The sequence below is a fragment of the Balaenoptera musculus genome, chromosome 6 (genome assembly GCF_009873245.2).
Source record: "Balaenoptera musculus isolate JJ_BM4_2016_0621 chromosome 6, mBalMus1.pri.v3, whole genome shotgun sequence".
NCBI lineage: Eukaryota > Metazoa > Chordata > Mammalia > Artiodactyla > Balaenopteridae > Balaenoptera > Balaenoptera musculus.
Genome location: NC_045790.1, coordinates 15081225 through 15132984, shown reverse-complemented (window position 1 = coordinate 15132984; position 51760 = coordinate 15081225). Strand labels below are relative to the sequence as shown.

At 47.6% G+C, this 51760-nt stretch overlaps 2 protein-coding genes across 3 annotated transcripts; both read left to right on the top strand.

Moving 5' to 3' along the window:
• Positions 1-12396: 12396 nt before the first annotated feature.
• CHMP7 (charged multivesicular body protein 7) lies at positions 12397-24932 on the top strand. 2 transcript variants are annotated; one of them, XR_005020424.1, is made up of 11 exons: positions 12413-12775; positions 14687-14858; positions 20093-20278; positions 20415-20548; positions 21404-21452; positions 21686-21805; positions 22096-22194; positions 22406-22466; positions 22961-23140; positions 23368-24157; positions 24847-24932. XR_005020424.1 is itself a non-coding variant. In XM_036856597.1 (10 exons), exons 1-10 carry the CDS (start codon positions 12477-12479, stop codon positions 23418-23420), a joined length of 1353 nt encoding a protein of 450 aa, XP_036712492.1. In that variant the 5' UTR covers positions 12397-12476; the 3' UTR covers positions 23421-24820. The 2 variants fall into 2 exon arrangements, 1 of the variants encoding a protein (XP_036712492.1); XM_036856597.1 differs by lacking the exon at positions 24847-24932 and having other exon boundaries at positions 12397-12775; positions 23368-24820.
• A 5245-nt stretch (positions 24933-30177) lies between these two features.
• R3HCC1 (R3H domain and coiled-coil containing 1) lies at positions 30178-51504 on the top strand. Its single transcript, XM_036855601.1, has 11 exons — positions 30178-30192; positions 30303-30432; positions 30602-30848; positions 30936-31064; positions 41978-42628; positions 44442-44579; positions 45307-45904; positions 46857-47029; positions 48285-48355; positions 50154-50249; positions 51183-51504. Exons 1-11 carry the CDS (start codon positions 30178-30180, stop codon positions 51317-51319), a joined length of 2385 nt encoding a protein of 794 aa, XP_036711496.1. The 3' UTR covers positions 51320-51504.
• The last annotated feature ends 256 nt before the right edge of the window (positions 51505-51760 follow it).

Below are 51760 nucleotides of genomic sequence, written 5' to 3'. Positions count from 1 at the left end.
ATCTCTTCTTAACCCTGCTGCTCCTGCAGTCAGGCGAGCTGGAGGAATCCACTTTATTAAGCCTTTCTTCGGAGTTTTCCTCCCCTGTAGATTCTTTAAAGCCCTTGGGAAACAAAACTGCTGGAGACTAATTGGCACGTGAAACCAAATGGGCCAAGAGGGGGGGGTCCCTACGTGGGTCAGGCCCTTCCAGCTGTCCCTACACACTGGGCACTCTGCTGGGCCCAAGTTATGTGGAGTCCAGTATTCAGAAAGCGGCACAAGGCTAGGTCCTGCTCACAGGGTGACTGAAGGGCTGGGGACTGAGTAGGAGAGAAGGGAACCTGGGAGCCTCCAGCTCCACCCCTTGGATCAGTTTTGTGAGGCCAGGGTTGTAGGAATTAAAATTCATTTTTCTCCATATGTGTATCCAGTTGTTGCAACATCATTTATTGAAAAGACTTTCTTTTCCCATTGAATAATATTACTGCCTTTGTTGAAATTCAATTGATTATATATATGTTCCATTTCTGGACTCTATATTCTGTTCCATGGATCTATTAATTTTCTATCCTTTTGCCAATACCATGTTGTCTTGATTACTGTAGCTTTATACAGTGTTGAAATCAGGTAGTTTAAGTCCTCCAACTGTTTTTTTTTTCCTGGAATTGTTTGCATTTCCATATAATTTTTATATAAATTAAAATATTCAATTAAAAAATCCTGTTGTGAGACCTACTAGAGAATGGACTTGAGGACACAGGGAGGGGGAAGGGTAAGCTGGGACGAAGTGAGAGAGTGGCATGGAGTTATATATACTACCAAATGTAAAATAGTTAGCTAGTGGGAAGCGGCCGCATTGCACAGGGAGGTCAGCTCGGTGCTTTGTGACCACCTAGAGGGGTGGGATAGGGAGGGTGGGAGGGAGGGAGATGCAAGAGGGAAGAGATATGGGGATACATGTATTTGTATAGCTGATTCACTTTGTTATAAAGCAGAAACTAACACACCATTGTAAAGCAATTATACTCCAATAAAGATGTTTAAAAAAATAAAATCCTGCTATGATTTTAAGTGGCATTGCATTGAATGTGGTGATTGATGAGAATTGACATTTTAACAATATTGTTTTCCAATCAATGAGATGGTTTTGTTTTAGATCTTTCTTACTTTATCTTGACAATATTTTGTAAGCTTTCTGTGTACAAATTGTGCACATCTTTTGTAAACGTATTCCCAAATATTTTTGATGCTATTTTCAGTGGAATTGGTTTAGATTATTTTATTTTCAAATTGTTTTTGTGCTGCTGTTTAGAAACACAACTGATTTTTCTGCATTGATCATGTATCCTATGATATTGCTAAATTTATGTATTTCAGTTGTTTTGTAGATTGTTTAGGATTTTCTACATAAGCAATCATATTGTCTGCAACTAAACGCAGTCTTACTTCTCCTTTTCCAGTCTTTATTCCGTATGTCTTTCTTGCTTAATTGCCCTGGCTAGGACTTCCAGTACAATGTTAAATAGAAATGGTGAAAACAGAATTGCTTGTTTTATTCTTAATCTTAGAGGGAAAGCATCCAATATGTCACTGTTACATATGAGGTTAGTTGTAGTGTTTTCATAGATACCATTTATCAGATTACTGAACTTCCGTTCCAAGTTTGGTATAAATTTTTATCATGAATGAGTTTTGAATTTTGTCAAATGATATTTTTCTACATCTATTGAGATGATCATATGGCATTTCTCCTTTATTAAAATGATGAATCAAATTGATGGACTTTAATATGTTAAACCTACCTTGAATTTCTGGGCTAAATTTCACTTGTCATGATGTATTGTCCTTTTCACATATTTGCTAGATTTGATTTGCTAACACTGTTCTTAAGGATTTTTTGTGTCTGTATTCATGAGAGATATTAGTCTATAATTTTCTCCTTCTATGATGTCTTTGTAAGGTTTTGGTATCAGCATTAAGCTGGCCTTATAAAATAAGCTCAATTTTCTTGAGACTTTTATAAGATTGGTATTTTTTCTTCTGTAAAGGTTTGATAGCATTCACCAATAACACCACCTGGACCCGAAGGCTATTTGTTGTTGTTTTTGTTTGAGTGTGTGTGTGTGTGTTTTTTTGTTTTGTTTTGTTTTCTTTAGAGATATGCTCCCTGTACATTCACAGTAATTATTTTGGAATCTAGTCTTTGTTTTCAGATTCTTGGGGGATATTATTCTTTTTGTTTTTTTTTTTTTAATTTTAATTTATTTATTTTATTTATGGCTGCATTGGGTCTTCGTTTCTGTTCGAGAGCTTTCGCTTGTTGCGGCAAGTGGGGGCCACTCTTCATCGCGGTGCACGGGCCTCTCACTATTGCGGCCTCTCTTGCTGCGGAGCACAGGCTCCAGACGCGCAGGCTCAGCAATTGTGGCTCACGGGCCTAGTCGCTCCGCGGCATGTGGGATCTTCCCAGGCCAGGGCTCGAACCCGTGTCCCCTGCATTGGCAGGCAGACTCTCAACCACTGCGCCACCAGGGACGCCCACAACTGTTTTTTAGTTATATTGCTAGAAAATTTAATTGTCTCATTCAGATTAGAGACAAACTATATTCTAAGGTTACTTATTCTTATTTGATCTAACAGATAACAGTTTGTTCAAAATAATTCTAGCAAAAATGTATCTAGTGATTATAACTTCTTGATACGTGAAATGAATGAAAGCAGTGTTATAAGGGATGGGAGGAAGGAATTGGGATGACACTGCTATAGTGTACTTGCACTACCTGTGAAGTGATATAGTGTTATTAGGAAAAGGACTTGGATTAGGTTTTTTTTTTAATTTTTACTGCGTTGGGTCTTCGTTGCTGTGCTCGGGCTTTCTCTGGTTGCAGTGAGCGGGGGCTACTCTTCATTGTGGTGTGTGGGCTTCTCATTGCGGTGGCTTCTCTTGTTGCAAAGCATGGGTTCTAGGCCCACGGGTTTCAGTAGTTGCGGCGCTCAGGCTCAGTAGTTGTGGCTCGCGGGCTCTAGAGCGCAGGCTCAGTAGTTGTGGCGCACGGGCTTAGTTGCTCTGTGGCATGTGGGATCTTCCTGGACCAGGGCTTGAACCCGTGTCCCCTGCATTGGCAGGTGGATTCTTAACCACTGTGCCACCAGGGAAGTCCGGCTGGATTAGTTTTAAGTGCATATTGTAAACCAACAGACAACTACTCAGAAAGTTTAAAAAAAAAAAAAAAAGAAGTAAAACTTATATGCTAACAGAGGTTAAAAATGAAATCATATAAAATGTTCAATTAAACCCACAGAAGCCAGAAAAAGTGGAAGTCAATACAAGAAACAAAGAACAAGGCAATGAATAGAGAATAGTAACAAATATCATAGATATATAATTCAACTATATAAATAATAATTAAAAACATCAGTGGTCTAAATACCCCAACTAAAAGACAGAGACTGACAGAGTGGATAAAAACAAACAACACTCAACTGTATGATGTCTACAAAAAAAGAAAAGAAAAGAAAAAAAGCGATGCAGACACAGATAGACAAAAAGTAAAGCTGTAGAGAAAAATATTCTAACACTAAAACTAGAACGGTGGAATGCCTATATTAATTTCAGACAAAGCAGACTTCAGAGGAAGGAAAATCATCAGGGATAAAGAGGGGCAACATGCAATGAAAAAAAAAAGGTCAATTCTCCAAGAAGACTTAGCAATCCTTAATGTGAATGCACCTAACAACAGAGTGTCAAAATATACGTGAGGCAAAAATTGACAGAAATGCAAGGAGAAATAAATGAATCTACTATTAAAGCTGAAGACTTCAGCAGCCTCTATCAGTAACGGGCAGATCCATCAGGCAGAGAATCAGTAAAGACCTAGCTGAGCTCAACAACACCATTAATCAACTGCATCTAATTGACATCTATAGTCTACTTTATCCAACAGTAGCAGAATACACATTCTTATCAAGCTGACATGGAACATTCACCAAGATAGATCACATTCTGGACCATAAAACACCCCTTACCAAGTTTTAAGGAATAAAAATCCTACAATGTCTGCTCTCAAACCACAATGGAATAAAACTATAGAAATCTATAACAGAAACATCTAGAAAATCCCCAGATACTTGGAAATTAAACAATAATTGCTAAGCCACACATGGTCGAATGAAAAAGGATTGAGAGAAATTAAATATTTTGAACTAAATGGAAATAAAAATAAAATTTATTAAACTTTGTGGGCTGCAGCACAAGCAGTGCATGGAAGGAAATTTATAGTAATGAATGCACATATCAGAAAAGAAGGAAGATCTAAAATCAATAATCTAAGATTCCACCTTAGAAAACTAGAAAAAAAAAAAGAGCAAGTTAAATTCAAAGTAAGAGGAAGAAAAGAACAAATAAAAATTAGAGCAAAAATCAATACAACTGAAAACAGGAAATTAGTAAAGAATATCAACCAGACCAAGCTGTCTCTTTGAAAAGATCAGTAAAATTGAGAAATCTCTCGTGAGGTTGAGGGGACGGGGTGGGAGGGAAGAGAGAGAAACAGAGACCATAACTATTGATCCCAGGGATGCTGACAGAATAATAAAGGAATATTCTGAACAAGTCTATGCCTATAAATTTGATAACCCAGATAAAATGGACAAATTCCTTGAAAGAAACAATCTACAAAAACTTACACAAGAAGAAATAGACAATCTAAATTGGCCTATATCTATTAAAGAAATCAAATCAGTAATTAATAAACTACCCAAACAGGAAGCACCAAGCCCAGATGGGTTCACAGGTGAGTTCTACCAACCATTTAAAGAAGAAATTATTCCAATTCTCCATAATCTCTTCCAGAAGATAGAAGCAGAGGGAATACTTCCTAACTCATTCTATGAGGCCAGCATTACCCTAATATCAAAACCAGACAAAGACACTACAAGAAAAGACAACTACAGACCAATATCTCTCAAATATAGATGCAAAAATCCCCAACAAAATATTAGCAAATCTAGCCAAGCATAAGAAGAATTATACACCATGACCAAGTGGGATTTATCCCAGGTATGCAAGGCTGGTTCAGTATTTGAAAATCATTCAATGTAATCCACCACATCAACAAGCTAAAGAAAAAAACTGTATGTTTATATCAAAAGATGCAGAAAAGCATTTGATAAGATCCAGCACCCATTCATGATAAAAACTCTCAGCAAACTAGGAATAGCGGGGAAGTTCATCAACTTGATAAAGAACATCAACCAAAAAACATACAGCTAACATCATACTAAATGGTGAGAAACTAGAAGCTTTCCCCCTAAGATCAGGAACAAAACAAGCATGTCCCCTCTCACCACTCTTTTTCAACACCATGCTGGAAGTCATAGCTAATGCATTAAGAAATAAAAGGTATACAGATTGGGATGGAAGAAATAAAACTGTCTTTGTTTGCAGATGACATGATTGTTTATGTAGGAAATCCAGAAGACTCAAAAAAAAAAAAAAACCCCAAAAAACCCTCAATGGAACTAATGAGCATTTGTAGCAAGGTTGCAGGATACAACGTTAATGTATAAAAGTTAATTGCCTTCTTACATACCAGTAATGAACAAGTGGATTTTGAAATGGAAAACACAATACAATTTACATTAGCACCCCCAAAATTGAAATTCTTAGGCATAAATCTAACAAAATATATTCAAATCTGCATGAGGAAGACTACAAAGCACTGATGAAAGAAGAGCTAAATAAATGGAGAGATGTTCTATTTTCATGGATAGGAAGACTCAATATTGTCAAGATGTCAATTCTTCCCAAATTGATCTACAGATTCAACACAATCCCAGTCAAAATCTTATTTTGTGGATATCAATTAACTGATTCTAAGGTTTATATCTTGGTATTTACCCCAAATGAGTTAAAAATGTATGTCCACACAAAAACGTGCACATGGATGTTTACAGAAGCTTTATTCATAATTGCCAAAACCTGGAAGCAACCAAGATGTCCTTCAGTAGGTGAATGGGTAAATAAACCGTGGTACATTCAGATAAGAGAATGTTATTCAGCAATATGAAGAAATGAGCTGTCAAGACATGAAAAGACCCTGCTGATGAGACTCCCCCTCCCCCCCCAGTTCTCACATATCCAAAGACTGTACCGGCCAGTGTCATTTTATTTTTGCCTCTTGACAAATATTCTAGAGGCTGAGGTAGGACTGTATAGGTAGATCCATACTGGATGATATTGTTTTAGGGGCTAAAGGGGAGAAACTAAAAGTGTTCTACTCTTTTTTCTACAGTGTTGACGTCTTTCTAATGTATCTATTTTACTTGTTGCATCTTTTCTACTTCCGTACACTTGGTGTACTGGGTTAAATGGCTAGTACTGTTTTAGCTCTGTGAAAACACATTTGTGAGAAGAGTAAGTAGTGACTTCTTTCAAACTGTTAGATGCCGAAACTTTTAAATCCCAATTTTGTCCAGATCTTACCAGATGCTATTGTACTTGAATGGTTAATAAAACTGCGTAGTGCTGGTGAAAAGAAAAAGTTTCTCTTGAAGGCAGGCCTTTAGAAAAATCTAACACTACTTCAAAATGATACTTTCCCCCTTTCCCTGCAGAAAGCAAGAGGTTTTTGTTTTTGTTTTTGTTTTTGTTTTAATCTTCACTGTGAGAACCTGGTAGAGCTCCTGGAAGTAAAACACAATAGTCTGGGGATTCCCTCTAAGACTGGACTTCCCTGGTGTCTTTAATTTTCAGATTTATCCACACATACACTACTGGTTTTCCTACTTTGATACTGGTTCCCAAGGAGGATTTTGCCTGTAGGTTTCTGCTCTAGTAAGTTGTGATTCTCTGTATCTGCCTGTCTTTCTCTCCAATTTTTGTAGTAGAAGTTTGCCCTTTGATCTCAATTCTCTGATGGATCTAAGAGTTGTTAATTTATTGTTTTTTCAGCTCTTTTCTTGTTTGGACAAAGTGATGACTTCCAAGTTACTTACGTTCTGGACTGGAAATATAGAACAATTTAGAAGGAAAGAGTGGAAGAGAAGACAGTGAGATTAAAAAGGGATAATTTCTTTGGAGTAAAACTGAATAGTTTCACAAATGGTCACTGAGGCATTCTAGAAGATCATAGTTGTTAATGGGTAGATAGCAACAACCTCCTGTGGTTTGCAAGTTTTGAAGAAAGAAGAAAGGGGATTTCCCACATCTGTGATTGCTCTAACCCCTCTGTCTGAACATGCAGGCAATTAAATTTAGAGGCATTTCAGCCCCAAACAGCTAAGAAACAAATAGTCATTCAAATAAATAAAAGATACAATTACTGTATTAGTACATTATATTTAGATAAATATTCTTATGCTGTAAAGGATAGGCCTTGATGAAATTGTTTCTTTACTCATAGCTTGATCAATTAAATTCATTCATTTATTCATTCAACAAACTGAGTCCTTAGGATGTGCCAGGCACTGTGCTAGAAACAAACATAATTAAGAACACAGTCCCTACCAGGAAGGCAATTAAGCTAGTCAGAGAGACAGGCACACAAACAGAAATTTAGAAAACAATGTGGCACATTAAATAATAGAGAGGTACACAGGTTATAGAAAAATAAGGAGGGACACCCAATCCAGCCTGGAGCAAGAAGGAAGGAAGAGGAAAGAAAGATCAGGGAAGTCTCCCATAACACAGCGGTGCCTGGCTTCTTCCCCTATAAACCTTGTAGGCTAAGAATAATGTATTTTCCTTCTCAGTCCTCTTTTAGCCAAGTCCTAATGGCTGTAAATCGTAGAGATAAGAACTAGAAATAACTGGATAATGCAACAGGACATGCATATTTCTACAAGAATGATGAAGCATCCCCAATAAGCAGGTGAGATGACACGGAGCATCGTGCAGCACGGAGGCACTGTAGTAGCATCTGCAGAGTTTGTGCTTTATGGCTGAAGTGAGGCTGCTTCGGTGTCCGGCCAAAAACATATTGGAGCATCAGTATCACTGCCATGATACGCTGATGTCTAGGTGGCATTTTGTTCTTCAGACTCCGCAGAACTAAAGAACTTCTGCAATCACACATCTACAGTAGATACTACATTTAGAAGCAGGAGGTGGGCGCTAGAAAAAAACTCAAGATCGTAACATAGAAATCTTTAATTCACAGAGGAGGAATCTGAGAGGAAACCTGCTTGTCTGAGGCCATGCAGCTCTTTACTAATAGAGATGAAACAAGAATGGAGGTCTAGGTGATTTCTTTATTTTTTTTTAAATTGAATAATATCTAAGTGTCGAGCAATGTGCTGCGTACAAAATATGAAATTTATACTCACTGATACTTCTCTACTGTCCTCCACTCAACCTCCTGCCACAAGTATCATACAGTATCTCTCATAAATACTTTAGATGTATCTATAAGATATACTTTTAATAAAACATAATCACCATATCATTGCACTCAATTTGCTAATATCATCAAATATGCAGTTTAATACTGAAAGTATCTAATGATCATAGATGGGTTTTTATGATTGTTTGTGTAAATTGGACCCAAATCAGATCTAATAACAGTGCCCATTAAACCTCTCTTTGTTGCCATTATTTTTTGAAAAAACAAGGTCATTATCTAGTAGAATACCCCAGTCTGGATTTTGCTAATTGCAACCTCAGTTTTCACTAACATGTTCCTCTACCTTCTGATTTTTTTTTTTTAACCTCCATCAACTAGTACTTAGAGCTAATGCCTTGATCAGATTAAGGTTCAATTTTTTGACAAAAATACTTCATAGGTGGTTCTGTGTACTTTCCATCACATTACTTCGGGAGGCAAGTAATGTTGGGTTGTCTTTCCTTTTGTGATGTTAAGATTAACCAGCAGGTGTTGTCAAACTGACCCATCCATCCTAAAATGCCAAGGGTGCTATGTTAGATGGGGTGTTCAGACAAGGCCTTTCTGATGAAGTGACCTTTAGGCTGTGACCTAAGGATGAAAAAGAGCCAGTCCTGCAGAGCAGAGGAAGAGTGTAGCAGTTGGAAGCCCGGCAGTGTGAAAGAGCTTGCCATATACCCAGCCGCCCCTCTCAGGATCAGCAGAGCTTTCTTTCCATTCTCCACCACTCCCAGTAGCTCTTCCAATCTCCAACAGGTGGAAGCAGAGAACTCTGCACCCAGAGGTGTCAGGAACCCAGTGGCACTTTGAGATACAGGTGGTCACAGGTATACAACTTTGCTCTCCTGAAAACGCTTAGGAGCAGGACTATTTTATCAGACTCAGAGACCTAAGGGAGAAAACAACCTGGTCTCTCTCATGACACAAACCAACCGGCCATTTTATAGGACATGAGAGCATGGTCAAAATATGGTTCTCAGGGTACAACTCATTTGCTCACATTACATACTATTCTTCTTTTCTGGAATGTCCTCCACCAGACTCAAAATAGTCGTGGTTCAAGTTTCTCTTCTGAAAAATGGAAAAAGTGCCAGAACATCTCACAGGGTTGTGTCAAAGTCTGGTCTTTGTTTACAAAGCCAGACACCAGTTAAAGTGCTCAGGATAGATTTTAATCAGTAATATACTATTGCAATAGAGAAAAGAGCCCAGGGTGATACTCAACTTTCATTTGTACAGAGGTGACTGGGCTCTTTAAAGGGAGAATGAGGGAATAGGGAAGAGGGTGAGGGTGTCTCAGTAGGGTCAGGCCAGTGAAAAATTACAAACTGCAGGAAGGCAGGGTTGATCCTTGTAAAACTCATTTGGGTTTGCTAACTAGGGCTTATCAAAGTAAGACTCCTCCCCTCCCACAGAGGCCAGGAGACAGGAGCTCTGTCTTCAGGTGTTGGCTGGAACATACAGTAAATTTTTTGACAACCTTGAGTTTTCTCAGGTAGGCATGTTAAGGGGGGCTAGGGTCATCCAATGAATATGGCTCGAGCTGCCAGAAACCATGTTAGTGTTTGTTCATGTCTTTATGGGCCAAGGTGGGCAGGTATAGTTAAGAAGAGGCTTCAGAGGAACCTGTCCAGAGCGGGGTCGAGGAAAATTTCTGTCAGTTGTTACGAGTATTAAATGAGATACTGACTGTGAAAGTACTTGTAAGACTATAACACACCACATTAGTATCGATGGACACATTCATTCATGTAACCAATCATATCCCTTCCCCTCCTTCAAAATGCTTATTAAAATTCTTCCTTACACTGAGTCCCAACTACTAAACATCCTGCCACTCAGTGATAACACCTACTACATTATGTGCTAGGTATTTTACATACATCATAACATTTCCTTCAAACAGCCCTATTAGGAAATATTATTTTACAGAAGAGGCTCAGAAAGTTTAGGTACTTGATCAAGGTCACACAGCCAGTGAGAGGCAGAAGTGAAATTTACATTCAACTCTGATGATTGTTACCTGGTTCCATAAAACAAGAAACTCCTTTCACTTTTTTTTTTTTTTTTTTGCATTTCATCACTTAATGTTTAAGCTCTCACACTAGATTTTTACAAGCTGGTGAACAATGACAAATTATTTCTCCCACAGAACTATAACCACGTTCCCAGACGTATAAATATATGGTTGAGCTAATGTTAATACACATCACCATTTTATCCATTACATAATAAAACAAATGGTCAAGTATCCAAATATTAAGTCACACAGCTCAAAAGGCGTATAAAATATTAAATGTCTGCTCAATTCATTAGCAGAGACCCACTTCTTTTTTTTTTTTTTGCAAGAGAGGTTGGGAATCACACTTCAAACAAAAATAAGTTGGTAAACAACTTCAGGTAAGTATGAAAAAACATTACAAGAATTTCAGAAATTTTACGATTAAGAATTGTTTTCGCTACAATAACAAAGTATTTCTACCTCCGAAGTGCAAACGTTAAAATTAACTATAAGGCTTTTTTGCCTGGAGACCTTAAAAAACATGTGCTTCTGTACAGGCAGATTTTCAAAATGGAGGTGTTCTATAACAGCACAAAATGAGATTTATAGACAGACATTAAATAATCACTGTTTCTAACCACTCTTATGGGGGCATCTTTGTGGAGTATAATGAATTTCTACAGTTCACTTGTCTGCATAGAGGTCGTGCTGTGCCTGGCAGTAATTTCCACTGCCCTTCAGAAACTCCATAAACGTGTGACCAAGAACACCACAGATCTGAGGAATACGTCTACTCATTGAAGACTGTGGCCTAATCATACAGCTGGTCCCGAGGCGGCGGCGGCAGGGCAGGGGCGGCGGTGGTCGTCGCGGGGCGGCGGCGGCTTCGCGGGCTGGGGCTGGGGCACCGGACTCGCTCCTGCAGCGAGCGGCTCCGAGAAGAGCGCGCAGCCTCGCCGCCCCGCAGTCCCGAGAGCCAGTATGCGTGCGGAGGCCTCCTTTCGCCTTTTAAATGGTTCACTTAAAAAGAAAACCAATTTATTCTTAACACACTGGACGTGTTTCTTGCTCATGAGATTTTTTTTGTGAGACTCGAACAAGATCCTAAGATATTAGAAGGGCAAGACTCAAGTTATTCACCTTTCAGTTTATGAAATATTTCTACGGAACCACTATGCGTGGTAGATATTTAAGCCATTGCTTAAATATCAGGACACAGACTAGTAAATGCTAAATTGTTCAGTCCAGGAAAGAGATCATCAGGACAGTCGGAAACGGTTCCAAGGAAGATTGGGAGGGGGGGAGGGGGAGCGCCGCGTGGTATGTGGGATCTTAGTTCCCTCACCAGGGATGGAACCCATGCCCCCTGCAGTGGAATCGCGGAGTCTTAACCACTGGACCGCCAGGGAAGTCCCTCAAGGACGATCAGAATTGAGCTGGATCTTAAGGGATCCATAGGATACCGATTCTGAGAAGGAAACAGAGGGACACTCCAGAAGGTGGGGAGCAAGTAGAAGCTTATATATCCCTGAAATTCGGCGTATACACTGTCACAGAGCTTGAGTGACCAACAGTTTCGTTTATCCGCTGATATTACGGTAAACGGAAGCTAACTTGGAAGTTTAAATTAAACGTCCGAAGTAAGAACGCCTGGTCTAGGAGCACTAAACGGTGATCCACGCGGGCGATCCTGGTACCTCTGGCGCCCCTTAGCGGGACTCTCCAGTCCTACTACCTGAAACCACCGCAAGTCTGAGCATAATCGTTTGCCTCTCTACAACACTATGTCAAACTCCACGATTACCGAGGGGTCGCGACACGCACTTACCCGCCGCGCAAGCGCTACGTCCTCCTTTCCGCACAAAGGCTGCGGGAGGAGGGGTCGGCGCAAGCGCTCTGAGTTTCTCGGAAAATAGGGTCATCATCCCGCCTCCTGGCGCAAGCCGGTAGAGAAACGCATGCGCTGTGAGGAAGCACGGGACTTATTTCACGCGGCGGTGACGTAATGACAGAGGAGGAGGTGGCCCAGGAACGGAAGCCGGGAAGGAACCAGGGCGGAAGGGGACCAGGGCTAGTGCTGTGTTCGGAGCCTCGGCTGGGCTGGGGTTCCAATGTGGTCCCCGGAGCGGGAGGCCGAGGCCCCGGCCGGGGGAGACCCGGCGGGCCTACTGCCCCCCGAGTGGGAGGAGGATGAGGAGCGCCTGTCCTTCCTGTTCTCCGCTTTCAAAAGGAGTCGCGAAGTGAACAGCACCGACTGGGACAGCAAGATGGGCTTCTGGGCGCCGTTGGTGCTGAGCCACAGCCGCCGCCAGGGGGTGGTGCGCCTGCGTCTGCGGGACTTGCAGGAGGCCTTTCAGCGCAAGGGCAGCGTCCCGCTGGGGCTGGCCACCGTGCTGCAGGACCTGCTGCGGTGAGGGCGGGCCCGTTCCGGGGGCGGGGCGGCTCCCCGCGGGCAGGGACCCAGGTCGTTCGCCCAGCCCGGGGTCTGGCCTCCAGGAGCCGTCTGTGTTTGCTCAGTGGGCGAAGAAGGAGGCCGGGTTAGGGGTGTTTGGAGGGAGAGGGAGGCGGGGTATGGGGGGAGATTGAGGGGCCAGGATAGCCTGATTAGATGAGATCCAGACGGTAAGAGGAGAAGCCAGCCTGGCGGAGGTGACAGTGATTTGTCTGGACTGGAATCCCGTTATGTAGTTATTTCATAGGGGCTTCCACATTTGAATAACCCCGGAACAGAAGGCCTGTGAGACAGGATTTATTGAACTAAGGAAGGGCAGAGCTAAGAAGGTAGTGGTGGGGAAGAGGCCTGTACGGGTCTTGCCAGCAGCCTCCACCCCATCCGCGCCACAGGTCATGTGTCTGGCCTCTCTTGGTGACCCGAGAAGGTCCTGTAGGTGCTACCTGTGCGACAGGTGCAGGGCTTTGGAGGTTCCTGAGGCGGTAGCATGCACATCAAACAGACGTACTGCACTTTGTAGCGGGCAGGTATTATGCATACACCATCTGGCTCCCTCAGCAGTCCTGTGGGTGAGGTGACAGAATTATCCTCAGCAGACAGAAGAGGAAGCTGAGCCACAGAGAGATCGAGCGACTTGCTGGGGGTTACACAGCTGGATAGAGGTCATGCCGGGGCTGGACCCCTGGTCTTCTGATTCTAAAGCATTTGCACTTCACGTTGTATATGTCATTCCCAGAGCAGCCTCGCTAGCACAGTGACTCCCTCCGTGACTGAAGACGAAAGTCAACTTTGATATGTTGCTTTTAGCTCTCTGCTCTTCCTGATTAAGAGATCTCCCTTCTCCCCAGCCCCCTTCCCTTGGCTGACATTGATGGGGCAAGCCATTTCTGGAACTTCACCTTTCTAGGAAAGTGTACTGTGGGCAGTTTCAGTTCATGCCCAACGTGGGGAGACAGTAGCTGAAAAAGTCAGTGAGGGGCAGGAAGAGTCTGGGCTTCCGTATTACAACAGGACCATCCTCTGCCTCTTCCCACCCAGAGACCTTTAGTACCTCGATTTCTCCTCTCCTGACTGCTGGCACTCCACTGATGCCTCTTGGGGCTTGATGGGGTCTGGGACCTGAAGAATTTCTCAGGGAGATATTTTTCCATAGAAGCAGCATAGCAGAGTTGTTAACAGCTTTGCGTGAGGGCCAGATGGCCTGGGTGCAAATCTTGGCTCTGCCACGTGCTAAATTATGTGACAGAGGAAAAATTATATGCCCCTCCATAAGCCTCAGTTTGACCAGTTATAAAATGTGATGATAATTATACTTAGGTTTATTGAGTATTTGAAGAGACACTCCTTATGTAGCCCTTAGCATAGTGACTGGCCCATGGGAAGCATTCAGTAAATTTAGCTACTTAACCCTAGTACCATGAAATGCTTATGTCTTATCTCCACCCAATTTAGGAATAGCAGAAAACCCTTTCTCTGAACGCCTTGGTATTCTTTGTCATGTCTTGCTCTTGACGTTAATCCATTATTTTCATTTTATCGTTTTGAGCTCCGTTTGTAACGGGAAGTCTCAGCATAGGCTGTGTGGCCTTCTGTGCCTCTCTGTAGTCTTAGTGGAGAGCTTGCATTTTGGAGCCAAATTATAGTTTAGCTTTGGCCTCTGTCATCTTCTCAGTCCCTCAGTTTTTTCTTGCAGAAAATTGTGAGGCTTAGAGCTGGAGCATGAACCGTACTGCTCCCAGTAGCTGGCACGGAGGAGGTGCTTGGTAAATGGTGTTTATGAGGATGATCAAGTTCCTCTTTGCGGGTAAGGAGGGAGGTGGGGACATTGCAGTAAGCCTACTACATGTCTTTTTCTTTCTTTGCCTGCAGTCGAGGGGAGCTGCAGCGGGAGTCAGACTTCATGGCCAGTGTAGACAGCAGCTGGATCTCCTGGGGGGTCGGAGTCTTCCTGCTGAAGCCCCTCAAGTGGACTCTTTCCAATATGCTAGGGGATAATAAGGTTCCTGCCGAGGAGGTGCTCGTGGCCCTGGAGCTTCTTAAGGTGGGTGTTGAGAAGCAAGAGGTCTGGGTGTCATCTGGAGTGATGGCAGGACCCTCCACGTTCCTTGGGTTGCTTGGGTGAATCGTTAGAAAAAGAATGGATCTTTTTTACACAGTGACAGAGTTGATAACTGAGTTTATCTAACCTCCCCTTCTCTGTACTTTGTAGTATTTAGTTGTTAGTTGGACCTGTCCATTTCAAGGGTGAGCCTCTGTCTAGGAATTGTCAGTTAACACACAGTTGATTCTTTTCTGTATTTGTGGGGATTAATGATAAACTAAGGTTTAGAAAATGCTTTGCCTTCTGTAGTTTATGTACAAAAATTTCTTTCTGAGGACCTTAGACTTTCAGCTTTGCCTTCCCCTAAATCAGCGAACTAGGCTCAGATGTCCTTTTGTACTTACTTACCTCCATCAAAGAAGCCACCAGGCCCTTGATCCCTTCATGCTCTCCTGGTCAGTCGGCTTCCTCCTGGTCTACCTTCCATCCGCAGCCCAGAGCATGCAGCTGATGCTTGACTGCTTCCCTTATCAACACCCTCGGGCGCCTCTGCAGCTCTCTCGGGCCACACCAGAGACACCAGCAAATCAGCCACCTTAGATCAGCCCCATGGTCCACCATCCCTGCCAGAGAACATCACTGTATCGCCAAGCCTGGGGCCCCTTTCAAGGTCCCCAGCTTTAGGAGGGCCCTGGGAGCCACTCCGCAGGCCAGTGTTCTTGTCCCCTCCCCGGCCCTCCCACACGCCTTGCATTCTCTGCAGTCACCGCACTGAGAAGGTAGAACCCCTTAGTCGTGCCTTCAGCTGTCTGTCTGCCCACCTCCAGTTTGACTTCCTCTGAGCCCTGCTTTCTCCCCAAGCTCAGAGGATGAAGTGTCCTTCCTGTGTTCCACGTGTGCTCTCGAGTCTGCCCCTACCCTTTGTGGCGTCTGTGACCCTGCAGATCTGTATATTCCTTCCCCCTCTCTGTCGGTGCTCTCCTTCTTCAGCCTCTAAACCCACTCTGGTTCTCCCATCTCAGGATGACTCCTTGCAGGACCTGGGGCCCCTCCTAGTCACCGCTCTGTCTCTCCTTGTTGTCCCCACGTCCTCACCTCCACACACCCTTTAACCCAGGGCAGACCTGCTTCACCCCCATCATTCCACCCGATTGCTGTGGGCGAGGTTATAGTAACCTTAAGTGTGTGCATGTGTGTGTTTATAAAGTTGACTGAACACCAGGTGGCAGAAGTAGACTCGGAGACTGGTTATTTTTGAAACTCACAGACCAAGCCCAACCTCAGGGCCCTTGCATAGCCCTGGAGGCTTCCACACCACTGGACGGATGCAGGTCGGAATCCCCCGCCCCCGCCCCTGCCCCATGAGAAGCTCCAGTTTCTCCTCACCTCCACAGACGCCCCCCAGCACCACCCTTCGGCCTGGGGAGCAGGTCTCCAAAATCTACCAGCTCTCTCTGTCCCCCCGGGAGTTTTGACTGAGCAGCATGCATTTTCTTCAGGGGAACACCTCTCCCGCTTTGCGCTGCACCCCCTCCCCACCCAGGGCCCTGACCTCCAGGACCTCCAGGGCTCAGCCAAGACCTCACAGAAACTGTGGGGTGTTTTAGGTGGTTCTGGGCCAGCTCCATCCCTCCTTGCGGTCTTTTACCTCTGGTGTCCTCCAGTCTGGAGCAAAGAGAGATCCATTTATCCCCACAGATGTGATTTTGGACTCAGTCTTTTGAGAGCAAACGCAGAGATGGGGGTGGGAGTGGAATTACATAGGTCTTCTAAGAACCAACAATAATTTTTGACAGCAAAGTAGTCTAATCCTATTTAGGTAGAAAAATAAATTTAGCTCTTCAGGGGCATGGACTGTTAAATCTGTACCCAGCTTACGTCACTAAATAGAACACTTCACACTTATTCTCTTTCGGTGACATCTGCTATCAAATATATGGTGACCTCAAAGATGCAGTTTTCTCCTGGGTTAGAGACTTGTTTTCATGTGTGAAAATAAAGGGTCTTATCTGGGTATTTTCATAAAACAAAAAAGCCCGTTTCTGCGGTAAATTGATTTTCCCAAGTCTAAACACAGAAAGCAGCCAGCAACTTTTAATTTTATTTGAAAAGAATACCAAAAAGTAAAAATTGCCCATAGATTTTGCTATTTAAAAATTTAAAGAAAGAAATTAAAGTTTCCTTTCTATTCACCCATTTCCATCTCTTTGGGTCCATTCCCTTCCTGCTTGTGTCTGTAAAAACACACACATCTTTTCTTATTGAGCCTATTATATTACTTTCCATTGTATCTTCTTGTTGGCATTTAATACTTCCTGGAAACCTTATTTACTTGTTCATTTATTTACTATATAAGCTGTCTCCCCTACCAGAAGGAGAAGTTCCATGGGCTCTGGGAACAGTGCCTGGTACATAGTAGAGAGTCAGTAAATGTTAGTTAAGTAAATAAATGAATATACACATACATACATATCTATGTACATATACTCCATTTTTTTTCCAGAAATGGAATCTGCTTTCACCTATTGGTCTGCAACCTCCTTTTTTTTTTTATTTTTCACCTTAGTATATCGTGAGCATCTTTCCAGGTCCCTACACAATATAGATCTACTTCATTCTTTTGGATGGCTGCAGAATAATCTATAAACACGCCATAATTTATGCAATAGTTACCAAATGGATATTTGAGTCATTCCAATTTCTCCCTACTACAAAAAGATACTTCTTTGACAGCCTTGTGCCTACATGTATGTACTTCTACTTTTATTTTTATGGAATTGATTTCTAGAAATGCATATGTACATTTTAAATTTTAACAGAAATTGCCAAATTACTTTTCAAAAGTTTGTATAAATTTACGCTTTCATGAAGATTGCATTAAAGTGTCCAGTCTCTTCACATCCTTGCCAGCACTGGATAACAGGAATCTTTCAAATTTTGCCCATTTGATGAACAAAAATGATACTTCCCATTTGTGATTTGAGCATCTTTTCACCTATCTACTGGCCATTTACATATTCCTTTCTGTGAATTGCCTCTTTATATCCTTTGCCTGTTTTTATTTTGGATTCTTTGTCTTTTATATTAATTTGTAGGAGTTCTTTATTAGGGATAGATATATATATAATATATTTAGTATTAGGGATGTTAATATTGTTTCCCAGTCTCTTGTTTGCTTTTTATTTTTATTTATGATGTCTTTTACTATATAAACGTTTTTATATTTCTACAGTCAGAGTTCTCACATTTTCCTTTATGGCTCTTGAATTTCTGCTCTTGCTTAGGAAGGCATCCTCTACTTCAAGGTTACCAGATTTTTTAAATATTTTCTTCGAATTATTTTATACTTTCATTTTCTCAATTTAAGTTTTAGTAATTCGGTATGTATTTTTGTATATGTGGTAGAGAAAAACTGTTTTCTTCTAAATGGGTAGCCAGTTGTCTTAACATCATTTGTTACTGTTGTGTACCATTAATGTATGTGTGTGTGGACAGCACACCGTTCTTACTACAGTAGCTTTGTAGTAAATGTTTTTATCTGACAGCACAGTCAGATCTAATGAAAGCTCTAGTTTCTGTCTTATTAGACTCTTCTGCTGCCTTGGATACTGTTGACCACTCACTGCTTAAAATTTTCCATTACCTTGACTTTGTTGTCACTGCAACGCAGGTTCTCCTTGGTTCTCCCCAAGCAGTTTCTGCATTGCTTTTGTGAGTTCCTTCATCTCCTGAACGTTTTGAACGTTGGTCTTCCTTCAGCTTATTACTTTGCTCTCTGCATTTCCTTGGGTAACTCATTTATACTTGCGATTTTAACTACCTTCTGTATGCTGAGGACTTTCAGATTAATATATCTCCTGTCCTGGCGTCTCCTTCGAGCTTCAGATTTTTATATCCAATTATCTCCTGTACAATCTCAAGCACCCCAAACCAACATGTCCAAAATGGAATGTTTTGTCTTGCCTTTAAAGTATGCTTTTCCTCCTGAATTCTTCCTGTCAATCCACCCAGTCACTCAAGCCAGAGCCCAGGAGTCATCCTAGATTCCTCTTTCGCCTTTCCCCCCAGACCCAGTCACCATGGACTGCCAGTTTTATCTTTTAACTTTTGCTTGAATCCCTCCCTCTTTGTCCCTATTCCCATTGCCCTGTTCAGTCCCTCGTATTCTCTTGCATCAGTGGTCTCCCTGCCTCTGAGCCTAACTCCTACAATCCATCCTTTCCCCGTTGTCAGCTACATCTCTGTTAATCTAGCCATGGCCTTCCCTTCAGGGACTACCCACCATCTGCAGAGTAAAGGACAGCACAGAAGATACATTACACTTTGTATGAAGTAGAAGGGCTTCTGCTTTCTCAGCCCTTCCCACCCACATCCATAAACACCACACTGACTCAGACTCCCTGCTGTTGAGGGACTCATGACCATCCCTCTTCCCACGATGCCCTTCCCACTGACTTCACCTAATGACTTATTCACCCTACAGGATTCTGCTCAACAATCTTTTTTTTTGTGAGCAATTTATGAACTCCTTGGGTATTGCTTCCCTGTATTTTCATAGCATTCTGTGCATACTCCAGTAAATATTTCTTGTTTACAGGAGACCGAGAGAGTAATTTCCATGAAAGAGGAAGACAGTGGCATTGTTTTTTGGAACTTGTATTTCTTAGACTTCTCACAAAAATCCTATCCCACCCATTTGTCACATAAGACTCCTTTATAGACTCAATAATGTTCCGGTTTGCAGGGTTGCCATTTGGCATAAAAATGGAGAGGCCAGGATTGGCAGGGAATTTAAATATCATCTCATCCACCTTCTCCAGTTGGTGAGTGGGATGCTGAGGACCAGTGAGACTGACTGGTCCAGGGTCACACGGGCTAGGCCAGCCACCGGGCCTTGGCTCTCATTCCTGGCCATTGCACCCCACCACACCGCCTCATTCTCCCCTTGGGGGACCACGGGCCAGGGAGCTGCAGAGACATGAGGTCATAGATGGAAGGGCAAGCACACATCTGGCTCCCAGTATATTACGTACCTCGTTTCATCCGTGTTCCCCCGACTTTCCTCCGAGGTTTAAAAAAACACAGATCCTTTTTCCTTCTCCAAAGCTGAAGACAGGGTCGGTGCTCCCCTGCTCTTGCCTTGTGTGATCGTGGATCTGAAGCACGGGGTCAGGGCTCTCCGGGTTCCGTGGGCAGCGATCAGGGCCCGCGAGCACCTTTCACTTTCCCTGCAGGAGAAGGCTGAGGAGGTGTATCGTCTGTATCAGAACTCCCCTCTCTCCTCCCACCCCGTGGTGGCCCTGTCGGAGCTGAGCACCCTCTGTGCGGGCTCCTGTCTGGACGAGAGGACCTTCTACTTGGTGTTGCTGCAGCTGCAGAAAGAGAAGCGAGTCACCGTCCTTGAGCAGAATGGGGAGAAGGTATGGAAACTCGCTGCTCCTTCCCTGACTCACCGAGGACTTGTTCAGTGTGTACTGACATGCCCGCCCGCATCCCTGCCTGGTGATTTCTCAGCATTTGGGGTCGGGGCAGCAGTAATTTGTCCCTGTCCCTCAGATTGTGAAGTTTGCCCGGGGCCCACACGCCAAGGTCTCTCCTGTCAACGACGTAGATGTCGGGGTTTACCAGCTGATGCAGAGCGAACAGCTGCTGTCGCGCAAGGTGGAGTCCTTATCCCAGGAAGCAGAGAGGTAACTCCCCCTGAGCTGAGCACCCTTGACCCCCACCCTGGCCCTTAGAGCTGGTGTCCGTGGGCGCTTAAAAAAAAAGGTTTTTGTTTTTTTTTTTTACTAATTGTGAAAGTACTGACTGTTCGGTGCAGCCATCATGGAAAGCACAGACTATCACAAAGGAGAAAAAAATGAATTCCTCCCCCAAAGAGTACAGCTTTTAACACTGCGTTTATGCTCTTCCGTGCCAGTATCCATTTAACCAGTGTTTATTGAGCTAGGCCTTGTCTTGGGGACTTGGGGATACAGTAGTGAACGAGACAGGTCTCTGCCTTCCAGGGGTCTTGCTGAGGGACCTCTGCTCTTCCCCTCCAATGACTGTGCAAGGCGTCCCTGCTAAAGGCACATTACCACTTCTCCAAAAAGTAGGGTATGTAGACATGGAATTAGAATGTGCTTGTTCACGCCCTCTTACAGTGGGAGAAACCCCATGTTGTGGGAAGGCCAGCGTCATTGGTGGTGTTAGGAAGTCACTCCCTACCTCCTGGCTCCCAGGATGGGAATTTGTCTTCAGGGTGCCTCGTCAGCATGTTTGCACACCCCCGCCCACCCGCCCCGCCCCCGCTGTGGGTTGAAACAGCTTTTCCTTGGTCCTTTGCCTTTCCCACGGGCAGACCCGCCCAGCCCGCATCTCAGCTTGCTGCAGGGGTTTGGCGGTGGGCTGTTGGGCATCGTTTTTCTGGCCATTGGGTGGAATGAATTTGATCTTCAGATTTGAAAGTACCTTCACTAAAAGTGCTACTCTTGGGGACACTTCAGGACCCTGCCACCCGCATCCTCTGGCCTCGTCATCTTGAGCTGTCCCTTTGTTCGTAGGTATAAAGGAGAAGCCCGCCGGGCATGCCGAGCAGGAAAGAAGCAGCTGGTGAGTTCTCTCTCTTCCCCCCCCAGCTGTGTACCTGTGCCCACAGCAAGAGGAGCCCCAGTTCAGGGAGCGACCTTCTCGGGGGGAACAGTCTGTGGGTGGCCCAGGCACCACAGCCTGTTTTACAAACCCGGGGTGGTCTTATCATCTGGGAAGTGCTCTCTTCCTCTAGCCCTTTCGCCTGCCCGGTCTGACCCTGACCATGACCATGTCTCCACACCCCGCCCCCCCAGGCCCTGAGGTCTCTCAAGGCCAAGCAGCGGACGGAGAAGCGCATCGAAGCCCTGCATGCCAAGCTGGACACTGTTCAAGGCATCCTGGACCGGATCTATGCCTCGCAGACAGATCAGATGGTAGCCACTGCCCCTCTGCCCCAGTGCTTGGCTGGTCTCTGCGGTGTCCACCGCTCGTCCCCTCCGCTGTGGCTGGCTTTGCTGTTTGGAGGAGGCCTGGGTTCTTTCAGGATATGCCTGGGACTGCCTTTGCCTCTCCCATTGGGCAGTTTTGGCCTCAGTGGACATGGAGTGAATCATGCATGGGTGGGGAAAAAAACCCACAAAGCTTTCTTTTGGAAATGAAACAATATTGTCTGTATTTTTCCCAGTGTTCTTTATCTGCACTGATAACTTTGCTTTCGCTTTAGGTTTTCAATGCGTATCAGGCCGGGGTAGGAGCACTGAAACTCTCCATGAAGGATGTCACAGTGGAGAAGGCAGAGAGCCTTGTGGATCAGATCCAAGAGGTACAGGAGGGGGTGGGAGGACACACCTACACAAGGCAGTTCCTGAGGACAGAAGTGACTTTGTCGTACCTCCTTCTTTCCCAAACTGCTTACCTTGTGAACTTGAGGGCGCTTTCCTTGATTCTCCAATGGGGCAGCATTACTTTGTAACCCTGAACACTGAGACCCAAAGACCATTCAGAGTTCAAGGCCTTGTGCTTTTCTCTTACAGCTGTGTGACACCCAGGACGAAGTTTCTCAGACTCTGGCTGGTGGGGTAACCAATGGCTTAGGTGAGTTGACATGGTGATTCCGTCTTCTTTCCTCTCTAGATGACTTCAGCTCCTTGTGCTGTGATAGGTGCGGCCGTGGATCTGGTTTTTTTTGGTGCAGGCAGGGCTGGCCCACCCTCCCCTCTCTGTGGGGCTTCTCCACAGGAGTAAGGAGAAGGAATTGGCATTTCCTCCTTGATAGGCTGTGCTAACGGCCCCTTGGTGCTCCGGCGTCCCTTACTCCCTAGGCCTCTTCAAGGGCAAGGAGAAGCAGGGTCCATTCCATGGTGTTAGCAAAATACACCTCCTTGATGACTCAGCTCTGTGTATGGAAAAAGCGTATCTGCTTGAAGGTGTCCTCTGCCTCCCAACTCACACGATTTTTTTAATAAACCTTCAAGGAGGCCTGGGCATCTTTTGTAAAGCCGAGCTGGGTTTGCAGTCCTCAATCCTTGACTCATTAATGCATTTCCTCCCTGGACTTTATGTGTCCTTATGTCGTCTTTTCTTTCCAGACTTTGACAGTGAGGAACTGGAGAAGGAATTGGACATCCTCCTTCAGGACACCACCAAAGAACCTTTGGATCTGCCCGACAACCCCCAGGAGACGTTTCATACCAACAGTGTGCCTACCCCTAGGATCTCGGATGCTGAACTTGAAGCTGAACTTGAGAAACTGTCCTTATCAGAGGGAGGTACGGAGCTGTATTCCCAGGGCTGCTGGTGGGCTTGTGGTCCTCTGGCTGACAGTAGCGAGGCTCAAGGTTAACGTGTCCCAGCCCCGTTGCCCAATCTGCCAGGGTACCGAAGTCGGGTGAGGGACTTGTGGGCTCATTATTCAGACTTGGTCCCTTAAACACTGGGATGCTTTCATCTCAAAGATCTACCTGGTATAGAGTTCAGTCATTTCTTCTCCTTACAGGTTTGGTCCCAAGCAGTAAATCTCCAAAAAGACAATTGGAACCGACTCTCTAAAGCCATTGTAGGACCCTCAAGTGAAGGACCCTCATGTCAAAGAGAGACCAGGCTTGTGTGTGTGTACATAGTTATTTAAATGAGAAACTCTCGGAATGTGTTGGAAAGAGGAGGACGGACAAGCATTCTGATGTATCTGGATACTACCACTTACTACGGGACAGATAGGATTTCCGGAAGCGTGCTCCCGAGGCGTGCTGCCAGCTGGGCTCATGGCCCTGCCTTCTCGTCTTTATAGTGCCGCAGTTTATACAGTTCTGTGTTTGCCCTGTCGTCTCTCATAGCCTGCGGCTCCTGCCACGGGCTCAGTTAGGTTTGTCTTCCCCCACCAGCTTTGTTCCGGCCAGCGAAGGCGAAAGATTGGTGCAGCTTTGCCAAATCAAAATCTGTCCTCGTCCCCCACCCTCACTGTGTTTAGAGGAGTTTATTCTGTCAGTAGGTCCGTTACACAGCTCTTCCCAGCCCCACTCTGTTTCCATTGGTAGCGAGAAGAAGGAGAATCAAACAGCTGCCACGTTATGGAGAAACACGCAGTGTGAAAGGTTCTCCCCTGGGGTTCAGATTCTCCAGGTGTTCAGAAAGAGAGGTAACCCGAGTGGCTCAGAGTCGTGACAGTTGGAGGGGGGGCTTGTGGGGTTGGTGGCCAGTGCCGCCTCTTCCATCTTATGCAAAAGAAGGTCTGCTGACTGGAGAGATGGTTACTCTTGGTCTTTTGAACTTGACGAGGAGAAGCCCAGGTGACTACAGGGCCCCGGGTGTCCAAACCCCATATGCTTTCTTAAAAAGGCATCATCTTTGCCTTGCCCCCCGTGGTGAATAAATTAAATATAACTTAAATACATAAATCAGAAGAAGCCACACAACAGCACACCTCCCCTTCTTGAGCCTGGCAGACAACAGCAGGTTGTTTGAATTTCAGAAGCATTTTACGTTGTAGCCCACCACTCGGGGCAGGGGATCCGAGCCAGGATGTGCAATAGAAGCAGAGGACAGTGGCCTCGGCCACGTCTGCTGTGTGCTCCCCCGGTCCTGCTCTGCGCCCGGCCCCGCCTCCTGAAGGCCCATCTTCCTACTTCCTTTGACGCGTGGGAGAGGATGGCGGAGGGGGACAGGCAGGAGGGGGCCTGAGTGCGCTGGCAGCAGGGAGAAGAAAAGACACCAGCCACACTGCCGCTCTGCCGCGCAGTCCCAGACGCCTGCGTGGCGCTCGGCCCTGCCCTTCCTGCTTAGGGTGACGGAGAACAGAGGGGAGGAATGTGCTCCAGGCCAGGAGCACAAATCACTGTTCAACAAGTTTCTCTCCCACTCGGCCTTGGGAAACTGAAATGTTGGGGGTGAAGAGAAACAATCACTATTTTTTTCTTTTTTTATCTGGTAAATAATTAAAAGAAAAACCCTGAGCGCCTCGTCCTCGTCTCTTTTTTAGGTTGTATACAGTGCCTTGGTCCTTCCTGCATCCCCACCCTCACCTCCAGCATGCACACACGGGTTCTTTCACTGACGCCACAGGAGAAGGCTGACTGGCTTCCTAGCGGGAGTCCCCAGCTGCTGGGAAAGTGGTCAGCCTACCTGATGGCTCTCACGCAGATGCTGTTATTAAATGGCCTCTTTTGTTTAAGAACGTGTCATCATTTTCCTTACTCTTTTCCTTTCCCTCTTCCCTCTAAATGACCCACTTTCCTCGGCCCGTGTGATCGTACCATATTTTAGTCTGGCACCAGTATTTACTCAGCGCCTGTTACATGCGTGGGGTTTGCCATCCATGGCGGGAGACAGGTTTTGAGCCTGTGAGCAGAGCTAGAACAGGCTAGAAGATCTGCTGCAGCACTTGGTACGTTAGCAGGTGAACCAACCAGGAAAAGGCGTCCGGAGGAGCCAAGAGCAGAGACGGTTTGAACAGAACAGAGTGAAGACAGGCTGGGGGGGCGGCAGGGGGAGGGGGGGATGTAGTAGGGAACCCTCTCCGCCCCCAAAAGTGTAAGTGCCTAGACTTTGAGTTTCTTGTCTGCTCTCCTGTTACTCTTTCTCTCGCTGACCTGAGCTGATGAGTCCTTGCTTCAATGTTTCATCCTGGTTCTTTGCTGTGCAACAGGAAATTAAGAGAAGAGGTTAAGCCTGGGCTTGGGTCAGAGGGAAGACAAGGAGCCGCCGTCTGGTCATGGCTGCATTTTCGGCATTGGATTCCCGTGGGGGGCCTGGGTCTGGCCTCAGGATTCTCTCCTCTTGAAGGAGTTGACTCGGTTTAATAAGGGAGCTGGTGAGTTTTCTTCTATGTGGAGAGAGATCAGGCCCAGATGAATCGGTTCAGATGCTGTCCTATTGGGAGTGAAGTTCCCTATGGGGTCCAGATACACAGCAAGGACATTCAGGGAACAACTATTTCAAGTTAAGGGCTCAGGGAGGGCCCAAGCTCTCATTCCCCTTGAATATTTCCTTGGGTTTTTAAAATCTTGTCAAGCAACCTACAAGTTTTAGAATATCATACATCCTTAATTCCACTGAGATCAAGTAGGGAGAGAAAATGTAGCTAATCAGGTAGGGACTGGTCCTGATGCGGATCAGGAAACTTGGCTCCAGTTCTCAACTCCGCCACTAACTGGTGGCTTTGGAAACACGGGGCCTCTCATTTCTCATTCACAAAGAGACGCAGACAGACAAGGTGATCCAGAAATTCTGATGGTCTTAGGGTCCTCTGAGCAGTCTGCTTCTCCCTTCTCTTGAATCCTTGCTGCCTCGTGACGGGAGTCAGGGCAGTGCCACAGCAAAGCCACGCCTGGAAAGGTGGCCGGAGAGTCCCCAGTCCCTGCCAGCTGGGGACATCAATGTGGTGTGTGGAGGGCAGGTGGGGGTGGGAGGAAGGGGACGGGCTCAGCCTCAGAGTCTGCTGGGCCTCCCAGAAAGCGGCTCTTAGCCAGAGCCCTGCGGCTGCGTGGGCTCCGAGGTCGGGCACCCTGTTGTGAGAGGGCCCAGGAAGGGTGAAACTGCTGTGATTATCGCTGCCTGCCCAAAGGGCAGAGAGAGTGTCCAAGGTTGAGCAGACCCCGGGAAGAGGTCAGGATATTCCGGTTCAATCTGCTGGCAATGTCATCAAGGCCATCGGAAAAGAGAGAGCGCTACCAAAGCTGTTCAGAAGGACGAGGCCACTGACAGAGCTGCTGACGCACAGGAACCCAAAAGCAGCCTGGCTTTGGGGTTGACGGGGGAGTTTGGCAACTCTCTTTTCTTTTGAAGTATTTCACTGTTTTCTCCGCCAACGTCTCATTTTACTCAAGTTGCAGCTACGCTTTGGGGAAAGCGTGGTTCCTTTTCTCCTCCTGCACAGAAACAATAGACACCCGAGCATGAGCGCTGGAAGGGGTCTCAGCAACTGGTGGCAAAGCCTCCGTTCCACAGATGAAGACACGGAAGCTTTGGTGACTTGCCCAAGGCACAGAGTTCACAGGGGAACTTAGGACTGCTGACTTCCGGGTTGGTGGTCTCTCGGTACCCCAGGCTCCTCTTAAGACAGGCTCTCAAAAACCATTTAACTCCAAAGTACGATACTTCCCGTGGTCGGTGGTGGGTGGGTGGTAGTCAGGTGTGTCAGTGCTTTGAGCTGGCAGTTCAGCTTCCTCTGGCTGTCAGTGCTGTGATTACACAGACTTCTGTGGGTAGAAAACCACCTCCTAAGTGGCTGTCCAGTTTCCAGTTTTTAGGGAAACCAGGACAGTCTTCACACTGTTCCTTTGCTGATATGCACCATAATGGTAATCGTTCTTGACTGGTATTTTGTAGCAGGCACATCAACTGTGCAGAAAAAATTTGCAGCTCTGGGCTGCCTTGCACTTCCTGAAGGAGCCAGACTTAGGGCCCTTGTGAGATAACCAGTGCTGTGATTAGATGACATGATACCCCCAAGGTACCCCCAAAGCATGTTGTGAAATGCAGGGCGGATCAAAACTCAGCTAGTGGATTCCCATCCCTCTGCACAGTGTAATGAGTGTAGGCCTGCTTATTGGGCTAGCCTAGGATAATAATGGTCTAGCCTAGGATAACAGAAATGTATTTAGATTATACATGTTGGAAGAGAATTCAGCCACACAAAAATACCATGCTGCAGTTCTCGACCCAGGAAAGTTAAAAATTAATAAACTCAAGGGACTTGCCTGGTCATGCAGTGGTTAAGACTCCTAGCTCCCAATGCAGGGGGCCTGGGTTCGATCCCTGGTCAGGGAACTAGATCCCACATGCATGCTGCAACTGAGAGTTCACATGCCACAACTAAGGAGCCAGTGAGCCGCAACTAAGGAGCCCGCCTGCTGCAACGTAAGACCGGCACAACCAAATAAATAAATAAATAAAATTTAAAAACAAAACACAAACTCAAGTGGTGTGCCTATTACATGTGAGCTAAGAAATCAGTGGAGGAAAGAAGGAAGCTTTAGTTTGGGGCCCTGCCTTTCAGGAACTTAAAGTCAGAGGAAGGGTGTCTTAGTCAGTGCAGGCTGCTATAACAAAATGCCATAGACTGAGTGACTTATAAGCAACAGCAATTTATTTCTTATAGTTCTGGAGGCTGGAAGTCAGATATCAGAGTGCCAGCATGGTCTGGTTCTGGTGAGGGCCAGCCCTCTTGTGCATTGCAAATGGCCCCCTTCTCATATCCTCACATGATGGAAAGAGGGCAAGGGAGCTGTCTGGCATTTCCTTTATAAGGGCACTAAGCCCATTTATGAGGGCTCTACCCTAACGGCCTGATTACTTCCCCCCAAAGGCCTTACCTCCTAATACCATTACATTGGGGGTTAGGATTTCAACATATGAATTTGGGGAAGACACAAACGTTCAGTCTATAGCAAAGGGTAATTCCAAGGTATTAGCACAATGAAGGATTAGTATAGCACTAGGAATTTGTAGAGCAGGGGTTGGATGGGTTGGGAAGAGAATGCCCAGTCTTGGACTCTGGTTCCTATTTTAATGCAATAATAAAAAAAAATGAACAGTGGCTAACATTTATCGGGTGCTTACTGTCTGCTGGACACTGCAGGTTGGGCTCTTCAGAAGCAGGCCTGGAGACAGAGTTTGGGGTATCAGGGACACCACCTGTGAAGGAAAAGGGGAAGAAGCACGATTAGGGAGAAGAGGTCAAACTACAATGCAGGCCCCCTAAACTCTTGGTCACACTGGTGGAAAATTCTAGAGCAAGTATTGTCCATGAATGTCCCGTATCAAGCAGAAACAGCTAGGCCTTTATCCATCCCTACCCTTCTCCCTCAGTCATCAGATACTCCTGGCCAAGGGCGTGACCTCAGCTTGGTGGCTCTCTGCAGCTGGGGCAGCCTAGAAGGAGCTGACAGCTGGCTGGGAGGCCGTTGACCGCACTCCCTGCAGCTGGGCAGCAAATCCTTGAAGGGCGCCCTAGACAGCGCATCTCCATGACTCTCTGGCTGTGCTAAGATCTTTGAATGTATTTAATCTTCCCGATGAGACAGGTACTGTTACTTCACAAATGAGTTAACAGAGGCTTAGAAATGGTAAATAATTTGTCCAGGGTTACCAATGGATGATTGTGATTGTGATTTATAATAAGAAATATATATATGTGGTCTTTGTCCCTGTTTCTGGCACAGAGCTCCTAAAACCCTTGGAATTTCCTAAGCGATGAGAACAAAAAAGATGTCTTGATGTTTATAAAAACTTCTTTCAACCATACCTGAGTTTATGTTAATGAGGTGACCAACCACGTGATAAGAGGTTGGAACATTCAGTCTCCTCCACCCCCGCCCCAACCCCCAGAGAAGGGAGAGGGGCCAGAGGTTGAGTTCAATCAGCAATGGCCAATGATCTAATCAATACTGCCTAGGTAATGAAGCCTCCCTAAAATCCCAAAAAGATTCAGAGAGCTTCCAGGTTGGGTAACCAAAATGCTTTCACATGCCACCACATGGGGCCCCAAATTCCACAGGGATAGAAGCGCCTTTGTTTGAGACCTCACCCTATGTATCTCTCCATCTGGCTGTTGATTCATATTCTTTAATAGCCTTTTGCAATAAACCAGAGCAGGTTTCCTGAGTTCTGTGAGCTGCCCTAGCAAATTAATTGAACCCAAAGAGGGAGTGTGGGAATCTCTGATTTATAGCCAGTCTGTCAGAAGTATAGGTAACAACCTGGACTTGTGATTGGCATCTGAAGCTGGGTAGGGGAGGTCATTCTTGTGGGACTGAGCCCTTAACCTCTGGGATCTGATGCTATCTCTCAGTAGATACTATTAGCACAGAGTTGAATTGTAGGACACCCAGCAGATGTCCAAGAATTGCTTGATGGTGTGGGGAAAACTCCCCACATCCCTACACAGTGCAATTGGGTAAAGAACCCCCTTTAATGATGGAGAGAGGCTTTAGCTGGGTGAATCTAATTTTTGCATTCTTCTTTTCCTTTCCTCTTTTTCTGCTCTAGTCCCAATTAGGGCAAGAGTTGGCTGTGATTCTGATCATCCTACCAGATTTATGAAGCGCACACACATACCATGTTGTTTCTTGAAAACTGCAGCTTTTCTGCAAGTTTCATATGAATAATTCCCTTTGATTGTAGGAGAGGACTGGAAGAGAAACTTCCAGAAACCAGAACCGAATTTGTTTTTGTTTTTGTTTACCAGGAGCACGAACTAGAGCTTCTGGGGGTGGGGCCCTTTATAGAATGGACCCAAATCTCAGCTGTCCTTACCAGTTTCCAGGATTAGAAGCGAGCTGCAGGCATCGTCCTGGGCATTAATGAGAGGATGACGGGGGAAGAGGTGAGATTCCTTAGCGCCCTGTTCTGATTCTCTGTCACTGATACTGCATATGGGGTTCTCTGGCGTCAGGCTCCCCCGGGCCCCTCCCTCGTCTCCAAACACCGCTATAGCAAGAGGACATTTCTTCTGGTCCTCCGGAGTCCAGCGAGGAGCCATGGTGGGAAGAGGTGACCCTTCTAGAAAAAAAGCCTCCAAAGTCGGAGTTCATGTTCAGAGTCGCTCTTGTCCAGTCTCTACTCGGTGGGGTGCCCGTGAGGCTGGTAGGGCACTCGGGGAGGCGGGAAAGGGGCGGGGACTCGGGGAGGGGGCGGGGGACTCGGGGAGGGGTCGCGGAGGGGCCTGGAGTGCGCGCCGTTCGACTTCTGGGAGAGCCGCTCCTGTCCCTACTGGCGCTTCTTCTGCGACGCAGGCTCGGCGCAGGAGCGGAGCGCAGCTCTGGGTCACCGGACCCCCGGGGAAAGAGGTGCGAGCGACTCCTGCGCTCCAGAGGAAGCGGGCGTGTGGGTACCCGGCCGCGGGGCTCTGGAGCGGGGCGCGTGTCTCGTTTTGCTGCGAACGCTGGGCGCCAGGCGCGGGGAACCATCGGTCGGAAAAGTCTCCGGAGTCGGGTCTCCGGAGTCGGGTCCTCGGGGGAAGGCGGCCGAGCGAGACGGAAAGTCCGCTCTTATCGGATCCCTGCGCCCCCGGTCGGGCCCTGCCTGTCCCACGTAACGCTTCCCTCTCCAGCCGTTTCTTGCGCCCAGGCCTTTCATGTCCCCACGTCGGTCCCTGGCGCAGACTCTGGGCCCTTACTGGGCCCGTAGTGGCGTCTTCCTCGACGTTGGGAGGAGTCCGGGAACCACGGACCAAGACCTCCCTGTTCCCTTCACCGTGTAAAATCCAGGACGTCCTATTCTTTGCCCTGTGCAAGGACCTCCTTAAACAGCGGGATCCTGCCAGGGGCACCTCTTCAGCACAGGGAGAAGGACCCCGCAGGAAGCCGGGGGTGCGTTTGGTTGATTTTAAGGGAGAAGGCTGGTGCCTCCGTTCTGGCCTCACGACCTGGCCTTTGTTCCAAATCTCGGCCCTGCTCGGAAGCCTCCAGAACTCCCAGCCAGGAGGCCTTCACGGCGGAACCAGAGGTGACCAAGGCCCTGGTCCAGCAGAGGGCAGAGTAGGGGTGAGGCAGGCCCGCTAGGCGTTGGCGTCAGTGCGGGGCTCCTCTGATTTCTCACCTGTACGCTGCTGAGAAAAGTGCTGGTGTGTGCTGGCGTCTTGCACTTTTGCCACCAGCGTGCACAAAAGGTCGTCTTGGACCTCCTAGTGGCTCTGCTGGTGATGCCTTGGAAAGTGGCAACCCAGGCAGCTGACTGCTAGCCCTTTGGGGACTTATGTGACATCTGAGTGGCCTTTGGCATCATGTGCTCCACTGCCTTTATCCTGCACTTGTGCCTCAGCAGACCAGCCCCTTCAACTACCAGCAGCATGTGACCCCCAGGGCTGCTTTGGTGGTCGTTGGCGGTGACTGAAGGTGACACTTCAGTTTTCCTATCCTTCATCCCTGGCAAATGGAGCAGCTGGCATAGGGCAGAGCCCAGCCTAACAGTACAGAGCTCCTTATCTGGGTTCAAAGATGCACCCCCAGCCTCAGCTGCACCTGTGCAGTAGCCTGCTCAATGGTGGTCACAGTGGTAGCAGGCTGAGGGCCCTCGGAGCCAGGCTGTGTGTGGACAGCGGGGGCCCATGCTCAGCGAGGACCCACGGTCACTTGATTAACATTGTGACATCTTCCCTTCCCCTCATAGGGTAGGGGTTGGGCAAGCAGGATGGAGTGGCCCTTTCTGATTTTGTCTGCAAATTGTGTTGGGTGGTAGAGAAAGGTCACCACCTAAGGGCGGCAGCAGGACCTGTGATTTCGTGGCCGTGGACCCTGGGGTCCGTGGCTAGAGGAGATCAGGAGAGCCTTTGATCTGGTTCTTTTGGAGCTGGAGTTCCTAGAATGCCTCACCTGTGTGTAGGGGGTCCCATCTCCACCAGCCTTATACCGTGCTAGGTGCTTTACGTGGGTTACCTCATTATGGATTAATTCATCTTTGAGGCCTCAGTGAGGCCAGAGCTCTTATCCCCATTTCACAGATGAAGATACTAAAACAGATAGATGGTTAACCAATTTGCTCAGAGTCACACAGCTAACAAGTAGTCAAACCAGTATTCGAACGGATAGTCTGACCCCAGTACTTGCCCTGATAACCACTATGCTATGCTAGGCTAATGGCAGGAGGGAGAGTTTGGGATGGAATGCCTATCTTTTTGGCTGTTTTAATAAATTACTTAGGACTTGCTTCCTTCTTATGTGTTTATGGAGGCATTTGCTCATTCTGTACAATAGACAGTCGTATGTGTCCTCAGTCTGGCTTTTCTGTTGTTCCACGGGCAGAGGTGCATGTTTGCTGTCACTGCGGTGGGTGGGTGTTTGGAGCCACCGTCATTCTCACTGGGGACAACTGTGGGCTGGCTTTCTGTGTGTGCAGGGATGGGCCAGCGTGACCCAGTGCAGGCAGGAGACGAGAGATCTGAGTTCTGGCTCCATCACTGCAGGGAGGTGTGACGTAAGGGAAGATCCATTGGAATAATTATTTCTGTTTAGCCTGCCTCAAAGGGAGGTGTTGCAAAGAAATGGGAACTTTGTAAATGCTTTTTGAAAGTATCAAGTGCTACATAAATGAAGGGTATCATGAAGGTGGGGTTCTCCAGACTTCCTCCTCTGGAATCAGGGCCACTTCCCCCAGGTGGCTGAGCCATTGTCTTACGAAACCTCAGTCTCAAACACAAATCAGGCATCCGCCCTGCTGTGGCCTGACCCCCTCCCTACTTGGGCCTTTGAGCTGGGCTCTGGAAGGGGAGGAAAGGTTGAACTGGCTCTGCCATTTATTAGCTGTTTGAGCTTGGGCAAGTCACTTAACCTCTCCGTACTTTAATATCTTCATCTATAAAATGAGGATGACAATTGTACCACCACATAGCACTGTTGTGAGCAATGAGTTAAATTATGCAAAGGGCATAGAGGGTACCTGGTACAGAGTAAGCCAATTCAACATGTGTTAGCTCTCAGACCCTTGTATAGGCCTTGTTGTCCTCCAGACAGGTCCATCCAGGGACCTTCTGAGTTCATTGTGGAGCTCTCCTCTCTTGCCGGTGGGCGACTGTGTGGGATGTCCTAAAAGATGTGTAAAGCAGAGTTTGTATGTTGTTTTGTTTTACGTAGTGCTTGTATCTGGATAAACCGTCACATGCTTTTCTATACCTCTCTGTGTCTGTGCCCCTCTGCAGTGTTTTGCTGATATACATTAGATTAAAAATAAACACTCAGATCCTCATAGTCAAATATTGACTAATAAATTATGTAAAGACACTTTAAAGAATTAAGCAAATAAGAGTCAGGATTTTCATTAGAAATTCTTAATTTTCACCCAGTTCTCTTAGGACAGATCATCTGCAATCTATTGCAAATTCACTTGTAAGGGTGGGTTGGGCTGGATCATGTGATTGTCCTTTAAAAAAATATTATACATTTTTCCTGTCTTTTTTTCCTTTCCTTTTTTTGCTTTATATCTTTATTAAGGCAAAAGAGACACAATTTTTCTTTTGCTATCCTTTACCTCTTTTTCTTTGTACTTTATGTTGGATAGAGTTTTCATATTATTATTATTTTCCTGTGATGATTTGAAAGCTACAGATTATATTTCTAGTCTTTCAGTGGTTACCTTCAAATTTTTAGCATATGGATTTAACTATACATTTTTCTAACAAATTCTAAAATTCTTCCTTATCTCTCTCTTTTCCCTTTCAAGAATTTGAAGATGTTCTAGCTATGCATTGAATACCACCCCCTGCCCATCTTTTTATTGTTGGCTTCAGTTTGGCTTGAGAAAAACAAATGTTTTATTATGGCAGATTTCAACCATACACAATAATGAGGAGAATAGTGTACCTATCACCCAGTTTCAAAAATGATCAGCATTTTGCCAATCTTGTTTCACCTGTAATTCCTCACTTCTCCCCTCCCCAACATATTTTAAAGCAAATCTAAGACATCATACCATTTCATCCATACACACTTTAGTATGAAAAAACAGATGAAAAACGTTAACTACAGTAACAATAAACACACCGGAAAAGTAAGAACAGTCCTTCATGTCGTCTAGTACCCAGCCTGTATTCAGATTTCCCTGACTTTATCAAACATGTCCAATAGTAGATTGGTTTGTCCGAATCTGGCTCTACAAAGGCCCATCTCTTGCATTTGATTGACAAGTCTTTTCTTAGCATTAGTAGTTCTTTTGTTTTCTTGGGGGTTTTTTTTCCATGTATTAGAGTTTTGGTTTGTAAAGTTCTTTTGTGGGTGGTTTTTCCTCTTTCTTTGAGCTCACTCATCCTTGCCTGGTGTTTCTGTGCTTGCCTCCACCCCTGCCCCAGGACACCCAGTTAAGAACCAGGTTTTTTCTTGGCAGCTAAGAGCCATGTCGTTACTGGGGATACCATTGACCCAGTTGGCTAGCAGGTGGCTTGCCCAAGGAATTCTTCACAAGGCAACATCTTTGGTCTTTTACCTTCCGGAAAAAGCCATAGATAGCTCCTTGGGGTGGTCAAATGTAGCTTTATTCTGTGTAACTGCATAAATGGGGACACTCCCCCTCTATCCCTAGCTTTAAGCGGTTGGGTGGCTTTGATCGCCTCCTCGCATGGGGCGCTTTTATTCCTTTTTAATCCACATGGACTGAAATCCCAGAGGCCTCTGCTGGTTTCTAGACCAGAGCCCAGCTGGCTCGCAGCCTCAGCCACGAGCACGAGCATTCACTGCACGGTGTTTCCCAGGCACAGTGACCGTGTTTTGAGCACAGCTACGTCTTTTCCCATCTACATGCTTTTATAAAACAATACCAAGTTGCTTGGAAGTCCGCTCACGTGATGTTCCACCTTAGGGAACATCAGGTACTGGGAGATCTTTTTACTCATTCATTCATTCAGCAAATGATTATTGAATGCCCACCAGGTGCCAAGCATTGTGCTTCTCTTCCTGTATCTCCTCCTGGCTTCTGCCTCTCCACGAAGCTGCAAGCGCTTTTGTGCTCCTTGGCCTCAGGGAGGTTGGTCTTTCAAAGCCTGGGCAGACGTTGCTGCTAGTCACTGAGCTTCCTGAATTCTGTTCTCTTAGAGTTTGAGCGCCTTTAGAAGATTCTACTAGGAGTCCTGGAGAGGAGAGGGGATCGTATTTGCAGGAGAAAGAGTAGAGGAAATCTGGGGACACAGAAAAGAGATGGGGTCTGTGGATCCTAGCATCAGTGAGGACCCACCCCCCAAGTCGTTGGCAAGACTTCAAAGGAAATGGGCTGTGTGTTTCACCGGGGGAGGCTGGGTGCAGGCCCCAGGTTTCTAGTCTCAGCGTAGATTCCTGTGCCCCGTCCATGGCACAGAAGCAGAGAGCCACCCAGAATCCACGGGACCACTATGGGCTCAGACAGTGAGGGTCTTAGAGGCAACCACTTCCAGTAGGTTCCATGTGAAAGTAACCAGAGTGAAAAATCTCAACTGGTTTTAGTTCTTAAACACAGACAAGACAGAGCAGCCAGAAAAGAGCCAGAGGAAGAGCATCGTAGGCAGAGGGAACAGCCATTGCCAAGCTCTTGAGTCAGGAAAGAACTTGTAATGGAGGAACAGAAAGGAGGCCAGCATGGCTGGGATGTAACGGACAAGGAGGAGGGTACCCGGTAGTGAGATGGAGTTATGCTAAGGTGAGGCAGTTCAAGCACCCAGGGCACAAAGCTTAAGGAGGCACTTGCTCTCAGGTTCATGGCTCCCTGCCTCACCCTAGCCCAGGCCTGGAGAAGGCCAGATCACTTAGAGCCTGGTAATAAGTTATTTTAATACACTGGGGAGCCATTAAAGGATTTTATGCGGTGGAGAGGGTGATGTGATTGGGTTCACCTTTTGACGGATCGCTCTGGTAACTTGTTATGGGAGAGCTTCAAGACAATCCCACAGAAGGGGACTGAGGACCATGGCCCTGTCATTACCAAGTCTTAATATCCATTTTTCCTCCTGTCCCTCAGACCCCATTGTGCCAACAGGCTCTGATGTGTGGTGGTGCTTGGGCCTGGGGAAGAGAGATCTGGCTTTGGAGGTGGGTGTGTAAACATCTGCAAAGTCACGTCAGGTGAGGAGTCCCTGGCAGGAGCTTGGGGGCTGAGATGAGGACAGGCCTGAGCCCCGCAGCTCATGGGCCAGACTCCCCCGCAATCCCAAACCCCATCTGGATTCCTGTTACTCTGGCCCTTTAAGAAAGGAGCTAGAACTCAGGCTAGCCTGAGGCTATGGTCTCCTGGGAACCAAAGAACAACAAAGGTATCAGATATTTATTAAGTTATTAAACATTTAATTTGCATTTTATAAATTTGATATATTTGATTTTCCTTTTTCATTAGTTGCAAGCATCTTTTTAAATTTAAATTTTTATATTTTTTGGCCACGCCACGTGGCTTGTGGGATCTTAATTCCCTGACCAGGGATTGAACCCAGGCCCCGGCAGTGAAAGAACCGAGTCCTAACCACTGGACTGCCAGGGAATTCCCTAATTACAAATGCTTATTGAGCAAGTTGTAGAGTCACCTGCAATTATAAGAAATAATACAGGGAGATCCCATGTACCCTTTGTCTAGTTTCATTCAATGGCAACAATTATAGTACAATATCACAACCAGAATACTGCCATTGATAAAATCTACCTATCTTATTCATATTTTCTCAATTTTACTTATACTGGTGTGTGTGTACTTAGTTATATATAATGGTATTATATGTGTGGGTTCCCATATCCAACACCACAGTCAAGATGTAGAACACAAGGATTCCTCTTACAGTTCTTTTTAGTTACACTCATCTCCCTCCCACCTCCTCTCCCCTCCTCACCTTTTGTTCCCCACTTCAACTGCTAATCTGTTCTCTGTTTCTAAAATTGTGTCATTTCAAAAAGTTTATATAAATGAAATAGAGTAAGTAACTTTTTAGGATTGGATTTTTTCACTAAGTTGTCAAGTATATGTGTGCAAAGTTGTTTATTGTATTTCTTTATTATATTCTTGATGTCTGTAGTGTCTGTAGTGATATCCTCTGTTTCATTTCTGATTTTAATAATTTGTGTTTTCTCTCTCTTTTGCTATATAATTTTTGTTAGAGGTTTATCAATTTTATTGATCTTTGTATTATTGATTTTCTCTATTTTTCTGTTTTCAATTTCATGGTGCTTATACGTTTAGGATTATTATGTCTTCTTGGTGAACTAACCCTTTTATCATTATATAATATTCCTCTCTGTCACAGGTAATTTTCTTTGCTCTGAAGTCTACCTTATCTGAAAATAATAAAGCCATACCTGCTTTCCTTTGAAGCATGATAAATCTTTTTTGATTTTTTTACTTTTAACCTGCCTATATTTTTATATTTGAAGTAAGCTGCTTGCAAATAGCATATAGTAGAGTCATGTTTTTAAACTGAGATCTCTGTCTTTTAATTGGTATGTCTAGAACATTTACATTTAAGTATAATTATTGATATGTTAGTGTCTAAGTCTGCTGTTTTATTTTCTGTTTGTTCTCTCTGCTTTTCATTTCCCTGTTTTCTTTTTCCTGCCTACATGAGGGTTACCTGAACATTTTCTTTAGAATTCTATTTTGCTTTATCTGTAGTATTTTTTTTTTTTAAGACTCTCAATACAGCTATTTTTAGTGGTTGCTCTGGGTATTACATAACCCATGACAGTCTTCTGTTGTTGTCATTTTACCATTTTGAGTGAAGTATAGAAACCTCACCTTCCTTTACATCTTTTTACCCTCCTCCATTTATAATTGTCTTAAATATTTTCTCTACATACGTTTAGAACATATCGGATAGTATTAGAGTTTGCTTCAGCCATCAAACATAATATAAAGGATTCAAGAGAAGAAAAGTCTATTGTGTTACTTACATCTTTGCTTACTGTGTTCTTTCTTCCTTCCTGATGTTCCAAAATTCTTTCTTTCATTGTTTCCTCTCTGTGTAGAGAACTTCTTTTGGCCATTCTTTCAGGCTAGGTCTCCTGGCAACCAATCTCTTAATCTTCCTTCATCTGAGAGTGTCTTGATTTCTTCTTTATTCCTGAAGTATTTTTTCACTGGATATGTGATTCTGGATTCACAATTCTTTTCTTTCAGCACTTGAAAAAAGTTTTTTGTCCTTCTGTTTTCTGACAAGAAATCCACTGTCATTCAAATAATTTTCCCCCTTTAGGTAAGATAAGATTTTTCTTTTTTTCTGGCTGCTTTCAAAATTTCCTTTGTTTTTAGTTTTCAGAAATTTAATAATGTTATGTCTTGGCTTGGATTTCTGTGGTTTTGTTCTTTTGTTGTTGTTGTTGTTCCTTGGAACTGGAGGTCCATAGCTTGTCTCCTTCTTTTCTCCACCTTTCAGAATCTCCTTATGTTTGTTTTATATATAATGTCTAGGGATTTTAGTTGTATTTAGTGGAAGGAATTAGAAAAGTGTGTTTACTCTATCTTCCCGGAAGTCCTGATTTTCTTCTTACATATATCAAATGGGTGCTTCAGCAGGCTATGAAGCAAAACCTTCCTATGTGCTGTATCTAAACAACTCTTGTTGATCTTCAAATATTGTGACTCCAGTTCTCTTTAATATTATAATACTGTTTACAAACTTAGTTAAATACTCTTACATCTGCCCATTGAAAATTGTAAGTCTGAGATCCATTTCATTTTTTAAATTGGAATCACCACCTAATGCATTAGATTCTCTAATACATATGTCAAAACTATGTAAACATTACAAGGACTTTTGATAACAAACATAAACGGGATATTCTTAAACTTAACCTTAAACGTGGAGAGAACAGTTGGCTAGCTCATGCAAGCTGAGGTTACTGGTAGACAGTTTAATACCGTCAAATACATTACACAGATGTAATACCATCTCAGGTTGCTTAGAGTGAGGAGATGTGAAATTGGGGCGTAGACTCCAGAGCTGTGGGTGACCCCGGTGATCCTACCCATAGCAAGGAAAGGCGCACTGGATGGTAATTTAGGGTCACTATGGTAGCAGGGGACTCTAGGTCCTTCCCTTCAGATGGGACTGTTTGCAACCGCCTGTCCCCTGCATGCAGTCCTTTCATCATCACTCAATCATTCCTCCTGTTTGAGGTGAAACTCTACAGCACACACATAGCATGCTTTTCTAACTGATTGGATCCGTCTAGTTTGTTTAATGCCTGACTTCTGTGTCTGGCTATTGGCCACAGCATCAATTCTCATGACATTCTAAAGATGGAAGATCTTAGTCAGGGGGTGTTCAGGAGCATGGACGTGACAGTCAGGCTAGATCTGGATTAGAGTGAGTTCCAACTCTGCGCGTAGTAGCTGGTTCCTTGGCTAAACCTCAGGTTATTCCCCTGCAATAAGGGTAACAATCTCCATCTGAAGGGGCTGCTGCAAAGATTAAATTCATGCCATTTATATGGCAAACTTTGTGTAAATAGTCGTTACCTTCATTTTCATAAGGCTTTACTCTTTGTCACTGATTTGTTTTCAACTTTGTTGACTCCAGTTTTTGCTGCTTCTGTGATGAACATGATTGCCTCTTTTATGTCTTTCCATGCCTCTGACAGTTCACTTTCATGTCATTGTTGGTTTATCCATTGTGACATGGAAATCAGACTTTCTTTGATTTCCTTGAGAATGTGAAGTAGTTATTAACTGAAATTTCTTCTCTTTTCTCAAGAGAACTTTCCAATATACCCTTATCCTCTTTTTCCTATTATGCTTTCTTTGTTGTTGTTTGTTTTTGCTGTAGAAATTCTGCATATCCTGCTGCTTTTTGTTCTGCTTGTTTATCTCGGACTGGGCCCATTCAACGCTCACCTGGTATTTGTCCCCAAAGCGTGTGGGTAGATGTGCCTTGATTTCCTTCCCCATTTAGCTTGGCATCTCTTGGTAACCTCCACCCACAAGTGGAGGCCTTCGTGCTGATACTTTTTTTTCTGTTCAGCCTCCAAGTTACCTGAAGAGGGTGTGGTGGAAACTGGGTTCATGGGCAGCCTTCCTCTGAGAGCTTTGTTTCTGAGCCTCTCTGAATGCGCTGAAGTCCTCTCTCACGGACCAGCTCTCAAGAGGTGGAGGTATGGCTTGTGTCCTGGGTTTTTGGTTGGTTCCTTCATTTTGGGGAGAGATGGCCACTCTGCTGAGAAAGTTGGGCCTTTGTTTTCTAAGTAGCAAGCATATCCTTCCAGGTCGTGTGTGGTCCATAGCTGCTAGGTGGTCTTGCCTCTCAGCCTCACCCTAACCCTAACCGCCCATCATGAAAGCCTGGTCAGAGAAATGGTACCATTGTGTGGCCCCTAAGCGTTCTCTCAGGCCTAATTCCACTTCAGTTAAGCCAGTGTGGAGTGTGGGTGGGGCTGGTGGAGTCAGAATCCAAATGGGTGTCCCTATTCTTCCTGCTGCCTTTTGCCCTCTACACCCCCAGGGGCCGGATGCCCCGCCAGGCCGGAGGCTGGGGCAGGGGACCTGTTAGGCCTTCAGAATCTCTTCTTACAACCAGGGCTGAAAAGGAGACCCATGACTCACCTCTCTGAGTTCTCTTTGCACTTGGTGTTGTCTTTATTCTAGATCCTTTTTGTTCTTGAAAAACTATCCAGAAAGATAGTTTTTGTAAATGTGATATAATACCACCATCTTTTTTTTTTTTTTAATTTTATAGCTACTTTATTTATTTATTTATTTATTTTTGGCTGTGTTGAGTCTTCAGTTCGCGCGAGGGCTTTCTCCAGTTGCGGCAAGTGGGGGCCACTCTTCATCGCGGTGCGCGGACCGCTCTTCATCGCGGTGCACGGGCCTTTCACCATCGCGGCCCCTTCCCGTTGCGGGGCACAGGCTCCAGACGCGCAGGCTCAATAGTTGTGGCTCACGGGCTCAGCTGCTCCGTGGCATGTGGGATCTTCCCAGACCAGGGCTCGAACCCGTGTCCCCTGCATTAGCAGGCAGATTCTCAACCACTGCGCCACCAGGGAAGCCCAATACCACCATCTTTTTTAAAGAAATACTCTGGAAAAAACTGCAAGAGAGCAAAATGCATCTTAATTTTTCTTCATTTTTCTGTTCCCAGCTTTTCCTACCTGGCCTTTTGAGGAACACTCTCCCTGTGACCTTGCCCATAGCCTACTGCAGGGCCCACTCAGACTGTCCTACCCCTGTACTAAAACCTGGGTCTTCAATGCTGTTAACTCAGGGGCCCGCTTGATTCAGGATGATCAAAGGCTTACATATCAGCACCTTTCAGGGAAGAGGAGGATTTCAACCCTGGTCTCCTAGATTATAATAGCCCATCCTACACTGTCCGATGGGAAGAATTTCAAACCCTATTTAAGGTGGGTGCTGGAGTTATTTTTAGATGTAGCAAGGTAGTATAATTTTATGGCCTGCAAATCACCATTCTAGTGTCTACCCCGCCCTGTTACCCAAAGGCTAGTACACCTTGTCAGTGGCCTTTTGGTGTGAGTTGGACCTCTTTGCAGGTTCCATCAATAAGGGTCAAGGAAGGGCAGCGGTGGTCAAAGGGTGATGAAATTCTTGGTGTCCAGAAACTTCCTATTTATTCCTCTTATACGTTCCTAGGGAGGGGAACAATGAACCGGAAAATCTGGTATCCCCACGACCTAGCATATAGGAGCCACCTCAAAGTATTTGCCAAACTTAATTGATCCTAGGAGACAGTGTGCTCTCGGGGGCAAAACAATCAAGAACACGCCTCTGCCGTTGCTGCCATGCCTCCTCCGGGCCGCATGGTGGCGCTGCGGCTCCGCCGAGGCCCGGGTGGTTCTCGGGCTCCTAGGCGCGCAGGCTTCTGGGAACCCTCAGGGCTGCGGCGGCGACGCGCGGGGCGGCTGCGGTGAGTGCGGCGGGCGGGCCCGGGGGTGGGTTGCCCCGCTCGCTGGCTCGCGGCAGGCCTCGCGCTCCCCCTGGACCTCTCGCTTCCGGGCCGGGCAGTGTCGATTGAGCCGGCTGAGCAGGCCCGAGGCGGCGGCGCGCGAGCCCGGGGACAGCGAAAGCGAGCGCAGCGGGGGCCGGGAGACCCCTTGCTGCCCCGCTATTGCTCTGCCTGGCGACCCTGGCCACGTCTCTTCCCCGCCTCGGAGCCCGGCTCCTCTCCGATCGGAGGAGAGACCTTGGCCTTGGTCGAGGGTGGGCCCGGGGCGCGTTCTGATCGCGGCCGTGTCCGTTGCCCCGCAGGTTCTCCCACCTGTCACCCTGGCCCTTCTCTGCTTGGACGGCGTCTTCCTCTCCTCAGCCGAGAATGACTTCGTGCACCGCATCCAGGAGGAGCTGGACCGCTTCCTGCTGCAGAAGCAGCTGTCAAAGTAAGCTGGTGTGATGGTGGCGTCGGGCCCTGGGCTGCCTGCGCCCACTCTGCTGCTGAAAAGGTCAGGGTTCGCCCGGAGCCTCCTGTGCCCCTTTGCCCAGTGGTGTATCCAAAGTAACGGGCTCGCAGCTGGCTCTGACCTTGGCCTTTAGGTTTAATAATCTGCTCTCAGGCCTCTCCCAGCTGCATCTTTCTTAAATTTTTTAATTATCTATTTTATACATATTAGTGTATATATGTCAATCCCAATCTCCCAGTTCGTATCCCGCACCCCCCTCCCCCTTTGGTGTCCATACGTTTGTTCTCTACATCTGTGTCTCTATTTCTGCCTTGTAAACCAGTTCATCTGTACCATTTTTCTAGATTACACATATATACGTTAATATACGATATGTGTTTTTCTCTTTCTGACTTACTTAACTCTGTATGACAGTCTCTAGATCCATCCACGTCTCAACAAATGACCCAATTTCATTCCTTTTTATGGCTGAGTAATATTCCATTGCATATATGTACCACATCTTCTTTATACATTCGTCTGTCGATGGGCATTTAGGTTGCTTCCATGACCTGGTAAATGGTGCTGCAGTGAACATTGGGGTGCACGTGTCTTTTTGAATTATGGTTTTCTCAGGGTATATGCCCAGTAGTGGGATTGCTGGGTCATATGGTAATTCTATTTTTAGTTTTTTAAGGACCTTCCATACCGTTCTCCATAGTGGCTGTATCAATTTACATTCCCACCAACAGTGCAAGAGGATTCCCTTTTCTCCACACCCTCTCCAGCATTTGCTGTTTGTAGATTTTCTGATGATGCCCATTCTAACTGGTGTGAGGTGATACCTCGTTGTAGTTTTGATTTGCATTTCTCTACTAATTAGTGATGTTGAGCAGCTTTTCATGTGTTTTTTGGGCATTTGTATGTCTTCTTTGGAGAAATGCCTGTTTAGGTCTTCTGCCCATTTTTTGATTGGGTTGTTTGTTTTTTTAATACTGAGCTTCATGAGCTGTTTATATATTTTGGAGATTAATCCTTTGTCAGTTGCTTCATTTGCAAATATTTTCTCCCATTCTGAGGGTTGTCTTTTCGTCTTGTTTATAGTTTCCTTTGCTTTGCAAAAGCTTTTAAGTTTCATTAGGTCCCATATGTTTATTATTGTTTTTACTTCCATTACTCTAGGAGATGGGTCAAAAAAGATCTTGCTGTGATTTATGTCAAAGAGTGATCTGCCTATGTTTTCCTCTAAGAGTTTTATAGTGTCTGGTGTTACATTTAGGTCTTTAATCCATTTTGAGTTTATTTTTGTGTATGGTGTTAGGGAGTGTTCTAATTTCATTCTTTTACATGTAGCTGTCCAGTTTTCCCAGCACCACTTATTGAAGAGACTGTCTTTTCTCCATTGTATATCCTTGCCTCCTTTGTCATAGATTAGTTGACCATAGGTGTGTGGGTTTATCTCTGGGCTTTCTCTCCTGTTCCATTGATTTATATTTCTGTTTTTGTGCCAAGACACCAATATTGTCTGGATTACTGTAGCTTTGTAGTATAGTCTGAAGCCAGCTGCACCTTTCACTTGTAACCCTGAGCATCACCCGAGACCGAAGGGGCCCAGCACTGGAAGGGGAGTGGGGCCAGTAGCTCCCTGTCGTAACCTCTATTGGCAGGTCCTTTGCAGTCAGCCTGGGACCCGAGGGGGCAGAGGGAGCCTAGTGTTTAAGCCACCGTTAAACTGGGAATGGACTCGGTGGGGCTCAGGCCTGGGGGCTGCACCTGGAGCCCCTGCTCAGCACCCCTTCCCGTTGCTCCCCAGGGTCCTTCTCTTCCCCCCACTCTCCAGTCGCCTCCGGTACTTGATCCACAGGACAGCAGAGAATTTTGATCTTTTGAGCAGCTTCTCTGTTGGGGAGGGCTGGAGGAGGAGGACAGTCATCTGTCACCTGGACATCAGGTGTGTATCCTGCCGCCTTGGAGGCCCCTCAGCAGTTCTTTGAGCGGGGAGCGGGGGGTTGGGGAGTGGTCGGGCGAGCTGGTCAGTGTCTGAGAGGGAACCAGGGCCGGGAGCCCCCAGGCCGCCACCTCTATCCCCAGCCGCAGTTGCTTAGAGTCAGTGCTGCTTTCTGCTCCGGCAGCGGAGTAGATGTGCCTTGTTTGTGGAATTCCTTTAGCAAATTCAGCTTAACGCACGTCGGGCCAAAAGAGAGAAAGAGAGAGTGGTTTAAACAGCGAAGGTGCCTGCCCAGCGGTGCTCTCAGTGAGCTTGTGCCCCGCAGAGGCCACGGAACGCGAGAGTACATCTGGGCTTTCACTCACCTGTTTCCACGTGCATCTTGCAGGATCTTATCATGATGACTATGATCCTAGCTTTTAAAGTTACATATTTTTTTAATAACGCAGTTCCTAAATGCTAGTGCTCACCTTGCCCTGTGAGTAAGCGAAGACTCGGCGGTCTCATATTCGGTTTATAACACTGGAGGGAGAGCTGACTGCTTTGGTCTTGTTCAGGGCATCCAGCCTCCACTCTGATGCCTCGTTAAGGTGTTTCTGAGGGTCATTTTGGCTTTGGTTTTTGCCCAAGGCCGACTTGAGAGCCTCGTGCCTGAATGGCAGGTCGCTCCAGTAAACCATTTTCCTTGGGGCCCAGACACCGCCCTGATGACCGCCTGCTCCTGCTCCAGGTTACCCGGTTCAGATGGGCCCTCTGGCCCCTCCCGCCCTCCTGCTTCCCACCCTAGCAAGTACCGCGGTCCGAGGTCCACCTCAAGCCAGGGAGCGGCTTCTGGTCCCCGAGGAGCGCGGGCCGGCTGGTGGCATCGTGGACGCAAGCCGGACCAGGCTTTGTATGTGCCCCGGGCGCTGCGCAGGCGAGAAGAATGGGCGCCCCTCCCGGCCCCAGGGCTTCAGGGAGGTGCTCCAGCTGGCGGGCTCCCAGAAGAGCCCGATGATATCCGTGCTGGGGACCCCACCTCCGATCAGGAACTTCCTGTGTTGGCGACGCAGGCAGCAGAGGTCCGAAAAGGCCGTAGCAAAAGTGAGAAAGAGTCACTGCCAGACCCAGTGGCCACTGAGTCCCCAGGGCCAGAGGATCACTCAGGGACGGGAGACAGGTCGGAGTCAGCCACACGGCCGGGGCCCGGTCTGCAGCCAGACTTGGAAGACGGGAGTGGGAGTGAGCTGGAGAGGAGCCTGGTGGCAGAGAAGGAAGAGGACAAGGTGGAAGAGGAGGGGCCGGGCAGCTGCTCCGAGGAGGACGATTGCAGTGAGCTGCTGCAGGAGGTGACGGGGCTCTTAAGCCCGGAAAAGGGAGGGCGGGAGTGAGGTGGGTGTAGTCGAGGGTGGGTGGGGGCCGAGGGTCATGGTGTGGGGGGTGGGGGGCGGGTGCTGGCTGAGCAGGCCTGGGTGTTGGGTGGCAGGGATCCCTTAGCAGGTGTGCGGGGAGGGACACAGGGGCCTTGCCCCCAGGAGTCAGGACTGACGCTGCAGAGGGCAGGAGGCTCAGGGTCTGGGATCGGGGGTGTGGATTTGGGTCCCAGCTCAGTCATGTAGGAGCTGTTCGACTGTGGGCAAGTCATTTTCTTAGTCTCAGTTTCCTCATCTGAAAAAATAGCAGGTAATGATACGCACTGCCCAAGGTAACATAGATGTGCACATGCTTCAGAATGCACTGCAGATGTTGGTCATGAAAATCACTCTTCTGCCTGAAGCTTTGTCTTACAGATCTTGTACCCTTGGAACTGTGTGTCATGTGTCCGCCCCTGAGCCTGGCCGCAGTGTCAGTTGGGAGAGCGGGCATCCTGTATCGCTATTTTACAGATGAAGGATGGACGCCAGAAAGCCTTGCTTATTATCACATCATTAATGAGAGAAGGAAAGATCCTGGGCCTGCCCAGCTCTGTGACTTACTGATGGCAACTTGGGGCAAAATTACTTAATTCTTTTGACTGTTTACCCATCTGTAAAGTGGGCCTATAGAATAGGGTTTTCGGGATTCTGTGAAACATAATGTGTGTCCATGCCAGTCACCCAGTGGGGACTCCCCTAAAACTCATGCTTCTCCATCTTCTGGCCCAGTCCGCCATCCTGCTGTCTTTCCCAGACTCCTGCCCGGGATGCTCACCTCCCTATCTACCCAGAAGCCTGCAGGACTCTCAGCGTGTGATTTTGAGGGCAGTCATTTGGAGTCACGTGTGTCAGAGCTCCCCTCGCTAAAGGGTCTGATCTCTCCCAGATAACGGACAACCTGACCGAGAAGGAGATTCAGGTAGAGAAGATCCACGTGGACACATCCTCCTTCACAGAGGAGCTGCCTGGAGAGAAGGATTTTGCGCACGTGGTGGAGATCTACGACTTTGAGCCGGCGCTCAAGACCGAGGACCTGCTGGCAGCCTTTTCCGAGTTCCAGTGAGAGGCTTCAGGGAGGTGGGGAGGAGGGGGTGCCCAACTTCTGGAGAGGAGCTAGGACACCCCTTTGTTGTGGGGGACAGTTGCCTGCCCCTCCCCCGGTGCCCAGCGATCTAGAAAGAAAGGCAGAAAGTAGGTGTGGCTGCTCTGGGCTCCATCCTCCGGGGCAGTTGGCTTGCTGGCTGTGACGCTGTGGAGGGGGAGAGCTGAGGTTTCGGTTGCAGACACTCTCCAGAGGCCCGAGACCTGGCCCTGCTGGCACCGGGCAGCAGATCTCCGTCCCGGCCCCGACACGCCCACGTGGTGGCCAGGACCCGGCGGGGCCCCTGCCTCCCCTGCTCCACGAGCAGCCACCCGTCGGGCAGTCAGCAGAATGGGGCCGTTTCCAGGCAGGAGCTATTTCTGGGGTGAACTGGGCCTGAGTGGCCCTGGGGCAGGGTCTGGTGGAGATAGGAGATGGGGATTTAGTGAGAGAAAGATTTCTCTTGTTTCCCCAAATTCCTTGGATCCAAATCCAATCTTTTCTCCTTTTTTCTTTTTCCTTTTCCAGATGCTCATTTTCTTTTCTCCAGTCCCCCTTCTCTTTTCCTGCTTAGGCTTTGAAAACATCCCTTTCTTCAGGGCCCCCTTTCTGACCGCTTCCCGAGCAGCCTCCCCTTCCCTCCCCGAGCCTGAGCTGGTGGAAAGCTCGAGGGGCTCATCAGCTCTCCACCCCTGCGGGCGGAGCCAGACCGGGGCCACTGGTGGCTTCCTTGGCCGGCGTGGCAGTGCCACGGAGAAGCCGTGGGCCCCGGGACTGCTCTGGCTTCCCATGGGGCCCAGACTCGGGGTGCTTTCCTGAGCAGCAGAAAGGAAGTCGAACAGGGGCAGTTGCATTGACACGCTTGTATTAGGTCCTGTGCCCACCACACAAACCCTTTGCCTCCAGCCTCAGACCCCACGCCCTTGGCCTGGCGTGACGGCACCTGTGAGGAGCCCCCTTCGCCCTTGGCATCGTGTGCTACGAGCTTTGTGTCCTGGCTTCCTCAGTTCTAGGAGTGGGGGGCCCATCCAGCCACGGGGGTGGTGTCTCTTTCTGAGGCTGACTGTCTGGTCTTCAGAGAAAGTCTGCGCCCGATGGTCGTCTCCTTCCCAGAGGAGACGGAACTAGTCTTGGGCTCAGAGTGTTTGAGGGTTGGAGGTGGGAGGGGACTTCCTGTAGCAGGAGGGGTTTTGCCCATTTGCTCGCCTCGTCACTCTGTCTCTTCCCCGGCAGAGAGAAGGGGTTCAAGATCCAGTGGGTGGACGACACGCACGCGCTCGGGGTCTTTCCCTGCCTGGCTTCAGGTGAGGCGGCTGCACGGTGGGCTCGGCCCCTCCACTGATCACCGTTGGGGAGGGCGGGAGCCTAGGGTTCCCTGGGTGGGGATTCCTCCAGGTCAGGGTGCAGGCTACCTTGAGCCGGCGGACTGGCAGGGTGTCTCCCAGCCCCTCCAGAAGTCCTGGGGGGGCACAGCAGGAGCCGGGCCAGGAAGCTCACGGCCTCGCCTGTTCATCTTCGTGCCTTCAGTTCAGAGGTTTCAGATTCAGGTGACCTTTACTGAGCATGTAGGGCCAAGCCCTACGGACTTCCACATACTAAATGAAAGCATATGAAGGTGCCATTTTTTTTTTTATAAATTTTTTAATTTTATTTATTTTATTTTTGGCTGTGTTGGGTCTTCGTTGCTGCGTGCGGGCTTTCTCTAGTTGCGGCGAGCGGGGGCTACTCTTTGTTGCGGTGCGTGGGCTTCTCACTGCGGTGGCTTCTCTTGTTGTGGAGCACGGGCTCTAGGCGCGTGGGCTTCAGTAGTTGTGGCGAGCGGGCTCAGTAGTTGTGGCTCGCGGGCTCTAGAGCGCAGGCTCAGTAGTTGTGGCGCATGGGTTTAGTTGCTCCACGGCATGTGGGATCTTCCCAGACCAGGGCTCGAACCCATGTCCACTGCATTGGCAGGCGGATTCTTAACCACTGCGCCACCAGGGAAGTCCCGAAGGTGCCATTTTTATAGGTCAAAAGCATTCAAATACTGGCAGTTTCATACGGTTTGAGCAGATGCGTCTCATTCCGTTTTCATTACAGCGCCGAGAAGTAGGTCAGGTGACCCCTATTTTACAGATGGGGAGACTGAGTTCCCTGTATGTCAGTGTCTGGTCAGGATTACTAAGACTCTTGGCGTCAGAGCTGGGGAGGCCAGCCAGCCTCCTGGCTGTAGCTCTGGGCGGTGCCCATCCTCCGTCTCGGCCACTTTCCTGAGCTGCCCCTGCCACCCCACTGCTCAGTTTGGATGTATTTGTAAAGAGTTGGTACCCGGCCGCCCTTGGCTGGGCTTCTCACAACAAGAGCTTCTGAACACAGAGCTGGGAGTGACCATGGCCGGGGTGGGCCCAGTTCTCAGAAGAGCCTGGGGTTTCAGGGAAGGGGGGCAGTGTCTAGGCAGCAAGAGGACTGGGGCGAGGTAGGGGCTTCAACCCCAGGGAGGGAGCCACTGAAAGAGAGGCGGGGGCAGGGGGAGGCCCAGAGGCTTTCTGGTCCTCGGAAAGGAGGAACAGTGGGCTAGGCGTGGCCATGGCTGCCTTCCGGGCTCCACCAAGCTGTGTGGCACGGGCAGGCCACGTCCTGGCCCCAGTTTCCTCATCCGTACAGTGGCTTGGACCCGAAGCCTCTCCCAGCTCTGACGTGCCGTGTCTGTTAAGTGGCCTGAGTGCTCCATGGCCTGGCACAGCTTGGGGCAGTGAGGGCACGTGCCCTGGGAGGGTCTTGAGTTGGGGAAGGGTGGCGTTTGTTTTAAGCTCCCGGGCTTTGGAAGGCGGGGGCCTGCCTCTCCTGACGTCAGAACCGTAGGCCCACGTGGCTCCCGACCAGCCCGGGGCAGGAACGTGGAAGCTGGGCTCTGAGCGGGCTCTCCATCTGAGAGCATGGGTGGCCCCGTGCAGGACTGCGGGCTCTGGGGGTGAGGCGAGCTCATGGGGCAGCCCTGTCCCTGAGCTCTGAATGGGTGTAAAAAGCAGCTGCGTGGGCCTCGGGGTGACACTCGTGCTCCTGGGTCCTGCGGAGGCCTCAGCAGGAGGAAGAGGGCACGACTCCAAATCTGTTGTCTTTCCATAGCTGCTGAGGCCCTGACCAGGGGTTTCTCCACGCTCAAGATCCGGCCCCTGACGCAGGGAACCAAGCAGTCCAAGCTGAAGGCCCTGCAGAGGCCAAGTAAGGGAGCCGGGGGTCTGGGTGGGAGGGCTGTGTGAGTGTTCGGTTGGGTGGGGCGGGGCCTTCCCTCCGATTCCCTCCCCTCTTCAGTTCTCTGCTTTAGGGCTCCTGGGCTGCCGCGGCCAGTGGGGTGCTCCTCCCCACCCCAGGGGGGCCCATCAGCAGTGCTGTCTGCCAGCTGCTCTGGCCCAGGCTTGCCCTCCGCTCACACCTCTTGCGGTGTGGCTCAGGGGGAAGCTTGGTCTTTCTGTACGGCCGTGGAAGCCATGTTTTGCTGTAGGGTAAAAAGCTTGGGCTTCGGTGTGATCCTGGCTCTGGCACTTATTTAAGTTGGCCTTGAGCAAGTCACCTAACGTCTGTGAGTTGGTCTCTTTCTCTGTGAGATAAGCACTGGAGTGAATAAGAAAGCCTGGCACACGTGCCCACAGCGGTGAGGGGCACACAAAAGATGCCGTATAAATGACATCTCCTCCCCTTTCCTCTCCTCCTTCCAGAAGGCACGAGGGGGGCTTTTAGAGGCCAGTTTTCCATGGCTGCAAAGCAGCGGCTGGCAAAACTGGCCTGGGAGAAGCCTGCTGAGGCGGTCCACATTCTTGTGGATTACGTGGTCTTTGTCCCAGACTTCTTGGGGACAATAAACATCCTGTCTGTTGATCCAAGAGCTCCAGGTGTCCCATCCTGATTTGCTTTCCCTCTCAAAGGGCCCTACAAAGCAGGGGGTAGACAGGATTAACACTGCCGCCACAGAGAAACAGGGAGGGCGCAGAGGGGTGATAGGGTTAGTGAGGACCCCACGGGGGGCCTGGAGCCCTAGGTGGCCCCCTCTCACCAGCATCTGGCCGTGCGCTAATGGCCTCTGAGGCCGCTGTGTTGCTGGGAGGAGAGGCCATAGCCTTGAATTCAAGTCCCCACCCCATGGGGCTTTCCTTTTAGAGCTTCTGCGTCTGGCAAAGGAGAGGCCACAGACAAACACAGCCGTGGCCCGGAGGCTGGTGGCCCGGGCCCTGGGGCTCCAACACAGAAAGAAAGAGCGGCCTGCAGTGGAGCCTCCCCCGACCCTGGGGCCCTGAGAGGCCCAGGCGGCCTGGATCGGCGCCCGCCCCCCGACCCCCTCCTCAGCTGGGGCCCCAACACCGCAAGCCTTTACACACACCAGAGCAGCCCTGAGCCATCCTTGGAGCGTCACTGTGGGGCATGGGGGCTTTACCTTGGTCTAGTTCCAGAAGTTGAGAAAAAATAAAAATGTAAGAATTGTTAACGTGATTGCGTCAAAATGGGATGGTCTGCCGCGGGACACTAGGGGGCGCTGTTCGCCTCCCATTTGAGACCTGGGGCTGCTGAAGAAGCTCCCGTCACTCTAGTTGACTGGGCTCGAGGATCCAGCTGGGCCTCGGAGGCATTTCTGCGCAGAGCCTGCCGGTTTGGGGGTGTAGGGTACACCTGTTGTGTGACACCTGCCCAGTCTCCCGCAGAGCAGCTGGGGGCTGTTGGCAGTGCTGCAGGCCCCCCTC

What these genes read in the sequence shown, in the direction of transcription:
- R3HCC1 (XM_036855601.1), top strand. An exon ending in TCTTGTCCAGTCTCTACTCG is followed by an intron (nt 30,433 to 30,601) that starts GTGGGGTGCCCG and finishes TCTGCGACGCAG; the next exon opens with GCTCGGCGCAGGAGCGGAGC. An exon ending in GCAGTGAGCTGCTGCAGGAG is followed by an intron (nt 45,905 to 46,856) that starts GTGACGGGGCTC and finishes GATCTCTCCCAG; the next exon opens with ATAACGGACAACCTGACCGA.
- CHMP7 (XM_036856597.1), top strand. Translation starts at nt 12,477, where the DNA reads ATGTGGTCCCCGGAGCGGGAGGCCGAGGCCCCGGCCGGGGGAGACCCG. An exon ending in TGGGGTAACCAATGGCTTAG is followed by an intron (nt 22,467 to 22,960) that starts GTGAGTTGACAT and finishes TTTTCTTTCCAG; the next exon opens with ACTTTGACAGTGAGGAACTG. An exon ending in ACTGTCCTTATCAGAGGGAG is followed by an intron (nt 23,141 to 23,367) that starts GTACGGAGCTGT and finishes TTCTCCTTACAG; the next exon opens with GTTTGGTCCCAAGCAGTAAA.